A 69,329-nucleotide genomic window follows, 5' to 3' on the forward strand; every position below is an offset into this window, starting at 1 on the left:
TCCAGCTAATTTTGTTTATTTTTTGTAGAGACAAAGTCTCACTATGTTGCCCAGACTGGTCTTGAACTCCTAGCCTCAAGTGATACTCTTGTCTCAGCCTCCCAAAGCGCTGGGATTACAGGTGTGAGCCACCACACCTGGCTTGATTTATTTTTATTTTTTGTAGAGATGGGGTCTCACTACATTGACTAAGCTGGTCTCAAAATCCTGGCCTGAAGCGATCCTCACGCCTCAGACTCCCAGGGTGCTGCGATGACGGGTGTGAGGCACCCCGTACAGCGCATCTTCACCATCTTAAGGGCCACTCCATCAGCATTAAGTATATTCTAATGTTGTGCAAACATCACCACAATCCATTTCCAGAACTCTTTTCCTCTTATAAAACTGAAACTCTGAGCCCATTAAACAACTCCTCACTCCCCTCCCCCAGCCCCTGGCACCACCATTCCACTTTCTGTCTCTGAATTTGTCCACTCCCGGCACCTCATATGAGTGGAATCGGGCAGTGTTTGTCTTTTGTGTCTGGCGTATTTCACTTAGCATGATATCCTCCAGGTTCATTCATGACCTTCAGAGTTTCCTTCCTTCTTAGGGTAGGATACTGCTCCATTGCATGGCTATGCCACGTTTTCTTCACCCATTCACTTCAGCTGTGGGTGGACACGTGGGCGGACACGTGGGTGCTTGCGTGTTTTCACTGCTGTGAGTAATGCGGCCGTGAACACGGCTGTGCAAATGCCTCTTTGAGACCCTGCTGTTGGCTGTTTTGGGTGGCTGCTCAGAGGTGGAATGTCTGGAGCCTGTGGAACTTGCCTGTGTCATTTGTGAGGATCTGCCATCTCTCCCACAGCAGCGGCACCACGCTGCCTTCCCAGCAACAACGCACAAGGATCCCAGTGTGTCCACATCCTCATGATGCTTGTTCTTCTCCTGAGCAGGATCTGGCAGCCTTGGCCCAAGCAATCACGGTGGGCGCATCTTGGGAGCTGACTTTGGGGCCACCTTTCCCCATGCTGCCTGGGGACCAGAGAACACTGACCGCGGGGAAAGCGGATGCTGCCGAGGCCAGGAGGAGGGGGAGGCCGTCATCTGTGGGTTCCCAGCAGCGCTTGGGGTCCTGGCCACTCCAGCGGCCCCTTGCACCCGCCTCCAGGGATCCTTTGTCTTCAGAATAACCTCCCTCCACCTTCCGGCTCATGGTGCCTTGGGTGGATCTGTTCCCATTTCCCACAAGCCTGCAGGGTGGTGACAGGCCCTCATTCCCATGTGCCCCAAGATTTCGGATTCCAAAAATACATCCCCTGGCTCCCCGGAGAAGTGTGTTACGGTGTCCCCGTTTCACCACTGATGGGGCCAAAGGATGTGCCCTCCTCTCCCGAGCTGCCATGGCCAAGTCAAGCCAGGACTCACCTCAGGCTGGCCCAGCCCCTCACCCCACACTGGCTCTGGGGGCCACGCCTGGCGAAGCCTCTGCAGTACTCGGGGGTCGGGCAGGCCGAGGGTCTGGCCTGCGCCCGGACCGGCACAGCTGGGTCAGCGGCTGCCTCTGTATCCGCTTCCTGAGGCTGCTGTGACAAGTCACCACATACCTGGTGGCTGAAAACAACACATTTACTCCGCTCACAGTTCTGGAGCCCAGAAGTGCAGTGTCACGGGGGTGAAGGCGAGGTGTCGGGGGCCGCTCTTCCTCCAGAGGCTGGGCCTTCCCAGGAGCTTAGCCACTCCTGGCTTGTCCCTGCTTATGGGGGCTGCCAGAGCCCCTTGGCTGGTGACTGCATCACTCCAGTCTCTGCCCCCCGGTCACATGGCCGCCTCCTCTTCTGTGTGTGTGTGTGTGTGTGTGTGTGAGGGTGTGTGTGAGTGTGTGTGGGGTATGAGTGTGTGTGGGTGTGTGAGGGTGTGTGGGTGTGTCGTGTGTGTGTGAGAGAGGGTGTGTGGGGGTATGTGGGGGTGTATGGGTTGTGTGTGGGTGTGTGTGATGTGTGTGAGGGTGTGGGTGTGTGGGGGTGTGTGGGTTATGTGTGTGGGTGTGTGATGTGTGTGTGTGGGTATGTGTGGGGGTGTGTGGGGGTGATGGTGTGGGTGTGTGTGGGGGTGTGTGGGGGTGTGTGGGGGTGATGGTGTGGGTGTGTGTGGGTGTGTGTGATGGGGTGTGTGTGTGTGAAGGTGTGTGGGGGTGTGTGGGGGGGGTGTGTGGGATGTGTGTGTGTGTGAGGTGTGTGTGAGGGTGTGTGTGAGTGTGTGTGGGGTATGAGTGTGTGTGGGTGTGTGAGGGTGTGTGGGTGTGTCGTGTGTGTGTGTGAGAGGGTGTGTGGGGGTATGTGGGGGTGTATGGGTTGTGTGTGGGTGTGTGTGATGTGTGTGAGGGTGTGGGTGTGTGGGGGTGTGTGGGTTATGTGTGTGGGTGTGTGATGTGTGTGTGAGGGTGTGTGTGGGGGTGTGTGGGTGTGTGGGTGTGTGTGGGTGTGTGTGATGGTGTGGGGGTGTGTGTGTGAAGATGTGTGTGGGTGTGTGGGATGTGTGCGAGGGTGTGTGTGGGGTGTGTGTGAGGGTGTGTGTGGGGGTGTGTGTGGGGGGTGTGTGTGTGGGTGTTTGAGAGTGTGTGGGTGTGTGGGATGTGTGTGTGTGTGGGTGTGTGTGGGTGTGGGTGTGTGAGGGTGTGTGGGTGTGTGGGGGTGTGTGGGTTATGTGTGGGGGTGTGGGTTGTGTGTGTGGGGGTGTGTGTGCGGGTTATGTGTGGAGGGTGTGTGTGTGTAGGGGTGTGTGTGGTGTGTGGGTGGGTGTGTGTGGGTTGTGTGTGGGTGTGTGGGTTATGTGTGTGGGTGTGTGGGGGTGTGTGTGGTGTGTTGGGGGTGTGTGTGGTGTGTTGTGGGTGTGTGTGTGGGGGGTTTGTGGGTTATGTGTGGAGGGTGTATGTGTGTGTAGGGGTGTGTGTGTGGGGGGGGTGTGTGGGTGTGTGTGTTGTGTGGGTGGGAGTTGTGTGTATGTGGGTGTGTGTGGGGTGTGTGTGTGGGGGGGTGTGTGGGTGTGTGTGGGTGTGTGGGTGTGTGGGTGTGTGTGGTGGGGTGTGTGTGTGGGGGTGTGGGGGGGTGTGGGTGGTGGTGTGTGGGTGTGTGAGGGTGTGGGTGGCGGTGTGTGTGGGTGTGTGAGGGTGTGTGGGGGTGTGTCGGGGTGTGTCAGGGTGTGTGGGTGTGTGGGGTTGTGTGTGTGTGGGTGTGGGGTGTGTGGATGTGTGGGGGTGTGTGTGGGTGTGGGGTGTGTGTGGGTGTGGGTGTGTGGGGGCTGTGTGTGGGTGTGGGGATGTGTGTGGATGTGTGTGGGTGTGTGGGTGTGTGTGTGGGTGTGTGTGTGTGTGGGGTGTGTGTGGATGTGTGTGGGTGTGTGGGTGTGTGTGTGGGTGTGTGGGTGTGTGGGTGTGTGTGTGGGGTGTGTGTGGGGTGTGTGTGTGGGGTGTGTGTGGGGGGTGTGTGTGTGGGTGTGTGGGTGTGTGAGGGTGTGTGTGGGTGTGTGGGTGTGTGTGTGGGTGTGTGTGTGGGGGGTGTGTGTGGGGTGTGTGTGTGTGGTGTATGTGTGGGTGTGTGGGGGTGTGTGTGGAGGGGGTGAGTGAATATGCATGCAAGTGTGTGTGTGTAAGATGGACAGTGAATGAGAATGAGTGTGCATGTGAAGGGGAGTGAGTGTGGGTGTGAGCTTGTGGTTGTGTTTGAGTGTATGAATGTGTGTACAAGTGTGTGTGTGAATGAGCGGGAGTCAGTGTGGGAGAGTGAGTATGGGAGGGAGTGTGGATATGCTTGTGTGTGTTTGAATTGTGTGCAAGTTGTGAATGTGTGTGTGGGGGTGTGAGTGTGAAACCTCTGCCGCCATCTTATGAGTGTGTCTTGTTGCCTTTAGGGCTCACCTAGATAACCCAGGACAGTCCCCTCATCTCACAATGACGCCCCCAGTCAGGCTGCCGAGACTGTGCCTGCTGAGCCTGACATTCTAAGGTTCCAGGAGCTGGGGCGTGGATGGACCTGGGGCCTGCCTTACCCTCCAAGTGCTGCCCCTTGAAGGCCAGGCCAGGTGAGACTTCCAGGGTGGGTGTCAGAGTCCCCCCGGCACGGGACAGGGGCAGGTGGGCAGCACCCTCACGTCAGCCTGGGCCTTCCTGCCACTCCTGCTTGCGGCCCCTGCTGGCGCAGGTCTGCCAAGACACTAAGAAAGCGCTTGGCACTGTCTGCAGACGACACGGTCAGCCTGTTCTGGGCATCTTTTGGGCCAAAACAAACACGCACACCTTGCCACTCCCACGGAGTGCAGGAAGAGCTGGAGGGTAAACAAGCACTTTGTGGCTCTGGGGAAGGGGCCAGATACTGAATTTGGGGCCACTTGAAGGACCTCAGGGCCTTGGAGCAGGGTACTCAGCCCCTGGGTGCTCCTGCTGGGGGGCCTAGAGGCTCACGGTGCCTCCGCCCGGCCCACACTTTGGCGGTGCTTCCGCAGACACCTGTGGAGGGCTGTTCAGGCGGCAGACGCCCACTCTGATGCCCCTGCCATGTCCCCATTCTCTGTCTGATGCTCTGTCTCTCTCTGAGGCCCCCACTCTCTGTGATGCCCCCTCTCTTTGATATCTCTCTTTCTCTGGTGCCCTCTCTTCCTAATGCCTTGAGTACATAAATTATTAAGCAAACTGGGTTGAACTCGGGATACCCATGCCTCTCTGATGTGGTCACCTGGGCAGGTGAGTGCAGCTCCCCGCCAGAGCAGGCATCCTTGGTGACTGTTCATTGCCACAGTTTTATGGGGCCCCTCTCTGCCATTCTCTGCTCTCCTGGGATGGCAGCTGGCTGCCATGTGGTGTCCTGGTGGCTGGGCCCTGGTTAGGTTAGCCCTCCACGCTAGAATGATTTGGGGCTTTGGGAGGGGTCTGTGGTGCTGTTCCAATAGAAACTGCTCTTCTTTTTATGTCTAGAGCCAAAGCCCGCAGGCGCTGGACCCCGGCCCCGAGGCCCCCTTCCTCACTCCTTCTGAGCAAACTTTCCTACCCGAAGGTGGGGACCAATGGGCAGCCCTGGTGGTGTCAGCCGGCACCCTGCGTTTCCTGATGGTCCTGGGACCCTTTTTCAAGGGTCTCGTAGGGGCTCCTGGCCATAGCCTGGTCTTGACCCCCAGCCCCGGCCAGCACAAACCCCAAGTCTCCACCTGGGGAAGTCTCCCTGGCCAGGGCCACCAGAGCGGCCAGCAGCAGCGACCCTCCACACTGCCCTGAGCGGGCCCCACAAGGACAGGCACCTCGGCCAGTCCCAGCAGGGACTCTGGGCTTTCTCCTGTGCCAGTAGGAAGTGGTTTGGTGGGGTGTGGCAAGGCCCGGCAGGCAAGGCCAGACCAGGGAGTGCTGCTGTGCTCTCCCAGGAACCCTGGCTCACCTGCCTCACAGAGGTGTGCAGCCCTGCCCAGGGTTGCCCCATGAATCCCTGCCAGCTCCCCCTCCTCAGCCCCTGTCCTGCTTCCTCGTGGCTCAGCCCCATGGGCCCTGGGGCACTGGGCAGTGTCGTGAGCATATCCAAGTGCCCCTCTGTGGCACCGTCCCCGGGTCAATATTGATCTGGCTCTCAACCACTTCCTTTTGCCCCTTCCCTATCCGGGGCTCCCACCCACAGGGCCCTGCTTGGGGAGGGAGAGCAGGTGCTGTCGATGTGGTTCCTGCCTTGTGCGTTCAGGGCATTTGGTGAAAGTGACGGAAAAGTTGACCCACGTGGCTTTAAGCAAAGACTGAAATTCCAGGAACGACTCTGCCTCCAGGGAAAGGTTGATCTAGGCTCAAAGGATGTCACCAGGACCTCATACCTCATTCTTCCCTGCCATCTCTCAGCTCCTTTTTTTTTTGAGATGGAGTCTCGCTGTGTTGCCCAGGCTGGAGTGCAGTGGTGCAATCTTGGCTCACTGCAACCTCTGCCCCGCCAAGTTCAAGTGATTCTCCTGCCTCAGCCTCCTGAGTAACTGGGACTACAGGCGTGCGCCACCACCCCCGGCTAATTTTTGTATTTTCAGCAGAGCCGGGGTTTCATCGTGTTAGCCAGGATGGTCTCGATCTCCTGACCTTGTGATCTGCCTGCTTCGGCCTCCCAAAGTGCTGGGATTACAGGCGTGAGCCAGCGTGCCTGGCTTCTCAGCTCCCATTTTTTAGAGAGTTGTCCTCCTTGGAGTGACAGGCTGGCAGCCAGCAGTGCCAAACCTCCGATACCAATTCGGGCCCAGGCACACAAGCGCTGGTGCTATCCCCAGGGCCCTCCCATGAGGCTTCACCCCACTGCTCCAAGGACCGTGCTGGCCACAGCAGCAGCAGCAGAGGAAACATGGTGTCTCATTAGGTCCCACTTCCCTGCTTCAGTCTGTTCAGTGAGGAGGGAGGCTGAGGAAGGGGTGCTGGCAGGGATTCATGGGGTGACCCTGGGCAGGGCTCCACACCTCTGTGTGCCCAGCAGCACTCCCTGTCCTCTCCACCCCAATACTATTCCATTGAGGAATGCACTCCAGTCCCCAGAGCCCCACCGTATCCAGGGACTGAAGTGGTTTCCTGAGTGGAATGGCACTGGGGTGAGAAGGGCATTCTCACCCTCACGATTTAGAAGAAACACAGCTCAGAGAACGTCAGTGACCGGCCTGCAGTCCCCTGGCAGTCTGAGATGGGTCTGCACGGTGCCCAAGCCATGCCCTTCACATGCCTAGTATACCCAGGGGGTGGAAAGGCCCCTCCGTTGACCTGGAAGGCACAGCGTCCTGTGCTCCCTCCACGTGCCAGGGCTGGGAGCAGCCAGGCAGGGGTGAGAGTTGGGGGGTCAGACCCAGGGGAGGTCCCAGCCCAGACTCCAGGCCAAGATCCCACCACGGCAGAGATGCACTTGCTGCCGTCCCAAAGCAAGGCCCCTTCCGAGCACTCCCTTCCATTACTGCTGCCTCTCCATGGAGACACCCGGCTGTCCCTAGGGGAGGCCATGTCTTTCTCAGGGGAGCTGTCTCCTTCCAGGGCCGGCAGTCCTGTGTGGCCCTGCTGCCCACAAACCAGCTGTGATGGAGCTCCTGGCAGTGCCTCAGAGCAGCCAGGGACGGGAGGGACCCTGGGAGCTGCCTGGCTGACTCCACCCCTGTGTCCCACGGAGGGACAGCCCAGGCTGCCAAGGATGCTGCCCCCAGGCATGTTCCGAAGCCCTTAATCCTCTCTGTGTGTGGCCGCTCTGGGCTCCCCATCAAGCCCCAGTTCAGCCCCTACATCCTCTAGCCTCCCTGTCCACCATCAGGTTTATGGCACCCTTGGCCACCCATGGCTCGGGTGGAAAGTTTAGGAGTTTCTGCTTCCCTCTTTGGGTGCGCCCCTGAGGGGAAGGTGGTGTCCCCCACTGGGCCCAGGAAGGGGAAAGGGTCCCCTCTCCCTGCGGTGGTAGCTGCAGCCAGTTACTCCTCCAGAGCAGAACAAGGGTGGGGGGAGTGTGGGGGGCGCTCGCTTGCTGACCTCAGACACCTCCCAGTTTGCCCTCGGGAGGGATGCATTTCCCCCATGCACATTGCTTTGAGGCCGGGCTCACATTTCTTACAGTCCTGGCAGCTGGGAAGGCCAAGATCAAGGCGCAGGCAGATCCAGGGTCTGGTGAGGGCGCTTCCTGGTTTCCTGACAGCTGACTTCTCACACGGTGGAAAGAGGGCTGGGGAGCTCTCTGGCCTCCTCTTGTAAGGACACTAATCCCATTCCCAGGGGCTCCACCCTCATGACCTGCTCACCTCCCAAGGGCCCTGCCTCCTAACAGCATCACACTGGGAGTAGGGTTTCAACATGTACATTTCAGGAGGACACAAACCTTCAGTCCGTCGGGCATATGGGGGATGGGTGAGGGCACGTGTTAGCTGGTGCATGGGTGGGTGGGTGAGTCAAGAGGGGCTCATAGGCCCCTGTTCACATCACTTGGTCGGAAGGGGGCTTTTACCTGGGCGTGGTCACCCCCAGCACCACTGGGGCCTTACGACTTTTATCACCAAAGCTCTACAAGGTGGCAGTCATGAATGAGAAACTGAGGCTTCGAGGGGAGGTGCTGGGCTTAGGCTCACCAGCTGCAGGGTGCCACGTCTCATACCCCATCCTCCGCTCCCAGCCCTGAGGAGCCCTCAGAGCCCAGCCTGCCCCAGGCTGTCTGCCCAGTGGCAGAGGAGACCCAGGCCTCATTTAGTGGTTGCCAAAGGCACAAAGGCAGCCCCCGCTCAGTGATGCTGTGGTCCCCTCCCTGAATCCACATGCAGAGATCAGGGGTGGAGATGGCCCCAGTGACCTGGGGACTGGCCAGCACCGTGGACACTGTGGCTGATTATCTGGGCTAAGCACACAGCTTCAAGAGTCTACCTGGAAGCTAGGCACAGTGAGCCCCCGTAGTCCCAGCTACTCAGGAGGCCGAGGCAAGAGGATCACGTGAGCACAGGAGGTTGAGGCTGCAGTGAGCTATGATTGCACCCCTGCACTCCAGCCTGGGTGACAGAGTGAAACCTCGTCTCAAAAAAAAAAAAAAAAAAAGTCCATTTGGGCCTACTGGGGTGGAGTGGCCTGGAAGTGGTAATGGGGTGGGGATGCGGTCAGGGGAGATGAGAGGGAGGGGAGCCTGTGTTGGTGCTGAAAGCTGCTTTTTGAGTTCCCTCCTCCCAAGCATAATGAGCATCTAGGGCAGGAGCCGTGTAGGCCCCTCCCGGGGGTCCCTCTGATCTCCTAGCCTGCCAGCACCCCAGCGGCCCCTCCCGGGGGTCCCTCTGATCTCCTAGCCTGCCAGCACCCCAGCGGCCCCTCCCGGGGGTCCCTCTGATCTCCTAGCCTGCCAGCACCCCAGCATCCCCTCCCGGGGGTGCCTCTGATCTCCTACCCTGCCAGCACCCCAGCATCCCCTCCCGGGGGTCCCTCTGTTCTCCTAGCCTGCCAGCACCCCAGCATCCCCTCCCGGGGGTCCCTCTGATCTCCTAGCCTGCCAGCACCCCAGCATCCCCTCCCGGGGGTCCCTCTGATCTCCTAGCCTGCCAGCACCCCAGCATCCCCTCCCGGGGGTCCCTCTGATCTCCTAGCCTGCCAGCACCCCAGCATCCCCTGCAGACCCTGCTGCTGCTCGTGTGTTCTCCCTTCTCTTCTGGGCTCTTCCTCCCATGTGGACCTTGGTGCCTTCCCAGAAGTGAGAAAGCCACAAAGATCCTCGGCTGGAGTCAGGCTCTTCGTCCCCGTAACGTCCTCCCAGCCTGCCTGGCACTTTAGCTCAACCCTTCCTCAGCCAAGGACGCCCAGGGCCTCAGGTGAGGTGTCGAGGGTGCAGGTCCCAGGGCTGCTGTTGGAGAAGACCCCTGAGGAAAGGATTTTTTCCCAAATATCCGATGTGGATGTCTGTAGGATTCTGCACTGGATTCAGGCACTAGAGGCCCAGCTAATAATGGAGCTCCTCTTCCAGAGGGTTTTCCAGAGCCATCCTCGCACCCCTGGGGCTGCCCCCTGCAGACCCCACCAAGCTCCTTCAAGATCCCTCCTTCTCAGAGCAGACATGTCAGTCAAAGACGTCAGCCCTTCTCAGAATGCCCCTCTAGCCTTAAAATAAGAAACAGGCCCAACTCTGGACTCCCAGGCCCTAGGGCCCCTGTGGCCTCCCGTCCCATCTCCCACTTCTCTCCCTTGCCTGTCCTGGTCTTCCTCTTTGCTCCTCTTCACTCCTCAGAGCAGGGGCTGCGGTTTGTGAGTTCCAACTCCAGGGCCTAGGACCACGTGTGGCTTTGAGCAGCCACCCAGGAGCTCTGCCTGCTGGACGCAAACGCCAGGGCCTGAGCAGCGCCCCACACTGAGGGGCACTGGGGACGTCAGCATAGAATCAACAGCATCAAAGGACATTGGGGCATGTCCTGGGCCCCAAACCTCCCCCAAGCAGATGACGAAGGGCTCTTGGCAGAAATGAATAGAGTGAAGGGCTGGGGTGGAGGTGGGGAGGCATAGGTGAGCGGTGGCACCCAGAGAAGGACTGGAGCCTGAGAGGAGAAGGTGAGAAGGTTCTTGGGAGGCAGGAGGGACCAAGGGGCCCTCGCGGTGGGTGCACACTGTAGCCTGGTGTGACTCCTCCCTCCCCACTCGCTGGGTGTTTCCATCCACACAGCCTGGAGTCAGTGGTGCTCTTGGGTGTGAGAGGGCGGCTGGGTCCTGCAGGGACACTTGAGCCCAGCCCTGAAGGTCCAGCCCAGGAAGGACCAGAGGAGCCCAGAAGTGTGAGCGCAGCCCTGCTGGGAAATGGTACGGGATGGGAGCACGGAGGTGTTTCAGTTCCCAACACACAGGGGCATACTTTGGGCTTGGAGAGCCGCTCAGCCCTGGGCATGGGGGGACACCCTGTTAGTGGACACCTGGGTTGACACCTATGTCAAGGTCAGTGGCTAAATTCAGTCAATTATGATGGAAAGTTAAAATGTCCAAACCCAGTCTGGACAACACAGTGAGACCTCATTTCTACAAACCAACCAACCAAAACAAAAAAAGCGGCCGGGCGCGGTGGCTCACGCCTGTAATCCCAGCACTTTTGGGAGGCTGAGGCCAGGAGTTCGAGCCCAGCCTGGCCAACATGGTGAAACCCCATCTCTACTAAAAATACAAAAATTAGCTGGGCGTGGTGGCAGGTGCCTGTAATCCCAGCTACTCAGGAGGCTGAGGCAGAAGAATTGCTTGAAACCGGAAGATGGAGGTTGCAGTGAGCCGAGATCACGCCACTGAACTCCAACCTGAGGAAAAGAGCAAAACTGTCTCAAAAAAAAAAAAAAAAAAAAAAGTTCAAACCCAGTGTGGAGGCTGTTCTGTATTCCCATTTAGATTTATTACAGAAGCAAAAACAATAAAAGCAACACTTCCGTCCGCAACACACACAAAGACTGGCATCAGATTTATTATTATCGCTTGTTAAATATTTTCGATCTTTTCTCAGAACATGGTCTAGAAGGGCATAGTAGGTTTTTTCCCGGTGGGCAGTGAGGAGAAGGGAGCAGAGGTGCGCGCCAGGGGCCAGGCTGGTCCTCTGCAGAGAACAACCTCTGGATCCTCCCAGGGAAGCCCGACATGCCAGTCCCACATTGGACGACATGCAGAGGAAGGGGGAGGCCCACGGGGACGACGAAGATGACCGATCCATGCACTCAGCGTATCCTGGAGTAACGCGCAGTCGGGGAGATGGGGAGGGGAGGGTCAGCCGAGCAAGCCCCTGCTCGCTGCGCGGCGCCTGTCCTGCAAGCGTCTTGTGGGTGGGTTTGGGGAGTCAGGGTGGTGGTCAGTCTCCATGGTTCTAATGCGGGGACGCGGGTCTTTCTCCTGGTGAGATGGTTGGGCACCGTGAGCTGGGATAGGGGTCCTGAGCAGAATACCTCCAGCCTTCAGGGGATCTCTCGGCTGCTCCTCTGGGAGGGCGGCATTCTGACCAGCCAGGGTGCTGATGTTAGGCACAGGGCAGGAAAAGGCTGAAGGCAGGGCCCCAGAACGTCCACTGAGTGCTGGGTGGCATAGGGCAATGCTGGGTGGTCCTTTGTGCCAGCCCCGAGCCTTCCCGAGTGGATCCCACAGTGCTCATCTCTCATGAGCTGGTTCACGGCTTGGGAGGGGCCGCAGGTGGCAGATCCGGGCTCTAAAGGGAAGAACCAGGCCGACAGCTCCAGACCCAGGCTCCTTGGAGTCTGGGCCAGGTGGGATAGTGGGGGCCTTCTCCAGAGGCACTGACTGCTCTGCCGGCCTTGACCTGGGGCGGGGGTCAGAGTCAGCTAGACTCAGTGCAGCTGTCCCTGGGCGCCTTCCAGGCTGAACTCAGAAAGCAAATTCTTCTCAGCAGCTGTAACAGCCTGTGAAGTTCTGTGAAAAAGACCTGCAGACTGGCTCTCAACACCCAGGCACAGGTGTGTGGGCTGCCTTTGTGTTGCCGGCGTGTCATTCATACTGGTGGCCACCCCAGGGGCTAGTTAGCTGTTTGGTCAGGCCCAGAAGAGGACCCTGCAAATCCCTTGTTTCTTTGAGATGGAAACACAGCCCCTCCCTTCAACTGTGCAGGGGCGGGTGAGGCCAGCCAGCCCTCGTGGGAAGAGCTGCCGTGTGCCTGAGGAGGACACAGCGTTTGGGAGACCTCCGCTCTGATATGCTATCACTGTGTGACTCCCAGACCCACAGATTCCTCGTGGGAAAACAGGGACCAGGCCACCACCCAGTGTGATGAAAGGACGTCACCAAAGAGACATTCCCGTGGAAGTGCTGGCCCCGGGACCAGCACCTGCGGATGCTGAACTAAATGACATCAGGGGGAGGGGCCGGGGCAGCTGGAGCGTGGCCCTGGCCAGTCGTGGTGACAGAATTCCGGGAGCCTTGGGCCTGGAGTCCTGCTCTTCCCAGCTGGGAAGCCTGCAGAGAGGGAAGAGGACACTCCTGTGCCACCAGAGTTAAACCAGATGAGTTCCCAACCTGGGCCTCCAGCCCTCTGCCCGCCCTGCCGGGCCTGAACCCCCAAGTGCTGGGGGTCTTGTCCGATGCTGCTTAGTAGCTGTTGTCTGTGAAGAAAGTCACGCGGGCAGATGGGGAGCAGTGGTCCTCCTTGCTTGGCTCCGACAGCTCCCCATACTCGCTGTTGTAAAACACCTGGCCTCCTCGGGCCCCCCGGTCAGGCCGCCGCCGCCTCCCTTGGGAGTCAGGGTGTGCCCTGGTCACATCCACATTCTGGCCAGGTCCTTTACAGCTGCCAAGACAGGGAAGGTGGTGTTAGTAAGAGAAGAAGGCCGGGTGGTGGGTGGTGCACACTGGTAATCCCAGTACTTGAGAGGCCTAGGCAGGCGGATGGCTTCAGGCCAGGAGTTAGAGACCAGCCCAGGCAACATGGGGAAACCCCGTCTCTACAGAAAATACAAAAATTAGCCAGGCATGGTGGTGCACGCCTGTGGTCCCAGCTAAGTGAAACAATTGCTTGAGGCCGGGCGCAGTGGCTCACGCCTGTAATCCCAGCACTTTGGGAGGCTGAGGTGGGTGGATCATGAGGTCAGGAGATTGAGACCATCCTGGCTAACACGGTGAAACCCCGTCTCTACTAAAAATACAAAAAATTAGCCGGGCGCAGTGGCGGCCGCCTGTAGTCCCAGCTACTCGGGAGGCTGAGGCAGGAGAATGGCGTGAACCCGGGAGGCGGAGCTTGCAGTGAGCCGAGATGGAGCCACTGCACTCCAGCCTGGGCAAGAGTGAGACTCCATCTCAAACAAAAAAAATTGCTTGATCCCAGGAGGTGGAGGTTTCAGTGAGCCAAGATCGTGCCGCTGCACTCCAGCCTGGGTGACAAAGTGAGACCCTGACTCAAAAACAAACAAACAAAAAACAAGGAGGGACGGGAGCCCTGTCAGGGTTTGATGGGAACCACCAAGGACACAGCGGAGCACGGGATGTGTTCAGACTTCAGAAAACACACACAGACTAGACTCAAACAGCAAAGTGGGTCGATCTGATTCAGCACTCACTGGAGCTCTGTCCCTAGCCTGGACCCGAGACTGTGAAGAATGTCCAACTTCATCCCCCAACCCAGTTCTCACTCTGTCTTGCCCATCTCAGTGAACGGCACCAACATCCCCTCAGCTGCTCAAGCCAAGCACCCTGGGGTTCTCCTTGCTTCCTCCTTCCCCTCACTCTTCATACCCAATCCATCCAGAAGTCCTGTCCACTCTAACTCCAGGACACATCCGTGCATCTCCATTCCTGGCCCCTCCTGAGGAGCCAGCTGCGTCCTTGCCGGCTCTGTGACATCCTCCCACGGACTGCTGTGCTTCGTGGTCCACCCTTCAGAGAGGTCCTTCAAGTTACACTGTGTCATTCTCCTCCTGACACACCCTCCAACGGCTTCCCGCCACTCCACGAAGCAAATCCAGGCCTCTCGTCTTGGCCTAGGAGGTGGTTTCTGCCCCTGCCCTATCATGCACCATCCTCAAGCACTCGCTTTCTTTGCATTTTTTGAAGATGTTGATTTCTTGTTTGGTGCTTTGCATGTTGCTACTGAAAACTCTTGACTGTAAGTTTAAAATATTAGTTCTTTTACTGTTTGCATTTTCTTCCTCTGGGACTCCCAATTTTATATATATTGGATCTTTTCTATTCCTGTCACTTTCTTTCTGATCCTTTTGCCTGTTTCATTTTAGTTTTGTTTTCCTCTTTTCATGTCCATCCTCTGTGTCTGCCACTATCAGTCTGCTCATACATATTGTCCCTGTTGTGCCCTAGTTTTAGAAAGGATATATTGGGGTTTTTCCCCCCAAAATGGGGTCTTGCTGTGTTGCCCAGCCTGGAGTGCAGTGGCACGATCATGGCTCACTGCAGCCTCAACCTTCTGGGCTCGAGCAACTCTCCCACCTCAGCCTGCCCAGTAGCTGCTACCACAGGCATGGGCCACCACACCCATTTAATTTTTAAAATTATTATTTGTAGAGACAGCGTCTCCTTCTGTTGCCCAGGTTGGTCTCGAACTCCGGGCCTCAGGTGATCCTCCTGCCTCAGCCTCCCAAGGTGCTGTGATTACAGGTGAGAGCTGCTTGTTTCCTTATATGTTTAATTCATGTTGGAGCATTTTGTTCATTTTCCCGTTTCTTTTAAACAATTGTCTACTGGGAAGTTTTAACTCTAATGTTCTGTCTTGTTCCTATAACTTTGTATGGATGGTGCTTTTTTGGGGGTTCAGGATTATTCATGTTAGGATTTCCTACACCAGAAATAGCCACTTCTCCTGTGGATGGGACTAGGGATTTTGGAGGCATCCTACATTCCTTCACTTAAAAGTACCACCTCAAACCCATATCTTTGGCATCATCTCAAGTTCCTTTGAGTGCATTCTTCCTTCTGAAGGCTCATACATGTCCCGTATCATCCTGCCACCAGGGGCCAGCTAGTCTCTTACCCAGAAGAGCTAGGCCCTCCACTGGCTCCATGCAGCCACGCTGAGTGACTGCAAGCCCAGTTTGCTGATCTCCTTCCACCCCAGATGCAGGTGAAAAGCCACATCTATAGGCACGGGCTCTGGCATCCTAAGTGGGTACTGAGGGGGCTGGATGGTGTAACCCAGGAGTGAGGAGGTGACCCCCCATGGGGCGACTGCCGACCAGTGGTTAACAGGAGACAGCGAAGGACTAGACAGATTCCTCCTTCTTCTCCCCACACACTCCCCAAGGCAGATTCTCTCCTTGCACCTGTTTGCACAGCATTCTGTATGCCAAGCGGATGCACCCGCCAGAGACCTGCGGCACCTCTTCTTGGCTCATCGTGAACAGAGGACAAAAAACAGTGCCCTCTGCTGCCGATATAGGGTGGTGCAGTTTCTCAAATGAACAAATCCATCATGTGTCTTCTTCTGACTTCTGGATACTATCTTGCTTCCTTAGGACCCATATCTTCTGGAACTTTCTTCTTCCTCTACCACCAAGCATCCAAGGGTCTGCACTCTCTTCTGGTTCGCTGCCCTTTCAGAAGCAAGATGGCTGCCCAGTGCCTCGGGCTTGACAAGGGAGCTCTCCTCGCAGCCCCGTCTCCTCCGTCACCCCCGGGTCTGTGTTGCCACATCCCCAAGGAACTCGTCACACTCTCCTCTCATGGGACGGCCCTATCTGACTCTCCCACCGTGCAGGTCCTGGTGTTGAGTCCCCAACTCACATTTATACGGAGTCTGTCTCCTAGCTCAGCCACAGGCTCCTAGGTCACTGTCTCCTAGCTGAGCGGCCTTCTTTGATCTCAAGGAGCTGTGCTGTTTCTCGAAGGTGCGCAAAGGTTTGAATTTACGTGGCGTTCATCCTCTACTATACCTTTTACTTAATTACCTTGTTTTTTGAATGTCGAAATGCTGTTTGGTGAAGAAAAATTAGCCCAAAGCTATTTCCGTAAATGTGACCACCATTAATTTTCCAAAACCGGGTACTAACAGAAGTCACCTGATGAGCCGGGCGTGGTGGCTCATACCTGTAATCCCAGCACTCTGGGAGGCTGAGGAGGGCAGATCACTTGAGGCCAGGAGTTCAGGACCAGCCTGGCCAACGTGGTGAAACCCCATCTCTACTAAAAAAAAAAAAAAAAATTAGCTGGGCGTGGTGGCACACGCCTATAATCCCAGCTACTCAAGAGGCTGAGGCAGGATAATCACGTGAACCCAGGAGGCGGAGGTTGCGGTGAGCCGAGATCGCACCACTGCACTCTAGCCTGGGTGACAGAGTGAGACTCTGTCTCGAAAAACAAAAATAAAAATAAAAAATAAAGTGAATCTTTTAAGCAGACACTAAAGTCTTTGTTTAAATCTATATCCTTAAAAGTTTCAATGTTCAAATTGGCCAACACTGTTTTTCCCCTGGCTATCATGTTGGGCAAATGGAGTTCACTTTCTATCTGGACAGGCATATGTGGGTATTTCTCTGTTGTCAAAATACATCCCAGCCTGTGGGTGAAGGATCACCCAGGTACTGAGGCAAGAGACTGAAGGCACAAACTGTTTCAGTATAATAAAGAAAACAGTGGCCGGGTGCGGTGGCTCACGCCTGTAATCCTGGCACTTTGGGAGGCTGAGGTGGGCGGATCACGAGGTCAGGAGATCGAGACCATCCTGGCTAACATGGTGAAACCCCGTCTCTACTAAAAAAAAACACAAAAAAATTAGCCGGGCGTGGTGGCGGGCGCCTATAGTCCTAGCTACTCGGAAGGCTGAAGCAGGAGAATGGCGTGAACCCGGGAGGTGGAGCTTGCAGTGAGCAGAGATTGCGCCACTGCACTCCAGCCTGGGAGACAGAGTGAGACTGTCTCAAAAAAAAAAAAAAAATACATATATATATGTGTATAAAATAAAGAAAATAGAATAAGAATAGTCATAATACAAATTAGATATAGAGATGATCATGGACATTATCAATCATTAGTATAAACATGATTAATTAGCTTTTAATATTACTCTTTGATGTATTACTCATATTACCAAGGAATAACCGGCGGGTATAGGATCAGGTGCTGAAGGAACATTGTGAAGGCACGAGGTGAGCCCTCTGTCACGCCCGCATAAGGGCCGCTTGAGGGCTCCTTGGTCAAGCAGTAACGCCACTGTCTGGGAAGGCACCCGTTACTTAGCAGACCATGAAAGGGAGTCTCCTTTCCTTGGAGGAGTCAGGGAACACTCTGCTCCACCAGCTTCTTCTGGGAAGCTGGATATTATCCAGGCCTGGCCCGCAGTCATCCGGAGGCATAACCCCTCCCTGTGGTGCTTCAGTGTTCACGCTCCTTGTCCACTTTCATGTTCCTCCTGTACTCCTGGTTCCTCTTTGAAGTTCGTAGTAGATAGCGGTAGAAGAAATAGTGAAAGTCTTCAAGTCTTTAATCTTTCTTATAAGTGCAAGAGAAGAAAACGCTGACGTATGCTGCCTTCTCTCTCTGCTCGGCTACCTAAGAGGGAAGGGCCCCCTGTCCCATGATCATGTGACTTGCTCGACCTTATCAACCACTTGGATGACTCACCCTCCTTACCCTGCCCCCTTGTCTTGTATGCAATAAATACCAGCGCACCTAGCCATTCGGGGCCACTACCGGTCTCCATGTCTTGATGGTAGTGGTCCCCCGGGCCCAGCTGTTTTCTCTTTATCTCTGTCTTCTGTCTTTATTTCTTACGCTCTCTCGTCTCCACACATGGGGAGAACACCCGCTACGCCCCGTAGGGCCGGACCCTACACCAGCCAGTTCAGATTACAGTATCTATCCGGCTTCTGGAGCCATTGGGTGAAGTTCAGGGGTTTTGGGGCTGGGGCGGCCTCCCCAACCTGGAGGAGAGTGTGTGTGCCCTGGGCATGGTGGGTTACGTGTGGTGTCAGAAAGACACAGCATCTGAGCTCTGTCAGATGACAGGGAGGTGTTGGGACCAGCACCCACATGGTCAGCATGTGACAGGGATGGGCTCCTGGGGTGGAGTCTCAGGGCAGCTCACTTTGAACACGCAAAAAGGTCATAGGGAGCCATGAAAGGTTCCAGGACGAGGGCTGGGCACACCCAGGCCCCAACCTCCCTCCTCCAGGGGAGGGCAATGTGGATACCTGCAGTGCAGGAGGCTCATGAAGCCCTTACCTGAAGCCGCTTTCTTGTCTATGCCTGCTCTCTATCTGCTCAAACTCCTCCGAGGCCAGCACCATCCCACTGTCTGTCTGGTTGTCCTGTGTGGAGAGGACAAGCCAGGCTGTGGGTCCCGCCTGAGGCCCTCCTGCAGGGCAGCCACCCCCAGCCAGGAAAGCGGGACATGACCCTGCGGTGCGGCTGACCTAACACCTGTCCCTGGGAAGCTGAGCCGGAAACAAGGCGTCCGTTCCATCTTAGGGTGAGGGTCACATGCCCCTGCCATGGAGGGAGACACTGAGGTCGGGGGGCTGTGTGTGGCCCGTGGACACCTCATACTAGGGGACCTGCATGGTGGCTAAGCATATGCTCAGTGTGTGAAAGAGCAGGAGCTGTGGGAAAACCAGGGACAGGCCTCACAACCTGGCAGCTCATGGTTCAAAAAAATGATCAACGTGAGGCTGCCTCCCGGTTTGGGGGGCTTTGTTACCCTTCGACTGTGGATTGGTGTGGTTTTTATTTTGAATTACACGGGAGGGAAACTGCGATCTTTTCAGAGTCCCCCAACATCTCCAAGTGGCCCTGGAGGCAGGAACCCAGGTCCCTGTGGTCTGGCCAAGGGCTCCCATGGGGCCCATCTGCCCAGCGCTCACTGACCAGGCCCAGGACCCCCGAACCTGCCACCGAGGAGGAGCTGTCCTTCCACTGGGGTTTCTACGCTGCTGAGGAGGGGAGGCCTCGTGTGGGGGTGACGAAGGCACAGGACAGAAAGCAGCTGTGAGTCGTGGCATCGCGGGAGGGCCCAAATGAGCCCAAGGCTCTCCCTGGACTTGCACTTTCAAAGGACAGTTGTTGGGTTCTGCCATTTGCCTTACGAATTCCTGACGCTGCCTCCCCTGAGGCGGCCCCAGCCCTGACCCCAGAGCGCAGCCCCCACCCTTCATGTGAAGTACCACAGAGGCTTTGTAGGTTGTTGGGGTCATGGGGAATTCCTCAAATGTCTTCATCCTGGAGGAACCACGGGTCTGAGCCCCTCTGGCCAGGCACCCGGGAAAGGACACCCAGTTGTAATACCTGTGGGGAGAAATCAGAAGGTGCTGAGGAATGCGCCGCAGCAACCCTCCTCGAAGTTCTCTCCGCCGTCCCTGTGCCTCCTCTTCTCCTGGAAAGGACCTCCAGCCTGGGGCAGGAGTATGGACGGGCCTGGGTCTGAGTGCTGGCAGGGGCTCCTCCGTGGGCCTGGCCTCAGATGTCTACCCCACAGCCCCAGCAGCAGGGCCTGGGTGTGCACCCCCACCCTGGGCTGTGTTTCCTCCCAAGTCCACTGCTGAGCTCTGTGATGGGAAGTGAGGGGGCATCCAGCTCCGTGTGGCATGGAGCTCCTCCCGGGAATGGGCTACCCTGGGTCAGCCAGGCAGCCCTGGGGCTGCAAGCCGCCGACTGCCCTGCCCGTACGTGGGTGCACTAAGGCACATGTTGAGGGGTTTGTGGAAGGAGCCTGGCAGAATCCAGCTAACTGTTGTTGTCCCCCAGGCCTAGCCCTGCCATATGCTAGGGCAGAGGGACAGGATGCAGAGCCTGCATCTCAGCAACACTGCTGTGAATGTGGGCAGCACAGCCATCCTGAGTGTGAAATGCCAGGGATAAGAGGGCCTGGGCAGAGTTCTGGGAATTAGGTTACGTTCTCCTCCTGACCATACCTCACAGTCGGAGACCTTCCCTGCTCCCAAGGACTCTTGGGGACTCACACCCAGACTAATCAGTGATTTAGATAATCAGAGATTCCTGGGAGGAATCTTGGCCCAAACGCAGTCCACTCCACCTCTCCGTGAGAAAAAGTACCCTTGCCGGGCGCAGTGGCTCACGCCTGTAATCCCAGCACTTTGCTGGGAGGCCGAGGCGGGTGGATCATGAGGTCAGGAGATCGAGACCATCCTGGTTAACATGGTGAAACCCCGTCTCTACTAAAAATACAAAAAATTAGCCGGGCGTGGTGGTGGGCGCCTGTAGTCCCATCTACTCGGGAGGCTGAGGCAGGAGAATGGCGTGAACCCGGGAGGCGGAGCTTGCAGTGAGCAGAGATGGCGCCACTGCACTCCAGCCTGGGCGACAGAGTGAGACTCTGTCTCAAAAAAAAAAAAAATAAATAAAAAGTACCCTTGATGTTGGGGTGAGGGGACACTGGTGGGTGGACAGGACTCAAAAACAAGCACGCGGCCAGGTCACATGGCCTTGGAAGGACGCTGCAGTGGGTCATTTAAAGCCACTCTCTGCTCTGAGTTCGTGCACACCGGTCTCTGACATTGCGTGATTTGCTTTCCCCCGATGACGCAGAGGGATAAAATGCTCCTTGTCCACATGGCTTTCCCCACCCCATTCCTGGACCTGCAGGACAGCTGACCTGGCGGCCAGGCTGTGGCGCTGCAGGCTTGGTGGGCTGTCCTCAGCGTCAGCCTGGACGATGTGTAGGGCCATGGTGGACACCTGCGAGAAGCTGCCCTCTTCTGAGCTCTGAGAGCCGCGCGGGGCCATGCAGACCTCGTCTTCCTCCTGGCGGGAACAGGAGAGGCAGCCAGGCCAGAAACCACCAGCCACTGCCCTCAGCCCTCACCCCCGCACTCAGCCCTCGCCCTGCCCTCAGCCCTCGCTCTGCCCTCGGGACTGCTTGGGCCCCAACCCCTGAAATAGGGTCCTAACAGATCATGCGGGCATGTGAGTGCTCCAAGGAGGAAGCGAGCTCATGCCAGAAGCCGGCGCATCTCAGCCGTCAAGACAGATAAGGGGTCCAGGTAGCAGAATGCTGGCTGTGCCAGCCTCGCTAAGTTCTCCCAACAGCCCTTCCAGGTACATTTATGGATGAGGCAGGTGGGGCAGGCTGGGGTTCAGCTGGATCATCCCTCCTCCAGTCCCTGGCTGAGCCGGCAGCCTCAGGAACTCGGGCCAGCACTTCCTACCTTCTTCTTTGGATGGAACTAGACCCACAGCACCCATTCCAGTCCCTAAGGCCTGGGCAACAGGCCGCTCCCTGGTCCTTGCTCCAGGCCCCACCTTGAGCTGGGTCACGAGCCGGCTCCATCCCCCACCCTGGAGGAGCACCACGTGGGGAGGGAGAGATGTCAGCACACACAGGTCAAGGGTCCGTGTGCTCAGTGGAGTGGGGGACAGAACTGGCACCAGGTGAAGGAATGCATCATGATGATGCCAGGGAGATGGGGCTGTCTCGCAGGCCGGGGGGGACCAGCCTAGGTTTCCCCTTGGGCAGGGACAGGCTCTGACTATCCACACAGCACCTGGAGCAGGCAGCATAGGTGTGCAGTGGGTGTGTGCTCAACAGAAAGATGCAAGGGTGCAGGGACGAGGTGTGGGTAGGGGCCCAGGACTGCACCACCCTAGCCTAGCAGCTGAGAGGTGGGCAGAGCCTAGAGGGGCTTAGAGGGGCTTAGAGGGGCAGTTGGGGCCAGGGACCCAGGGCAGGGGCCAAAGGCCGTAGTAGAACAGGGTGGGGAAGGGGCTCACTTGCAGACCCCTGCCCTGGAGCAGGTCCCCCAGGATCTCCACCAGCTCCGAGAATGCAGGTCTCGCCTTGGGGTCTCCGGACCAGCAGTTCAGCATGATGCGGCGTCTGCAGGATCACGTGGGCTGCTGGACTGCACGCACCCCACCCCCGCCCCAGCACCTTCAGTTCCCCAGCCTTCCTGGGCCCTCTCACACACTCTGCCCTCCTCCTGACACGTCTCCCACTCTTGTCCAGCTACCCTCGTTCCCCCTTCAAGTGTTAGCCCAGTGTCCCCTCCTGGTGATGCTTTCCCTGAACACTCAGCTCTGTCTGTTCCGACAGCACCCGGCCTTCCCTCCTGGTGCCCATCGCAGCTATGCTACAGACCACCCGTGTGTCTTGAGGGTGGTGCCCAGGCCTGTCCTACTGGCCCTGGCTTCCCTGATGCCACCTTCTCATGGACACAACCCCCACGCCCCCGATGCTTGCTGCCCCCAACACCTGCTCACATGGCGGGAGTGGCCAGCTCCGGGGCCCTCATCCTTGTGCCGTCTCTCAGCTGCTGACAGAACTCCTCATTGATCTGCACCCCAGGGTATGGGGAGGCCCCTGACAACAGGAAGGGGAGGTGGGTGGGGAGCAAGCCTCCTGCGGCTCAGCCCAGCCCCCCAAGTCACCCCGTCTTGTCCCTTCCCCAAGTCACCTTGTCCTGTCCCTTCTCCAAGTCACCCCGTCCTGTCCTTTCCCCCCGTCACCCCATCCTGTCCCTTCCCAAGTCACCCCGTCCTGTCCCTTCCCCCCAAGTCACCCCATCTTGTCCCTTCCCCAAGTCACCCCATCCTGTCCCTTCCCCCCCAAGTCACCCCATCCTGTCCCTTCCTCAAGTCACCCTGTCCTGTCCCTTCCCCCCAAGTCAGCCCGTCATGTCCCTTCCCCAAGTCACCCCGTCCTGTCCCTTCCCCAAGTCACCCCATCCTGTTGCTTCCCCCCCAAGTCACCCTGTCCTGTCCCTTCCCCCCCAAGTCACCCCGTCCTGTCCCTTCCCCCCCAAGTCACCCCGTCCTGTCCCTTCCCCCCCAAGTCACCCCATCCTGTCCCTTCCTCAAGTCACCCTGTCCTGTCCCTTCCCCCCCAAGTCACCCCGTCCTGTCCCTTCCCCCCCAAGTCACCCCATCCTGTCCCTTCCTCAAGTCACCCTGTCCTGTCCCTTCCCCCCCAAGTCACCCTGTCCTGTCCCTTCCCCAAGTCACCCCATCCTGTTGCTTCCCCAAGTCACCCCGTCCTGTCCCTTCCCCCCCAAGTCACCCCATCCTGTTGCTTCCCCAAGTCACCCCGTCCTGTCCCTTCCCCAAGTGACCCCGTCCTGTCCCTTCCTCAAGTCACCCCGTCCTGTCCCTTCCCCAAGTCACCCCGTCCTGTCCCTTCCTCAAGTCACCCTGTCCTGTCCCTTCCCCCCCAAGTCACCCTGTCCTGTCCCTTCCCCAAGTCACCCCATCCTGTCCCTTCCCCAAGTCACCCTGTCCTGTCCCTTCCCCCCCAAGTCACCCCGTCCTGTTGCTTCCCCCATCCGTGGTGGGGTGGAGATGGCTCACCCGACTGTGCTCTACCTCGGACCTGGGCAATTTGCTGCCCTCCCCAGCTCTAGTGCATTTGGTTGAAAGAGGACTGTGCCGCCTGCTTGCTAGGGGTGCCAAGAGCATCCACGCACTGGCGACACGGTAGACGTCATGGTTACCGGATCATCAGCGGCGGGGGAGCCGCCTGCAGGCAGTTTCAACAGAGCCTCTCTTGCCTCTCGTTGCTTCTCCTGCTGCTCCCCCCAACCCCTGCTGCTCCCCCCAACCCCTGCTGCTCCCTGTCCTGGACTGCTGAACTCCCTCCTTGGGCCCCTCTAGCTTACCCCAGCTCCCACGCCTCCTACACTCTTCCTGCTCGCAGTAGCGTGGATCAGTTGCCACTTGGTGACATTTTAACTGTTTCAACTTCACTGCCCTACCCTGGCCTGGAGACTTCATCATGCTGGCAGCGGGGCCTGAGTTCCCACATGGAGCTCTTGGAGTAGGCACGTCCGCTGACTGGGCACTGGGCTCCCTCTGGGGCTGCCATATGAACAGGCTCAGTCCTGGCCCAGGCTTCAATGTGCACCCCACAGAGGGTGGCCCACGTTGGAGGCAAAGTCCTCTCGGAGGCTGGGCCTGGCTGCGGAGAGGTGGGGGACCCTTGGTGGCCCACAAACCATCTGCTTCAGAACGACCCGGCACACACCTCCAGGTGCCCAGTCCCTCACTCCAGCAGGGCCGGAAGTGTAACCTGCCGCCAGTGACCTCGCCTCCTCTCCCCACCGGCACCCCATCCTGCACTCACCCAGAGAGAAGATCTCCCAGAGAAGCACCCCAAAGGACCACACGTCACTCTGCGTGGTGTACACCTTGTCGAAGATGCTTTCAGGGGCCATCCACTTCAGGGGCAGCCGGGCCTGGGGAGACAGAGGGAAGCGTGTCCCGCTGTGAATGGGGAGACGGAGGGAAGCGTGTCCTGCGGTGGGTGGATGGGAAGTGAGGGCTGAGGCCAGGCGCTCTGGCATCCCCTAACAGGGCCCTCTGCCTGGGTTGAAGGTATCTACCTGCTGCTGTTCTCCTGGGCCTGTCTGGGCCCCAATCTCCCCGCAAGCAGGGGAGGGGTATCGGGGAAGACTGCACGCCTTCCTCCAGCCCTAGACCTCCAGCCCAGCCTCCTGATGAAACGCACCCCTGCACACTCTCACCATCTCCCCCGACAAGCGCGCTCTATCCACTCACTGTCCCCACCCTAGAAGCCGGGCCATCACTCCTGACGCCCTCCTCCTGGGCTCCTGAGGCATCTCCGCCATCGGCTGTGTCTCTCCCTCTCATGCTCTCCACCTGGGAGCCCCGAGGGCCAGTGCCCTTCTGGACTGGCCTCTACCTCCACCCCAGCACCCCCACTCCCCTCTCTTCCCAGCTTACGGCATCAGGGAGGTTTTTGTAACTGCAGACGACCTGACACTTCCCTCCAACCAGCGGCCATGCTGGGCTGGATGGCTCATCAAGCCCAGGCCCTGGGCCCATCCTGCTCCTCCCCCTCCCTCTGACACCCTTCCTCCCCCAGGGGCGGAACCCTGACCCACCCTGGAGGCTCATCCAGGCACCTGCTGCCCTGCCTGAGCTCCACTCACGAGGCACACTCCGCCTCCTGAGTTCCACATACTGCACCAAGCTGGTCCATCTCCAGGACAGACGCCATGCAATGTTTTGCACACTCAGGTCCCACAGAGCGGGCCCTGGGAGTCAGGGCCCACCGCATGGACCAAGGCACGGGGCAAAGACAATCGGAACAAGTTCCAGTCGGAGCACTGGGGCCCTGCCGGTCAACTCCCATCTCCACTTCCTTTCGGAGCACTGGGGCCCGCTGGTCAACTCCCTTCTCCGCTCCCTTTGGAGCACTGGGGCCTGGCTGGTCAACTCCCATCTCCACTTCCTTTCGGAGCACTGGGCCCCGCTGGTCAACTCCCATGTCCACTTCCTTTCGGAGCACTGGGGCCCGCTGGTCAACTCCCTTCTCCGCTTCCTTTTGGAGCACTGGGGCCTGGCTGGTCAACTCCCATCTCCACTTCCTTTCGGAGCATGGGCCCCGCTGGTCAACTCCCTTCTCCACTTCCTTTCGGAGCACTGGGGCCCCCGCTGGTCAACTCCCATCTCCACTTCCTTTCGGAGCACTGGGGACCCTGCTGGTCAACTCCCATCTCCACTTCCTTTCGGAGCACTGGGGCCCGCTGGTCAACTCCCTTCTCCACTTCCGAAATCCACTTCCTTTCGGAGCACTGGGGCCCGGCTGGTCAACTCCCTTCTCCACTTCCTTTCGGAGCACTGGGGCCCCGCTTGTCAACTCCCTTCTCCACTTCCGAAATCCACTTCCTTTCGGAGCACTGGGGCCCGGCTGGTCAACTCCCTTCTCCGCTTCCTTTCGGAGCACTGGGGCCCTGCTTGTCAACTCCCATCTCCATTTCCTTGACCCAGGATGCCTAAGTTGGGGAGTGGTCACTAGGGTCCCCTGGGGGCAGGGAGTCCACCAGCAGCTGGGCACATGGCTGGCCAACCAAGGAGCTCACCTCACCCTATGCCAGCCCTCCCTCTCCTGGACAGGCAGCCTGTGGTCCCGCTCCTTCCCCTGTTCCACCCCACCTTCCCTCTCCTCAATGGCCTGCACTCACACTGCCCTTGCGGACGTAGTCAGGGTCTTTGTAGATGTCCCGGGCAAGGCCAAAGTCACAGATCTTCACCACGTCGCTTTCTGACAGCAGAATGTTCCGAGCAGCCAGGTCTCTGTGGATGCACTGGGGTGCAGAGAGGCGGAAGGGGGGCTGTCAGTGCAGGCCCCTGGGGTAATACCCACACCCGAAACTCCAGGGTGCCCAAGCAGTGGGGACCATGGGGATGCCCTGCCTGAACTGTGCTCCTTTGGGGAAGGATTTCTATCCATCTCCAGGACTCATCATGGAGAGAGCTTGTGGAATTGTGGGGACAGCAGAGAAAGTTGTGGAGTCAAACAGACTCTGCTGCTGACCAGCCAAGAGACCTTGGGAGGTCAACTCCATGTTTTGGGCAGTTTTCTCCTCTGCAAAGTGGGAGAGACACTAATGGACCACAGAACCATTGCAGGTTGAAGCCACAACCAAGCACTTCTTGGCGACTGGTGGGGATGCACCCTTTTCCCGTCTGAAGGGCCTTCAGGGGAAGCTCACCTTTCGGGAAGCCAGGAACTCCATTCCTCTGGCCACCTGGAAGCTGTAGCAGACAAGGTCTTCCAAGGTCAGTGGGCTCAGCCACAGGTCCTCAGCTGCACAGTGGAGCCAGGTGAGCTCAGGAGGCGCCTCCTCCGCGGCCTCCATCTACCCAGCCCCAGGGAACAACTAACAAGCATGTCAGCCCCTCTCCTACCCCTCAGCCTCTGGGACACCCACGTCCTACTCCCAGAGCACCCTCTCCTGCCCCTCAGTCTCTGGGACACCCACATTCTACTCCAGAGCACCCTCTCCTGCCCCTCAGCCTCTGGGACACCCACATCCTACTCCAGAGCACCCTCTCCTGCCCCTCAGCCTCTGGGACACCCACGTCCTACTCCCAGAGCAGTAAATACTGTTGCTCTGTGGGGGCTGGGCACCTGCTGCTTGGCCCTCCGCTGCCTGCCTTGCCTGCAGGGCAATCTCCTATTCAGCCTCTGATGACCCAGTCAATCGTAAAACATCTGTGTGAAAATTGTCCCCGAGGTGTCTTCCCTTCCTAAGGCAGAGCCCACTCCACACTCTCCCATGAAAGCCCCCGCTGAGGGCCCCAGGCTGGGTTACCCTAGGGTGCCTGATCATGGGATATAACCGGGCCCGTCAGGCACTAGGAAAGTGGAAGAAGCCAGGCTCTAACCTTCTTGGTCTGGAGAAGCCCGCCTCGCTCCGCCCTGGTTCTTCGAGAACCTTGCGAAGAGGACCCTGTCGCTGCTCCCTGGCCTCCTCCGATCCAGCCTGGCGAGCTCCACCATGGCGCGGAAGCGTCCGCGCTGCTCGGGAGACTTCTCCTGCGGATGCACGAAGCTGGTTCGAGGGCGCCCAGTCGTCCACCGCAGAGGCGCCTCCATTCCCCCGCCGCCCGCGGCGCCCCGCAGGCCGCCCACTCACTGCATAGGGCCTGAAGGTCTCCCGCTTGGCGCGCAGGAAGTTGGAGAGGTTGCCGTACTTGCAATACTCCACGATCACCATGAGGGGGCCTGCGGCGGGACCGGGCAGCGGCCGTGCGTTCGGAACCCAGGACGCGCTGCGGGCGCGCTCCGCGTTTGCACCCGCGCCCCCGGGGGCCTGCCAGCCCCGGCCCTGCAGCCCCTCCCGCCCGCAGCGCCCTGCGCCCAGGGTCTCGCCGTCCCAGAGGGCCGCCCCGCTCCGTACCCTTCGGCTTGGTGCACGCCCCCAGGAGGTTGACCACGTTGAGGTGGTTGCCGATGTGAATTAGGATCTTGAGCTCCGACATCAGCGCGCGGTGCTCGCTGGCTGTGGCGCCCTCTGGGGGGACACGTCTCACATCGGCCCCAATCCCGGCACGTCCCCCTTCCCCGCCACTGGCCGCTTAGCTAAGGCACAGCCAGCGCTTTTGGGAGGGGGAGGGGTACCAAGGGTCCCCAGGACATCCTGCTGGCCCCACTGAGGCAGGGGGTTCAGGTGGTACCTTGGCTCTGACTCCCGCATCCTCCCTGTAGAATCTTGGATGAGACTGGCTTCCAGCCTCAGTTTCCCTTCCTGAGTTGCCGTCCCACCGGCCCACCCAGAGCTGCTGCTCCTCACCAGCTAGGCTGCCCCTTCCGCCCGCTGACCCCACACCTTTCAGCATTTTCACGGCCACGGTGTCACAGCTGCTGCCCTTGTTGATGCCGAAAGCGGAGGCTTCCACCACCTTCCCGAAGGCGCCGTAGCCGAGCACTCTCCCTGTCGGGGCAGGGAGCCAGTTGCAGGTGAGCTGTATGGGGTGAGGGTGGAGACAGGTGGGCAGCAGGGGAGCCCCGTGCAGAGGTCCAGGAGGACAGGCCTGGCAGCAGGAGGAGCGTGGGGAGCCTCTCTGCCAAACAGGAAGAGCCTGGGAGCCACGGCGGGAAGAGAGGGAGAGGCGGACAGGAAGCCGCGCATCCTCCCGGGTAGGTGTGACAGATACACCCCGCTCAGGGTGGCAGCAGGTGACCTCAGGGAGCCTGGGAACTGGGAACCCTGGCTAAGGTTCTAGGTACCCACGCCCAGAGGGACAGGTCAGGCCAGGCGGACCTTCCTGGTGCAAGTTTTGAAAACGGAGGGATTTGGGCACTCCAGCCTGCAGCAGGTGGGTCGGGCAGGAGGTGTGGGTTGGGCAGGCTGGTGCTGGCCTCACCCAGGTGCAGCCGCTCTCGGGGGAATTCCCACTGGCTGGCGTCGTAGGACAGGTATTCGCATTGCTCCTCCAGAGGCACCTCCCCGGGGTCCATGATGATGGACAGGTAGCCCGTCTTGATGTCTGCGTGGGCCGGCTGCGGGGACGGGACAGGGAGGAGTGGGGCAGCTCACTGATTTGGCCAGACCACTGTGGCTTGGGCAGAGCTTTGCCCAGGACAGATGGGACTTCCTGCGGGGCTCTCAGTCAAGGAGGGGACAGAAAAAAAGACAGACAACCTCTGCGGGGTTGGAGCCCAGCGTGAAGGGCTGGGAGGCTTCCCAGGAAACAAGGCTGCCAGGTGAACTAGGGCGGGCACCTTATTCTTTATCTTAAGGGCGGCCAGGGTGGGGAAGGCCTGAGAGAGACTCCATCAGGAGCGGGGACACTCACCCTCCTCATGTTACAGAAGATGAGGAGGAGGAGGACCCAGAAGAAGACAGCGATGACGCCGGTACCGACAAGGATCACGATCTCCATGCTGCCTTTATCCTCGGAGCCTGCGTGGGCAGAAAGGGGCCGGCGTGTGTGTGTGTGCGTGGAAGAGCGTGCACCTGCAGGCAGCGCCCCTTCTGGTGGGCACGACTTGCCCGAGGTGGCCACAAGAAAGCGTTAACTGGGGACGGGAAGGGAGTTGAGGGGTGCAGGCTGAGGCCAGACCTTCCACGGCCACGCTAGCGGAGGAGTTGACGCAGCCCTTGGCGTTGCACACGCTGCACAGATAGCGTCCCGCATCCTCCTCGCGCACGCGCTGGATGCTCAGCTTCTGGTTGGAGTCCGCCAAGTCGACTCCTGCAGGGGATGGGGTGGAGGTGCAGGTCCACCTGGGTTTGGGATCGTTGGCCTCGCGGGCCTCCGGACCTGCCCTTCGCCCGGGCCACCCTCCCTACCAGACTTTTCCTCCAGCAGCCTCTCGTCTTTGTACCACACGATGCTGGGCGCGTGCGCTCCGGCCACCAAGCACTGCATCTCCAGTGAGTCGCTCACGTTCACCAGGAGATCGGTCAAGTTCTGCGTGAGCCGAGGGGCTTCCAGGGCTGGAAGCAGAGGTCGAGAGGGAGCTAAGTGGAGCTGCACTTAGCAGGAGGACCCTCTTTGGGCTGGGAACAGAGGTAGAAAAGGATCCCTGGAAGCTGGACTTAGGGGTTGTGCGGCGGGCAGGAGCGCGGCGCGCCTCCGCAGCGGGAGGCGGATAGTCAGGAGGGCGCGCTCCTGCAGGCCAGGGCTGCGAACAGACCTCCCAGGGGCGAGCCACGCCGGGGCAAAGGCAGAGGCAGCTACTGCTGGAAGAGAGCGCGTCCCCGCCCTCCCCGCGGCCAGCCTCACCCTGCACCGACAGGTACTTCTTGTGGCAGTGCTTGTCATGGCTGCGCCGGTCTTGCACTTCGCACACATAGTGGCCCTCGTGCTCGGGCGCGACGCGGGGGATACTCAGGCTGAGCGTGGCGTGGCGCGCCCCAGGCGCCACCTCCTCCAGGCTGGCGGCCAGAGGGGTGGCGAACAGATGCACGTTCTTGCAGTCTAGCAGCAGCGGGTTCCCGTGCGCATCGTGCAGCGTGGACAGGTTGAGGCGGTACCAGCGCAGATGCTCGTACTTGTAGCTGTCGGCTTGGCAGCTCAGGAGCACGGGCTGGCCCTCTAGTAGTTCCTCGGATGGCTTGGATTCGATGCTGAAGCCGTCGGGGATGGCTGTGGAGGGAGGAAGAAGCCCTGTGGCACTGCCCTGGGAGTTTGCTCCCCCATCCACCTGCCGCCCCAGGGTCTCCTCCTGTCTCCCTCCCTCTCTCCCTCTCTCCTGGAGGAGCCCCAGCTGGACTGCTTGCCACCCCCTCCCCCCACCAAAAGCCCAGGTCATCGGCAGTTCCTTGTCACCACTCAGTGGGACTTGAGTCCTCATTCTCTCTTGAAGCTTGCCACGCCCCACCCCATGCTCAGCCTGAAACAATGTGTTCCCTGGCTTTTCCCAGTGCCGTGCACCCACTTCCTCTTCTCTCTGGTCACTTCTGGTCAGGCTCCTGTGGCCCCCCAGCCCCCAGGTGTTCTTTTGGGCTCCATCTCTCTGCTGGTGCCCTGATCTACATGTCTCTGCTGGTGCCCTGATCCACATTCTGGGACCCAGTGACGTCTGCTCCTGGGCTCAGCTCTCCTGAGGTCACTAGCACATTTGAAAATCTGAGTAAACCACAGACCTTCTCCCCAGAGCAAAATTCACACGAGTCACAGGGTCTCAGGGCTTGGGAAGGGGAGGGTGGGAGTGGGTATAGCTAGGAGGAGCTGCAGTGAGCCAAGGACATCCTTGAGGGAGGAGCCCCAGGGTTGGGGACAGAGGATGCCATTCCATCCCAGTGCGCCAGCACCCAGGCCCTATGCTGGTGACCCTCAAATCTATTTTTCCTGTCTACAACTGGTAGGCCTTGGATCTCTCTCCTGGGTGTCCCACGGACCCCAGAAACTCAATGAGCCCAAACCTGCCCCCTCCTGACCCTGTACCCAGGCCTGCCCACCCTGGTCTGGTTACTCACTGGTCACATAGAAGTAGATGAGCCGCTCATCCTGGCCCACCTTGTTGGAGACCACACACTTGTACATGGCGGACACGTTGGCATTCTGGATCACCAGCTTGCTCACAGTCTGGGAGAGCACAGGCACAAGGATCCATTTCCTGCCCAAGTTCTCCCAACCTGGGCCCTCTCTTTCTGCAAGGAGGTCGCTGTGTCTACCCGTCATGGGGGAAACTGAGGCTTTGGGCTGGAGAAGACCAAAACTCACAGGACCAGGGATGGTGAGGCAGAGGAGAGAAGGCCCCTGGGCAGCAGAGAGAGGCAGCTGCCCAGAAAAGTCAAGGGACAGTGTATGGACTGCTGGCCTAGGCTGCAGTGACGTCAGAGGGCAGCCTTTGGCAGGACCAGAGAGACCTCTGGCCGTGGCTGTGTTGAGGGGGCCCAGGGTCAGTGCAAGCCAGAGTGAGAATTCAGGCTGGGTCACAGCAAAGGCCAGTCACTTCTGGATGGGGTCAGGCCCAATCCAGTTGCTGCTTGCTGAGATCCTCGTGAGATGGCCTCCTCAGCCCAGGACTGTCCTCAGCAGCAATCCCTAGGTCCAGGGTTGTTGAGAGGGGTGGGGATGGCTCCCAGAAGGACTGAGGCCTCAGGGATTAGGAAGCCTGAGACACGGGAGGAGAGAGGGCCACAGGCCCTGCCTACCCTCCAAAGACCCCCGCCCCCACCCCATCCCCAGCTGGGCACTTCCTGTCCAGGACTGGAACAGGAAGAGACTCTGGAGGTGTGTAGGAAAACAGGAAGTGACTGGAGGAAGTAGGTGCCTTTGTTCAGTACCCCCTTCTCGGCGTTGCCCCCAGGCTGCGCCAGTGGCTCAGCAGCCCTCTGTGCAGACCTGGTCAGTCTCCAGCCCTGTCCCCTCCTGGTCCTGGGGCCTGTGGGCCTCAGGGGCTCATGGCCTGGCCAGGTGGCCTTGCATCTCAGCTTTCTTGTCTGGGAAGCCGCCAGAGGTCCGCCCTCCATCACAAAGCCGGAGGTTGGCCCTCTGCCCTTTCTGCAGGCAGGGTGGCCGAGGCCTACAGACTGCAGGAAGGTCACCCGCTCTCGGCTCCTCTGCCCAGCACTCTGGAAGCCAGGTGGAAACCACATGGCAGTAGTGGCCTCTCTCTCCTCCCTTCTCCTTCTCCCTGGGCACTCAGCAGCGCGGCTGGCCTGTACCTTATTCTTTCCCTCCACAAACTCGGTCCAGGTGTCCAGGCTCTCGATGGGGTTCACGGCATCCTGCGTGGTCACCACCCTCCAGTCGCGGCACTGTGGCATGAGGTCTCGCTGCTGCCGCCGCCGGCTGCCAGGACCAGGAGAGGCAAGGGCAGGTCAGGGATACAGGTAGGAACGGCCCACTTGGGGGGCGGGCTCAAGCCCTTATCATACCCAGTCACCTTCTCATATGGGGTGGTGGGCGAGGCTGGCCCTGGGGCCTGGGTGAGGGAGATGGGAAAGGGACTTTGTTTCTTTTTTTTTTTTTTAGATGGAGTTTCACTCTCGTTGCCCAGGCTGAACTGCAATAGCACGATCTCGGCTCACCGAAACCTCCGCCTCCTGGGTTCAAGCGATTCTCCTGCCTCAGCCTCCCAAGTAGCTGGGATTATAGGCATGTGCCACCACGCCCGGCTATTTTTTTTGTATTTTCACTAGAGTCGGGGTTTCTCCATGTTGGTCAGCTGGTCTCGAACTCCTGACCTCAGGTGATTCGTCTGCCTTGGCCTCCCAAAGCGCTGGGATTACAGGCGTGAGCCACCAAGCCCGGCCTGTTTCTGGAGCTCTGTCTCCCACCCTTCAGGCTCAGGACCCGGCAACCCGCCCTACACAGGCTGCCAACACCACCTTCCTGTGCCCACTGTCCCTCAGGCACATGGGCACTCTGTCCCGCTTCTCTGTGCCCCTTCCTGCAGAGGCCACCTGGGATCTGCCCGCATGGCTGCAGGCGCAGCACAGTCCCATGCTGCCCCAGGAGGCATCTCTGTCCAGCCTCTCCCTCTCTCCTGCTTTAGGAGCTGCGGCCACCCTCTGGGCTGGGTGTGCATCCCCAGCAACCTTGGCCTCCTGCCAGGACTTGGGGGGTGGTCTCAGGGCCCAAAAGGAGGCTCATATCTGCCCCTGTGGAGGAGCCGAGTAGGGACCCCCCCCGAAGGGCTCCATCACTTGGCACAGAGCATAAAGGTGGCACACCCAGAAGGAAGGACATTTGGAGGTGCTGGCAGTGAGCTGCAGGCCACATGATCTAGAGGAATACCTATGAACCTTGGACATTTGGGGCCGGCTCAGGCCACCCCTACTGAGCCTCCCCCACTGACCACACCAGAGCCACAGCCAGTGGGGCTACCCTCATCTCCCATGTAGGTTCCCAGCTCCCAGCCTGCCCCAGTTTGACACTAGGAATCTCTTGCTAAAAGGCAAACCTGAGCCATGTCTCCACTTCTCAATACCCTTCGCTGGCTCCCTAGTGCCTTCAAGCCCTGCCCACCGGGGTGTCCTCCTCTCACCCCCTGCTTGTCTAAATATCCTGCGAAGCCCATCTGTCCTGCTGGCATCCCGCTCAGTGGAGGGGAGCATGGCTCAGCAGGTGGGTGGGTCCTGTTGCTTACAGCTGTGCCCCTGGGAAAGCCGCCTCCCTTCTCTGACCGTTTCCCTGTCTATGAGGGCGTGTGAGTGCTGCACAGATGAGCTGAGGCCCATGAGCACACATGGTGTGCCGTGGGGCTCACTGCAACCATCCCAGGGGCTGAGTTAACACCCTCCCACGTCCCCGCCCCGCTGGAGGTGTCCTGCTGGGTGCTCAGAGACACATGCTTCCTTCTCCCTCCAGATGATGCAATTATGTGTCCAGAGGTCTTCGCTCTTGAGGGAGGTGGGCGGGGGCCAGACCCATCCTGTGTCCAGCTTGGCCAGCTGGTGGAGGATGGGTGCAAGGGAAGCTCTGAGCCTCACTCAGGCGAGGTGAGGCCAGGGATTGGCTATAGCTGAAGGTAAGGTTCAAGTTCAGAGCAGGGCCCTGGGAAGGGTTACAGGGAAGGCCTGGGCAGTGAGGGGTGCTGTAAAGGAGGTTCCTCATGGCTGAGGCTCGGGGCTGTGGCTGTGCAGGGGACCTGAGGCTGCAGCTGTACTCACAGACTGCGCTGGGCAAACATCTTGCAGGGTGTCCAGGGCCGCCAGTGCCACTGGATGCTGAGAGGCAGGGGCACCCCGTAGGCCGTGCAGGTGAGGGCCTGGCGGCTGTGACGCGAGTAGATGCTGGGGGAGGAGGCCTCCTTCTCGTGTATCTGGGGGGGCACTGTGGGCACAGCAGATGGCCGGTCAGCTGGCCTCCAATGCCAGGCTGCCCACCCGTGCGCTCTCCAGTCCCTGGCCTACCATTCACCACCAGCTCCAGGCTGATGTTGCGCCTCAGGCCAGCAGCAGAGTTCCACAAGGCGAGGGTGTAGGTGCCCGTGCTGGCCTCTGTCACCTCCTTGAGCACCAGGGCATGTGGACTGTGGCGCCCGGACAGCGCCTTTCCATCCTTGTACCTAGCCAGGGAAGGGAGGTCAGGGCCCATACAGATCCCACCTCAGCCCCAACCTCATGCTGGCACCCCCACCCTGAATACTGTTGGGAGGAGGGAGGAGCTGGCAGGAGTGCAGGGTAGGGCGGGGAACACTGGTCTGCAAGGGGATGGTCTAAGTCCCTGGAGATGGTCTCCAGGCCCTATCTGCCAGGTGTGACAACCGTGTCAGGCGGCCGGCTCAGGCATTGGTCACTGAGGTCTGCCGTAGCACCTCCTGCCTTGCCCCAAAGCCTCTGTAATCTCTCCACAAGTAGTGAGATGACCACGTCACTGCTGGGGCAGCCGCCTTCTCTCTCCCCTCCTTTGGCTGAGACAGCCTTCTTCAGCCAGGCTTGCCCAGCCCAGCCCAGGAGGGTCCCACACACCTGGCTCCTCCACCCAGCTGGGCATGGCCTGGAGACCCCGTCCTCTTTCTTACAGACATCTGAAGGAGTGGAGGTGCAGTCCCCGCAAGCACAATCTAGCTCCTTGACATGTGTGTGTCCCCTCCAGACACGTGGGCTTCTTGCTGCCCACACCCCGCCCCAAGGCCTGGCTCTCACTGCCTGCCTCGCTGGGACACTTATTTCTGTAGCCAGGAATCTGCAGGGCTCCCTGCCTCCTTCATTTGGGTGGGGGTGTGCAGCCTTCCTGACTGTCCTATGCTGTTGACAGCGCATCGTCCCCCTGGGCTGGGAGCCCCACGAGGGCAGTGCTGCCTCCTGCAGAGTTGTGCCCAGCTCCCTACATGTGTGCTGCACACGTGAGGAAGCAGACGCCTCAGCCCCCGAGGGTGTGCTGGGGCCCCTGCAGCCACCTGTCTCTGGCCTGGACTCTGTATGGAGATGCTCCTCCTTTGGACAGGTGCCGGCCCCTGGTGCTGGGTGTGGCAGGCCAGAGACACACCATGGTGTGGCCCGGGAAAGGCACAGCCCTCGGGCAGAGACCAACAGAGAAGGGGAGGCAGGGGCCCATTCTCAACTTGGACATCACAGCAGGGACCCGGGGGGAGTGCCTGGCCTGGGGTCGCAGAGTGAGGCAGGACAGGGCAGGGGCGGAACCAAGGTGGCGCTGTCTGCATGGCTCTGGTCCTGAGTCGGCCACTTGCCGGATCTGAGACCCCTTCATTGCCTCAGTGGAGGAGATGACATGCACCTTGCAGCTGTCGTGAGGCTTAACCTGGACAGTGACAGCAGCGTGCTGGACACACTGCGGGTGCTTCGGAAGCCAAGGACCAGCCCGTCTGTGTGTTTGCTAGACCGTCCACCCAGTCAGTGCTCGCCCATCCTGTAATGGTGCCATATGAAGGGTGGGTACCGCAGGAAGGGTGGGTGGCTGCCATAGGAAGAGGGCCAGATGTGGCAGGAGTGATCCAGTGGAAAGCTGTTCTGAGAGGCAGCTGCCTGAGGATTGGGTAGGCCCTGGACGCAACAGAGCTGCCACCTGCCCAGAGCAGGCTCAGTAATGGTGGCCTTGGAGGGCAGGGGACAGGGCCCGGGGTGTCCACGAGCTGTACCTGTGAGTGAGGCTCCAGGATCTGGCAGCGCCCTCAGGACTCTGCCCCAAGGGCCTTGGCACTGACCAGGTGCCTTGGATGGACACCGAAGTCTGCGTCCTCAGTGGGAGGGTCACACTGGGCTCAGGGCCAGGACACCCTGGGCCTTCCATCCCAGGAGAGATGAGCCCCCATCCAGTGCAAGGGGCCCTGGCTGAGGAAACCCTGGAACTCTGCTTGCCCAGCTCCAGGAAAAGTTACCCTGCCAGGAGGGAGGTGCCCAGGCTGAAGAGGAGGAGGCTCCTGGGCCAGCTCAGTGCAGACACCCCTCCTGGGGACTTGGCGATCAGGGAATACGCTTTCCTGACTTCTGCTTCCTCGTCTATGCAACGGGGCCTCAAAGTGTGACTGACTGTGGGTGAGCCATGTGCATGACTCAGACGGCCTGAGGATGTGTTTGTGAGGGGTGCCATGACCCCCCAGAGCCTGCAGGGATTAGCCAGTGGAGGCAGAGCCACCCCTGAGGCTTCCCTTCCCTGGGCCTCAGCACACTGCAGGGTATCCTCACTCAGCTTGCAGATCAGGGATCCAGCAGCCTGTCGGCCTCCTGGAAACTCTCTCGCTCGCTGCCGTGCAGCACGGGCCCAGCCCAGGCAATCTGTCAATTCCCTGTGGCATCTCCAAATTTCTGGACAGAAGGGTCCTGGGAGAGGCAGCCTCGCAAAAGGAGGCATAGGGAACGCTAAGCCATTGCTGCAGGGCAGGCCCTGGAGACTCTGCAGGGCAGAGAGGGGTCCAGCGGTCAGGAGGCAGTTAGGACAAGCCCCTCGCTGTACCCACCACACCCACATGTGACAGAAGGCTGGTATTGAAACCTTTCACAGTGTGGCAGGAACAGACAGACCTTCCATCTGAAATATCGCATTATGGGCGGGTTCCCTTGGGGGGATCTCCTGAGAGAGGCCCCCCCATGCCTGGTCTCCGTGGGCGGGTCCTGACGGGGAGGACGCTGCCCGTCTTCCCCCATGGTCTGTTTTGCCCCTGGGCTTGGAGGGGTAGCGGCGGGGTCGGGGGGAGCCAGGGCTGTTACCACTGGAACTCGGGCGGGGGGTACGCTGCCAGCTTCACGGGCAGCTTCACCAGCTCGTCTCCTGCCGTGGCCTCCAGGATGGGTCCTTTGAGCCACTCGACGTTGATGAAGGGCTTTTCTGCCAGACAGGAGAAGTCACTGTAAATCCAGAACTGACCCATGGTGGACTGACCAGGGACTCCCCCCACGGCCCCTGCAGCCCCGGCAGCCGGACACCCGCAGACTGGGGCTGGCCATGCCACCCGGTGCAGGAGCTGGGCAGCTCCTCTGCTCATGGCCCTCCCTTCCTTCTGACTGGACTCCTGAGTGCTCAAGTGCACCGTGAGCTCTGGGCCCAGGCCCACAGGGCACAAGGACCCTTGTTTCCCAGGCTTGATGGCACCTGACCCACCCCAGGCCATACCATGCACAATGACCTCGGTGCTCTCCCGAAATCGCTGGATGCCGTTGTTGGCCTCGCACACATACGAGCCCAGGTCGTGCTGGCTGACGTTGTGGATGGTCAGGATGCTGGAGAGTTCTGTGTGGGTCTGCTGGGAGCGTCGCTCGGGCACCCACTTACCCCGCTCTGCCTGCCCACACCCAGGGAAGCCCCGCGTCAGCAGGCGGGCTCCTGCACAGCTACCCCACCAAAGGCACACCTCCCAGCCCAGCCAGTGGTGGCTGCAGAAGCCTTGGACCCAGGCCCTGAGTTTTCTTTGGGTGGAACACTTGCCAATCAGACTGGGGCCCCTGGGGCAGGCCTGGGTCCGCACATCCTCCACACGGAGGCCCAGTGTGTGCTGGACAGTCACAGGGACTCCTGGGGACAGGACAGCCTGGCAGGGCTGCTGACCTCACCTGCTTCCCCGGGTAGTCCCAGTCAAAGGTGACACCCGAGTTGAACTCAGCCCACACGGTGCAGTTCAGGACCAGCTTCTCCCCTACCAGCAGCTCCAGCGACTTCCTGGGCAACAGCTGGATGTCATAGAGCTCGTTGCCTGTTGACACGCACACAGTGACTCCCACGCCCTCACAGGACGACACCCACTGAGGCCAGCGAGGCAGTGACAGCCCCGTTACTGTGAACGGGGCACAGCCCTGTTACCTGTGATGTGTACCAGGAAGGGGTTGGAAAGGAAGTCCCGGTCCCCCCAGGTGGTCTCGCACTGCAGGTACAGGGCGTCGCGCAGCAGCGGCGTGGACACCAGCATGCCCCGCCGGTCGTCCCACACCACCTCCTGCCCGTCTGGCCACAGCACCGAGCTTTGCTGGAGGGACAAGGCCACCATCATTGCCCAGCTGCCCCCTTGCTCCTGGCCAGACGGGCGGCCGCACTTCCCAGGGGTGGGATGGGAGGGTCGGATGCTGGGGTTGGGGTGGGGCCGTACCGAGCGCAGCGTGACATTGAGGCCGGGGATGGACACCAGACAGGGCACCCACATGGCGTCCTTCCTGTTGACCAAGAGCGTGTCAGGCTTGTTGATGAATGGCTGCTCAAAGTCTATAGAGAGGGAGCGAGGTGTTGGGGAAGGGACGTGGCGGCCAGGCTGGGGGAGGGCTCCACGGGGCTGGGCGGTGCTGGTCCTGAACCAGCCACCCGCTGGAGCAGGTAGGGCCCCGTTCTCTGCTCCTGCCAGCCCAGGGTCCACAGGCTGGGGGCGGTGTGGGCCCCAGCTGCCCGGGACCCTGCCCCAGCCTGGCCTGCCTCCAAGTCTCACCTCTCACGAACACGTAAGAGCTGGCAGCCGTGGTGCCCTCGATGCGGGCCTTGATGTACTTGTAGTAGCAGACGTAGCTGCCTGTGTCGTTGGCGTGCACCTCGCGCAGCAGCAACACCTTGCAGTAGGGCCTGGCGTCTGTGCCCTCGCAGTCTCGCACCATCCCCGTGTCCTCGCTGTCCTTGTCCCCAGTGGCTGGTGCCTCCTGAGCTCCTGGCCAGGCCCACTCGAGGGGGTGCTGTCCCCTAGCAGAGGACAGGAGTGGTCAGGTGGGCCCCAGCGGAGGACAGGAGTGGCTAGGTGGGCCCCAGGGCAGCCCATGGGGACTGTACCTGAGGAGCCTCCCTCAGGCCGAGCCTCACCAGGTTTGTCTTACCCGGAGCATGGAACTGCCCAGGGTTTGGGTGCACACTACAGACCCTGCCCAGGGCAGGGCACTCCTTGACCCCCGGGCCTCTACCGGGCTCCCAGGGCTGGCCTGCGGACAAGCACAGGCCTTGGATCACAGCTGGGAAGGTGGGGAGGTGCCATCTCTGGGGCCCCAGTGGGTGGCTCCCAGGGTGGCTGGGAGTGGGTGCAGATGACCTGGGAGGTGGCCTGGGGTCAGTGTTAGGTGTCAGGAGTGGGATGCAGGGTGATGAGGCCCTCATACGAAATGCTGATGGCGGGGGCCGGGCGCCGTGGCTCACGCCTGTAATCCCAGCACTTTGGGAGGCCAAGGCAGGCGGATCACGAAGTCAGGAGATCGAGACCATCCTGGCTAACACGATGAAACCCCATCTCTACTAAAAATACCAAAAAAATTAGCCAGGCGTGGTGGCGGGCACCTGTAGTCCCAGCTACTCGGGAGGCTGAGGCAGGAGAATGGCGTGAACCCGGGAGGCGGAGGTTGCAGTGAGCGGAGATCACGCCACTGCACTCCAGCCTGGGCAACAGAGCAAGACTCCATCTCAAAAAAAAAAAAAAAAAAAGAAGGCCGGGCGCGGTGGCTCACGCCTGTAATTCCAGCACTTTGAGAGGCCAAGGTGGGTGGGTCACGAGGTCAAGAGATCAAGACCATCCTGGCTAACATGGTGAAACCCTGTCTCTACTAAAAATACCAAAAAAATTAGCCTGGCGTGGTGGCGGGCGCCGGTAGTCCCAGCTACTCGGGAGGCTGAGGCAGGAGAATGGCGTGAACCCGGGAGGCGGAGCTTGCAGTGAGCCGAGATCACGCCACCGCACTCCAGCCTGGGTGACAGAGCGAGACTCCATCTCAAAAAAAAAAAAAAAGAAATGCTGATGGGGGTGTGTGGTTGAGGCTGGGGAGGACCGAAGTCACCCACAGCCTGGGACGTCACACGGCCCCGAGGCCACTCTGCCCTGACTCTGCCCTGGGAGGGGGCTGCCATCTGGGCCCTCAGCCACCACTTCCTGCCTTGGGCTTGTGCAGCCTCCTTGCCAGTGGGAGAGGGACCCAGTACCTGCAGGAGATGGACAGGCTGTCACCGGTGTCGATGACGTGTGACTCCTCCGTGATGTTCAAGGTTGGGGGGGTCATGGAGTAGCCACTCACCAGGCCTGAGGTGGGAGACAGGGTCAGCATGGTGCTGGGCTGTGAGCTGGCACGACGTCGATGGGGCATGGCTGGGCATTCTGCATCGCAAGAGCAGACCCCCTGCAGGGCCGGAGCAGCTCAGGTTCTCAGCCAGCACCGCGTGGCCTGGCCTCACCATGTGCGCCGTGAGCAGCATCAGCCCCCAGGCCCCAAGACAGCCACGAACCTCTCCCACAGGCTCACCCTGCCTTGCCCCACAGCCGCCATCCTCAGCTACACACCACCCCTGGACCGAACCCCAACCTCTGACCCTGGTGAGCTGAGCGGCTGGCATGAAGGAGCGGGGGAGGGGCGCTGGAGTGTGTCACCTCCACATCACGGCCCCTGCAGTGCTGCTGCCCGAGGCCCCCCCTCCTGAACTGCAGACCTACACCCGCTGCTTCCCAGGGGCCCTGCACATCCCAGGTCCTCTCCGCACCACGCAGGCCTCAGCCCTCCTGCCTGCTCTCTGCCAGGGGCCTCGCCCCCTCCCAGGCCACGTGGTGTCACCTTTGTCTCCTTTGACTCCTCAGCTTCTCGCACCCTCACAGACCCTGCCGGCTGCCCCAGCCTCCTCTGGGCTGTCCCTGCCCAGGCCTCCCTATACACCCCCAGGCCTTCTCACAGGGCTCTTCCTCAGACACACAAATAAACCCGCCTCATCTGGCTGAAACCCACCCTCAGCCAGAGACTGTAGGCTGGCCGGGCTGGGCCTTCTGTCCTGCAGGACTCAGCCCTGCTGCCCCCACACCCTCCTCCCTGTGTGGTGCTGTGTGTGTGTGTGTGTGTGTGTGTGTGCGTGTGTGCACGCGTGTGCCTGCATGTGCATCTGTAACTGTAGGCCTGGGTGTGTGAGTCTGTGTGTGCCTATGTCTCAGTGGTGTGCGGCTTCCTGTGTATGTGCAAGCATGCATGCATGTTTGTGTATCTCTGACATGCTGGCGTGTGTACACACATGAGTGTGTATGTGGTGGGATCCCGGTGTGGGTGGGAGCAGGCCCCAGGGGAGGTCTGGGTCTGGAACTCTGGCAGATGCATCCTGCCGGGGCCATCCTGAGACAACAGGAAGGGAGGGCTGCATGGCCAGAGGCCCAGGGCTGCGTCCTGTCCCTCCCCCAGGTCCCTGTCCTCCTGGGGGCACAGCCCACTCTTCTGCCCCCAGGCCCCTCCAGTCCGACAGGTCCCTTGGGGTTGGAGTCAGCAGTAGTCTAGCTCCCTGTGGCCCCAGGGTCCCGCCCTGAAGCTAATGGGGGTGGGGTGGAGCCCAGGGAATCCTCGACCCCAAGCCACCGTGGGACGCGGCACCAGGACGGCACCTGCTGCACACACCAAGATCTCATTTCGGCCTCACACAGGCAACACAGTCACCGGTCAATGACCTCTGGCCTCTCCCTTCTTCTATCCCTCTCTCCCGGCCAAACCCTTCCAGGCACCACTTCACTACGGGTCCAGAGCAGGAAGGGCCTTAAACCACACATCCAGACCCACTGTACAGACTGGGACACTGAGGCCCTCCAGCCACCCTCAGAAGGCAGCGCCTCGCCTGTCCGCTGCTGTGGCTACCACCGAATCTTTGCTTTGCCAGCCCTCCCCTGGGGCCCCGAGGTGGAAGGGGGTTGTGGGCTCTGCAGCCCCTTCCCCTTGGGGGGTGCCAAGCCTTCACAGGCACAGCAGCAGGGCCTGGCACTGGCAGCCCGTAGCTTGCACCCCTGGGGCTGCCATGAGAGGAGTCTGGGCCAGGGGCTGGGGGATCCCTGCAGAGAGGAGGCTCCCCTTGGGTGGTGAGGGGCTAAGAAGGAATCCCTCTGAGCTGGGCTTTGAAGGAGGGGGATTTTTTTCCAGGTAGTGGAAAGTAAGTCCACGCCAGGAAGATAGCTGGGCATATGTGGGCACCAGAGTGGGTGGTGTCTGTCCTCAGAGCTACAGAGGAGGGATGATGAGCGTGGGGATAGACCTGTCCAGATGAATAGACTCTACCTTCCCAGTGGACCTAGAGGGAGGTCAGGAGACCAGGCTCGAGGCCAGTGTCCACCTGCCCAGCCCCATGACTGCAGGAGAGAGAACACCCCCACCCCCACTGAGGTCTGGAGTGTTGAGCTGGTGGCCCCCCTTCTCAGGAGTGCACATCCAGCAGACACCTTCCAGCTTCACCGTGCGGCAGCTATCAGCCCAGCTTCCTCGGATGGCTCCCCTCTGTTCCCAAGATAAAGCAAGGCGGGCTGGGCCTCTGCCCTCCAGCCGCTGCCTCTCTCCAGCTTCTTCTCCTAGGAGGCCTGGACCTCCTCCTCCCATCCTCCCAAAGTGCCTGTTGTTTTCCTGTCCTGAACACTTGTCCTTTTTCCTGGGACATCCCTCCTTCCTCCTTTCCCTCCCGAGGGCCTCCCTCTTTAGGATCTAGTTCAGATGTCCTCATCACTCAGGCAGCATCAGCCTCCTCCTCCTCGAGCTCCTGCTGGAACACAATCAGACTGAATTGTGGTTTTATGATCACATCTGAACAGGGGCTCAATTTTATTCATCTTCCTAAGCCCAAGACAGAGATGTGCAAAGGAGAGTCAAGGGGTGGATATAAGAAAGGTTGGATGGGCCGGGCGCGGTGGCTCATGCCTGTAATCCCAGCACTTTGGGAGGCTGAGGCGGGAGGATCACGAGGTCAGGAGATCGAGACCATCCCGGCTAACACGGTGAAACCCCATCTCTACTAAAAAAAAAAACCCAAAACATTAGCCGGGCATCGTGGCAGGCGCCTGTAGTCCCAGCTACTCGGGAGGCTGAGGCAGGAGAATGGCGTGAACCCGGGAGGTGGAGCTTGCAGTGAGCGGAGATCGCGCCACTGCACTCCAGCCTGGGTGAAGGAGCGAAACTGTCTAAAAAAAAAAAAAAAAAGAATGGTCGGATGGATGATGGATGGAAATGACGGGATGGATGAATGATGAATCACTAGATGAATAAATGGACGGATGGGTGGACAGACAGATGGGTAGGTGGGTGGATGGATGAATGGATGGATGGATGGGTGGATGGGTGGATGGGTGGATGGGTGGATGGGTGGATGGATGAATGGATGGATGGATGGGAGGATGGGTGGATGGGTGGATGGGTGGATGGGTGGATGGGTGGATGCATGGATGGATGGAAGTACGGGTGGATGGGTGGGTAAACTGGTGGACAGATGGATGAGTAGGTGGAAGGATGAATGGATGGATGGGTGGAAGAGTGGGTGGACGGGTGAAAGGTAAGTGGATGGGTGAAGGGTGGATGGAGAGAAGAGTCTGTAAGAGCTTCCTCCTGGAGGCGCCATGCCACCAAAGGAAGCACCTGCATCACTGCTGAGCAGGACCATCCATCGCACTTGCCAACCCTTTTGCCCATCCACGCAAGCTTTTTCATGATATGTCTCCTTTTTCATGACATACTATAACTTATTCCAGTGACCCCTCTGCCTTTATCAACCTTCCACTGTGCCCTGTGTGATCAGCAAACTTTGCTGTAGACCTCACTGTTCACTCCGAATGTCCCTTCCTGCCTTATGTGAAGCCTGGCTTTCTGGCCACGCCACTGCCCCTGGGTGGTTATTGCCCTCCACCCCATGTGCCTGAACTCCTCGCAGCCACCTGCCCTCCCTACAGCAGTCCCTCTGAGGGTCCCGCTCTTTGGCGGCACCGCCCTCTTCCCCATTAAAGCTGTCATCAGCTACACCCCCCCGTCACTTCCCCTCATTCTCTGCTGACCGTAGCTCCTGGCTCACCATCCCCCCCCACCCCAGCTCCTGCCCTTCTCCATGACTTCAGCATCCACAGGGCTGACTCACCAGCACCCTGGCCTCTGAGATCCCCCCTGTACGGTCCTCCCCTCTTCTCCTCTTGAATCACTCAGTTCTGTGGGCACATCCTGGACCTGGTCATCACCAGAGACCGCGCCATCCCGGAACACCTGTCTTCTACGTCTCTCTCCCTGCTTCCCCTGTTCTTGCTCCACATCCTTCAGCCTCATCAAAGCCCTCACTACTTCCTCCCCACCCCTCGGTGCCCTCCCGGTGCTGCCCTGTCCTGGTGCATGGGGTCCTGGTGCATGGGGTCCGCAGCCACCTCTCTGCATGCTCCCTCACCTCTTGTCCTGCATCCCAACCCTGAGACAGCATGCATCACGAACAGCACAACACTGGCAGCACAAGGCCCCACACATGAGCTCCTCCCCCTCATTTTCCTGGGTGCACATGGTTCAGGGTGCTCCTCCTCTCTCACTCTCAGCATCAACAGGCAAAATCATGAGACAGAAACACCCCACTGGCTGGGCACAGTGGCTCATGCCTGTAATCCCAGCACTTTGGGAAGCTGAGGCGGGCGGACCATCCTGGCCAACGTGGTGAACCCCATCTCTACTAAAAATACAAAAGTTAGCCGGGCATGGTGGGGGGCGCCTGTAGTCCCAGCTACTCGGGAGGCTGAGGCAGGAGAATCGCTTGAACCCAGGAGGCAGAGGTTGCAGTGAGCTGAGATCGCGCCACTGCACTCCAGCCTGGGACACAGCAAGACTCCATCTCAGAAAAAAAAAAAAAAAAAAAAGAAAAAGAAAGAAGAAACACCCCATCTTCCCACATCCCAAAACCCACACTGACAGCCAGGGCCCCAGAAATCCTGACATGCCTGCCTCAAACCCACACTGCCAGCCAGGGCCTCAGAAATCCACTGACATGCCTCCTGCCCCCAAACCAGGCCCTCCATCGTGCCCAGGGTCCCCCCACCACAGATTTCTCTTCTGATCACCAGTCTTTCTCTATGCAATCATCTCCCATCGTTTTTTTTTTTTTTTTTTTTTTGAGATGGAGTTTTGCTCTTATTGCCCAGGCTGGAGTGCAATGGCATGATCTCGGCTCACTGCAACCTCCGCCTGCCGGGTTCAAGCGATTCTCCTGCCTCAACCTCCTGAGTAGCTGGGATTACAGGCATGCGCCATCACGCCCAGCTAATTTTGTATTTTTAGTAGACGGGGCTTCTCCATGTTGGTCAGGCTAGTCTCGAACTCCTGACCTCAGGTGATCCACCTGCCTTGGCCTCCCAAAGTGCTGGGATGACAGGTGTAGGCCACCATGCCTGGCCCATCTCCCATCTTAAAAACAAAACAAAGTCATTCCTTGGTTCCACACTGTCTTCCAGCCACTGCCACTTTTCCTATCCCCCTTCACGGCCACAGCTGTTCACTGTCCCCTCTGCAGGTCTCCCCTCATCCACCAATGGAGTGCAGCTCCTTCACTTCACGGAGCCACTGGGCGGGGCCTCTCATGACCTGCAGGCTGCAGATCTAGTGGGCACACAGGACAGGGAGCCGCGCATGCTCTCCCCTGGGCAGCATCTGTGACCTACCTCTCTCCACCTCCCCTCTGCCCAGCACACAGTGCTGGCCACCGTCGTCTCTCTGGAGTCCAGACACCTCCCAGGTCTCTAGCTCCAGCCACGACTACTGTTTGCAACTTCAGTTTTAAGCATCCAGCTGCCCACTGGACTTGGGAAACCCCACAGACAACCCGCAGTCTACGTTTCCGATGCTAAACTGCAGACATGTACCCCCTCCAGCCCCACCAAAGGCTCCTCCCTCGATAGCTCCCTCTCCCCAGATCCTCTCCCAGCCCATCCGTTGACCAGACCACTGAAGCGTCAGGCTGGACGCACCTTAGGGCCCGCCCCTGCTCTCTCACTGGGGCCAGCACAGCTGCACACACCCCAAAGTGGCTTCCTGGGCCCGCTCTTGTCATCCTCCAGGCCTGCCTCTGGGCCTCGCTCCCTGCAGTGAGTGATACTTTAAAAAGCACAGGCCTGATCACACTTGTGCTTCAGTCTCGCCAGTGCACTGGATTCCCCTGCACTCCCAAGAAAATCCAAACTCCTGGTCCCTGTCCCTCTCTCCACACCCTCGTGGTTCATCCCCTTCACGTTCACGTCCTCCAGCCACCATTGCCTCCAGATTGTTCTGTGCCCCCAGGCTGACTTCTCATGCTCAGGACTCAGCTTAGACACGGCCTCGTCACCCCTACAAAACGGCTCCATCCTAGCCTCCTGGCTGCTTACGGCATCTTTCCTGTCCCAACTTGGAATTATTTATTTGTTTGTTTAAGTTACATCTGTCCACGTCCTCCAATAGGCAGTAAGTTTCAATGGGGTAAGGACCAAGACAGCTCTTTTTTACCCCACGCCATGCTTCCCACAGCACCTGGCACAGAGCAAAGTCTCAGTGAACACTCGTTGAATGAAAAAAATGGAGGAATGGAAGAAGTATGGATGGATGGGTAGGTGGGTAGATGGGTGGAAGGGTAGATGGATGGATGGGTAGGTAAGTGGATAGGTGGAAGGGTGGATAGGTGGAAGGGTGGATGGGTGGAAGGGTGGATAGGTGGAAGGGTGGATGGATGGGTGGGTGGAGGAGTGGATGGGTGGGTGGATGGATGGCTGAGTAGAAGGATGGATGGGTGGATGGATGGACAGAGAGATGAATGGATGGATGGACAGGTAGATGAGTGGATGGGTGGATGGATGGATGGATGGATGGATGAGTGGATAGAAAGATGGATTAACAGATGGAAGGACGCATGGATGGGTAGATGACTAGAAGGATGGGTGGATGGACAGACGGAAGGATGAATGAATGGCTGGATGGAAGGATGAATGGACGGGCACATGGGTGAAGCGTGGATGGGTGGATGGGTGGATGGTTGGATGGATGGAAAGTAGATGGATGATGGCTCAACAGACCTCTGAAACCTCAGAGACTCTTGTCAGATCCCGTTGTTCCATTGGAAAAGATGCTTCCCGTTTTATAGGATGGGCTCGCCTGGGCAGATTCAGGCCTGCAGACTGCCATGTCCAGAGGCTTTGTGACTGCCCAGCCCCCACCTGCAGCCCTGAAGAAGGCGCATCCTTCCTGCCTGGCTGTTGTCTGTCTCTGCTGTCCTTCCCTTCCCGCAGCAGGAAGCACTGTCATCCTGGCTTCTGCTGCACTCCCCCTGCTTTCCTGTTCCTGACCCGGGAACTGGCTTCTTCCTTCCCTGAGGCCCCGCAAAGCCCTGGCTCCCAAGCCTGCAGCAGCGTGGTTGGGGCAGGCACCGGGTGGAGGTCAGCAAGGCCAGAGTGCATACCTCCTCTTCTCTGTACTGTCAGCAGCCCCAGGACACCCTCCGGCCTTGGGCCACGGGGCCTTGGCGTCAGCCACAGGCGTGGCGGGCGTGGGAGCAGCACGGGAGGGTCCTGCACCTCCCCTGGGCGGTGCTGGCACCTCTCCGTGAGGGCCAGGCAGGGTGGGGGAACGTCCCATGGGTTAGGCACTGGCAGTGAGTGAGGCGGGGGCCGCCGGCCGGCTGCGACTGCCTCATTTGATCCTCACAGCAGCCTGGGAGGGAGGGCTCAATAGCCAGGTCAGCGAGTGAGGAAACTGAGGCGCCAGGCCTCACAGCAGCAGGTGGCCATGTGGGAGCCCAGTCCGGCTGAGTCCAGGACGGTCCCTGCCCCAGGACCAGGCTCCCCTCCAAAGGCTGGGGGCAGAGGCTCAGGCCAGACCCCAGCCCGGCCTTCCTCCTAGTCCCTGGCCTGAAGCCTCAGAGACCCCTGCAGGCAGGAGGGCCCACGTAGGAGGCACATGGCTGCCTGGGCCCTGCACCCCGGTGGCCTCCACCACACCCCTCCTCAGGGCCTGGCCTCCATCTGGCTTCATGCCCTAGTTGGCTGAGGGCAAAGCCCTTTAAGCTAATGATGCCGTTTTTTTCAAAAGCTTCTTTCCTGAAAACGGAGGGAAAACCCAGCCCAGCCCAGTGAGAGCTTCTGGGAGAGCCAGCCTTGCTTTCCTCCCATGATGTGGGAGTCGGCCCCTCCCTCGGCTCCACACCTGCATGTCCTGCATCCCTTGCTCTGTACAGAATCCATGTTTTCTCATCAGATCCTCTCCGGGACCACCAGGATGGGACTGAGATGGGCCGGCTGTGCCACACCCTGGTGGGACAGGGCCCCGGCCCTCTCTATAGGGCAGTGTGGGTGAGGGCTGGCCTTAGCTGGTTTCTGGGAGCTGCCCTCCGAATGATGGCTGAGTCCACAGGGCATGGCTGGGCCCAGGTCCTGGTGCAGAGGTGAGGGGGCCGGCATGCGAGAGTGAGGGCAGAACTAGCCGCATCCTTGCAGCCCCGCCCTCGCCTTGCCATCTCTCTCAACCACCACCCTGAGCACCAGCCTCCCAGGCCCCTGCTCTCCAGCAGGCTCCTCCCTGCCCGGCTGGGCTGTGTCCTCTGTCCTCCCTCACCCTCTGTGCCCGGCAAACTGCTGCCCCAGCTGCAGGGCCCGTGAGGTTTGCCCTGCTGCCCCCAGCTGAGCATGTCATCCCCACTCTGGCCCTGACCCACAGCACATGGAGGGTCTGTGTCATCAAGCGGCTCCTGGGCTGGGGTGTCATCAGCCCATGGCTCTGTCCCCAGGCCCAGCACAGCCAGCACAGGGATGGCACTGGGATTATCCATCAGCTTGGGGCCCCTCCACTTTGGCAGAGGGCATGGCCCTGCTGTGGCCACCCTGGGCCTGGCCCCACTTCTCCCTCTCCCTGGGGTGCTTGGGAAGACAGGGACTGTGTAGCAGGCCTGCCAGCTGGACACACACTCTCTGGGCAGCTGAGCCCAGGAGGACGAAGGCAGCCAGGAGCCAGGCTGCATACTGGAGGGAGCTGGTGGGGAGCAATGGAGCTGCTGGCTGAGCTGGGGTTGGGCAGAGGGGGTCACCTGCACCCTCTCTCTTCACTCCTGGGGCCAGGCCTCTGCAGGGACCTGGGGGGAGGCAGCAGGAGCATCCTGTCTGGTGGCCCCTGCTAACCTGGCCAGCAGCCCCTGTGCCTCTAGAGCTTAAGGGGCTGTCGGTCCTCACTGCACATCCTGCAGGTCTGAGAGAGCTGAGCCCACACGCCCGGCTGGGCACCACGCACTGCTGCTCTGTGCTGTATGGTCTTGGGCAAATCACTTCCTCTCTCCAAGCCCCAGTCTTCCCACTTGTGAGATGTGGATTTGCCCTAGGATGACTGGGAACTACAGACCACAAACAACATGGTTAAGAATAAACTGTCAGCTGGGCACAGTGGCTCACGCCTGTAATCCCAGCACTTTGGGAGGCCAAGGTGGGTGGATCACGAGATCAAGAGATTGAGACCATCCTGGCCAACATGGTGAAACCCCATCTCTACTAAAAATACAAAAATTAGCCCACCGTGGTGGCGTGTGCCTGCAGTCCCAGCTACTCGAGAGGCTGAGGCAGGAGAATCACCTGAACCCGGGAAGCGGAGGTTGCAGTGAGCCGAGATCGCACCACTGTACTCCAGCTTGGGCGACAGAGTGAGACTCTGTGTGAGAAAAAAAAAAAAAGAATAAGCTGTCTCTGGCTCATGCACATGGATCCCTCTGCTCTCCCTTGCCTCCTGAATGCTTGGTTTGCTACAGCTGCTGTATCACTGTGACCCTGTGTTGTCGCCAGAGCATGGGGGGCAAGCCTTGCTGGTGGGAGAGGATTCACGTGAGCTGAGAGGGGCATTGCAGACTGATTAGGAGCTTGCTGGCCCAGGAGGAGGGCACACAGGCCAGAGTGCCGGTGACTTTGGGCCCTCAAGTAGATGGAGCAGATGGAGCATGGTGAAGGTGATTAGGCCGTGGAAGCAGGCCCAGGTCTCCAGCCGGCCTCAGGCCCTGTCCTGCTCGCTGGATGTACTCTCTTGATGGTAGCACACCGGGGGGCTTCAACCCCACTCTGTGCTCCCACCCTCCCTGACAGCTCTCCTAGGCTCCAGTCCTGGAGGATCCCAGCCCTCAAGTCCAGCCCACATCCAGCACTGGGGAGGATGACTGGAGGCACGGAGCTCACAACTGTGCACCTGCCAGAGGAGCAAGTACCACAAAGAATGAGAATTCCCAGCGCTGGCGAGAATGTGGAGAAGGAGGCACCCACACAGTAATGATAAACAGCATCCATACACCGACGGCAAATTCTCCAAATTCTCCTTTCCTAAGACCTCCTGCTACAACAGCAGCAAGGCTGCACTGAGCACTGTCCATGTGCAGCACAGCCCTACGCACGAGTGCATTCCACATGCCTTCACAACCCTGCGGTTGCCTCCATATTGCCACTGTACAGATAGCAAGCTGGCACACAGAGGTTAACGCACTCCAAAACACATGACCGTTAAGAGATTGTCTGGGGAAGACAGGATTATGGGAAGCTACTATTCATTCTACAGATGTCTGTATAATTTGCATTTCTGCATTTTACGAAATGTAATCATCTCTTCCATCAGCGCTGGAAACACTGCTCTCCCTCTCACTAGGTTGGCTGTCCAGGTGATGTTCACCCACCAGACATTCCTGACCCCGTTCATCCCCCACAGCCAATCAGTCACCAAATGCCTCCATTCTGAGCTGAAATGGGCTTTGCAGACTGAGTAGGAGCTTGCGGGCCCAGGAGGAGGGCACCGTGGCCGGGGTGGCTGAGAGTGCCAGGCCCCTGCCCCCACCTCTCCTCACCATCCTGACCACAGTTTGGCATGGATGCTTTCTGGCCGCAGAGGCCCTCCCGGGCATTCCAGGGCTGCTGTCCCTCAACTTTCCCTCCTCCCCACCCCACTGCTGGCCAGCCTCAATGGCTCTCTCCCGGGTCGCAATACCAGTGTCCCCCACTGGCCCAGTCCTTGCTCAGGGGTCAGATGATCTTTCTAGAACACAAGTCCCTCTCCTGCCTAAAACCATCCCCTGCCTCTTTGCTGCTTATGGGCAGAATCTGGTGCCTCCTTGGACTCCTTGTCACCCACCCAGTGTGGCTCCAGACCTCCATGTGCCCTAGATCTGGAACAGTCCCTCCCCACCTCTGACGCCTGAGCTCCTGTGCCGCTTCCCCAGCATCTCACACCGAGGCTCCCCACCCAGGACTCCTGCACTTTTCCATAGCTCTGTGGAGCGGCTGGCTCATTATCACTTTTAACAGTTCTTTTTTTTGAGGCGGAGTCTCGCCCTGTTGCCCAGGCTGGAGTGCAGTGGCACGATCTCGGCTCACTGCAACCTCCGCCTCCTGGTTTCAGACAGTTCTCCTGCCTCAGCCTCCTGAGTAGTTGGGATTACAGGCGCCTGCCACTGCACCCAGCTAATTTTTGTATTTTTAGTAGAGACGGGGTTTCACCATGTTGGCCAGGCTCTCAAACTCTTAACCTTGTGATCCGCCCACCTCAGCCTCCCAAAGTGCTGGGATTACAGGTGTGTAACCGGCCCTTAACGGTTCTTTAGTTCAAGACAAGGGCTTCTGTGTGTCTTTTCGTCGTGGCATATTCCCAGCACTGGACTTGGCCAGCAATTTACCCGTGACTGGTTTTGAGGATCCAAGGGACCAAAAGGCACCATAGAATGTGTGAGCGGGTGTAGGTGTGAGGGGGAAGAGGGCACAGGGTACCGGGAGGGTGGAGAGGCTGTGCACGGAGGGGCACGCTGGGCGCGTGGTGGACCTGGGGGAAGTGTCTGCGACATGCTGCTTTGTAAAGGTCTCCGGGACAGCAAAGTAAAAATGGCCATGAGGTGGTCAGAAATTGAAGAGTCCACCCGGCCAGCCCTCTAGGGCATTCCCTGGGGAATGTGGACAGTGGCCTGTCTGCCTGCCCCTTCTTTCCCGCTTGGCCCCCATGCTATTTGGAACCAGATATCAGACACCTATTACCTCCCTGAAATGAGCCATCTATTATCTAGAGAGCCGTTTCACCCCTGTGGCCTTAATTTCCTAATCTCCAAAATAAGCATAATAAGGTCTGTGTGACGAGGTTAAAACCTGTACATGCCCTGCTGTGAAGCAATCTGAGAAACCGTTTCACACGGAGGTGTGGCTCACTGCTGGACACACCACATCTGTGTGCGTGTGCACGCATGTGCCGGTGCACACTTGCTGCTTAAAACAAATCAATCTCCATTTGGTAGAATTTAGAGTAGCTTTGAGGACAGTGTGTTGAGTTGGGTGATGATAAGGGCTTCCCCTAAACCCACCTGAAAGTCTGAATTTTGTGCTCCCAGAGGCACACGGTGAGCGGGAAGGAAGCCGTCACCTTCCCCGGAAGGCCCCTTCCGCTTGGAGCAGCACCCTCTGCCTGGAGTTCCCAGCAGTCTCCCAAAGGGCATGTCAAGGGCGGGCGAAAGGCCATGGTGCTGGGGCTGCTGTGTGCAGTGGGTGTAGGATCGGTGGACGTGGGGCTAGGGACGGCCTGGGACTCCAGCAGGAAGGGCCGGTACCACGAGCCCAAGAAGCTGGTGCTTATCTTGTGGGTGAGTGGTGGAGGGGGGGGCCCTGAAGGCTCAGATTTGTATTTTACAGCAGTCCCTTTGGGGCAGAATGGAGACAAATTTCTGGAAGATGCTGGAAGCAGGGAGTGGTGATGAGGTTGAGAAGGGCTGGACCTGCGGGGAGTGTGGGCTGCCTGAGTACCCCATGGGGGTGGAGACCAGGAGGAGGGGGCCTGAGCAGATGCTAAGCTCCCAGCACAGGGCCGCCGTGGGGCAGCCAGCTATGCCAGGCAGTTTCCCTGGCTTCCGTGGGGTCAAGGCTCTGCCTGCTGGCCGGCAGGACGAGCGGCGTTATCAGACAACCCAGCTGGCGCAGAGGTGGCCCCCCAGTGCTGCTAAATCGGGGCCACCCGCTCCTGCCGCAGGAAGAGGGAAATGCAGGCAGGATGTCCTCTCCTGTGGCCGACAAGTCCTTTCCCATGAACCCCTGCTGACCTCGCTGGCCACGTGGCGGGCCTCCCCTACTCACCACGCGCATCTGCCCAGGCTGCGGGCTAGGGTGGTGCGGGCCTCAGACGGGGCCGGGGGTGTGCCTGCTGTTAGCCCCGTCCAGCCTGGCCAGGGCTGGCGCCCTGCTCCTCCTCCGGGAATGAATGCCCGTATCTTCCCGCTCCCAGACCTGTCTCCTCAGTGTGACCGGAAAACCCAGATTCCAGAGGAAGCCAGTGTCTGAAAAGGATCGAAACTCAGGAATCCCTGGCTCCAGCTGGACACATTGACTGAATCTTGCTCAGAGTCTAGGGGGTGTGAGAGGCTCTCCAGACCCCTCTCCCTGCCCACCCCCGACTCTGAGGGGCATCTCAGAGGGACGTGCGGCACAGGCTAGGCCTTGGTGGAGAGAAAACCGCCTTGTGGAGGAAGATACGGCAGCAGGAGGGGAGTAAGCCAGACACAGAGAAGAACCTCCCCTTGCAGCTGACTTCACTTAACTTCCCCGGGTCCCCCATTCCCCTCTGCCCCATCATACTCAAGTGCTCCCAACTTTCCTCCCTCCTTATCTGGCCGGTTGCATCAGCTGAGGTCTCCCAGGAAATCCCATTGCCTACCTCCACCCAGGGTCCTGCTCCTCTCCCAGGGTCTCCCTTTGATAAACTATCCTTGAAGCCAGAGATCTGGGACTTCCTCCGTCCCCACCATCCCCAGCTGCTACCTGCCTCCACCCCAGTTTATCCCCTGGGTTATCCACTTGCCGTTCCTGTCTCCCCTGGACACCAGCCTCCTTGCTGCTGGCGCTGCCCCGTCTCCAGCCTCGTTTCCCCTACCTCCCATCCACTCCTCCCAGACTCTAGCCTCACCGGACCCCCCACTTGGCCACATTCACCATCTGGACTTGCCTGTCTCTGCAGCTTCATGGGGTTCTTTGCCCTGCTTGGAATTCCCTGTCCTGGAGTTCTGCAGACCCCACCAGGAAGCCCTTAGCTGGAAGTGACACTGCCTTCCTGTGCAGCTTACAGCCGCCAGCTGGGCCTCACCAGGGCCCTTGAACACTTTCATCCCCGGGCGATAGACGTCTGATGGCATGTCTGTGTCCCTGCAAGGCACCGGAAACCCCTGTGGGACGGGGCCAGGTCCAAGTCCTCCCTGGGCCACCCCGAACAGGCACTATGCTGGGGTCTTGCATAGAACTGCAGGCTCCTTCCCTGGGTCGCAGTGCCACTGCTGGGGGTCACGGTGGAGAATTCGCCAGACAGACCACACATCACACCTCACACCCTGTCTGGGCCCAGCCATGTGAGCCCTATGCTCCGGGAGGGCTCAGGACTCCTTCAGCCACACTGGCTCTGTGCCATAGGCCTGGTGGACGAGGGAACAGCACCTGCATTTGAGTCCTCAGAGCCCTGAGCTGGAGCAGGTCCCCAGGCCCAAGTAAAGTGGGCCTGATCCCCACTTGCATCCCTGACCACACATCTGTCCACACCTGGGCCTTTGTGACTCAGCTCACAGCAAGGGCAAACGTCCTGAGACCAGGCCACTCCAGATGCCCAGCAGACCTGCTCCTGCACGACCCTGAGCTGGTAGCCGCAGTGCAGAGGTGCCAATGGCCTCTCTCTAGACTAAGCCTCAAGAGACATCTGTGACCTACCCTCTCCACTGGGGCAAGACTGTGGAACTGCAGCAGGAAACTGGGTCTTGGAGTCCAGCCCAAGCACACACAACCCACACAACCTCGGGGCTTGCCGGCTTGCGCCATGGCTATGCTTGTGGCATGGCTATGCTTGGGGAAACTGAGGTGCAGGGAGGGGAAAGGAGGGGGCCCAGGTCACACAGAAAGGACTTTACAGCAGAGGCAGGACACGAGTCTGGTTCTATGACCAATAGCACACTTTTAAGGGGTCAGCTTCAGGATGCTCAGGCTTCTGGCCTGCTCCCACCGGACCAGCTGCCCTGACACCCGACTGCAGCTGAGGGCTTGTGCTCCCGCCATGGCATCCCCCATCAAGCTGGGGGCTCCCGGGGTCTTCAGCCTAGCAGGGGGTACAGCAAGGTGCAGGGCTCAGGGAGGGATGACCTCTGTCTCCATTGCCATCTCCCCACCAGCCAAACCCAGGTCCAGCCCAGGACACCCCTCTCCATGGGGCTCCCAGCTAACACCCTCTCTCCTCTTCATAACTAGGTCACTAAGAGTCACTACTTACTGCAAGGAATGACTTCCTCACCCTTCACCCCACGTCCCGCTGTCCTCCACCCGGCAGCACTAGGACAATGGCCTCTCCTGGTTCTCCTTATACCTGCAGAATGTTCCCTGGATCCCTGGAAGCCCCCTTGCCCTCTGGGCCCCTCCTCCAGGGTTCCCCTCCTGGGTCTCTCTGCTTCCTCTCCAGCTACTCAGCCCAGCCTCAGACACTGCGCCCAGGTGCCTGTCCCATGTCTCCTCTAGGTTAAGCGTCTCCCATCCTACAGCCCTGCAGTCCAACCAAGGTCTACCAGCCACTCAACAAATACATCCTGAGCACCTGTGAGAGCCTGGTCCTGGGCTGGGTCCAGGAGAGCCAAGGGCAGCACCCTGATCTGACCTGCCCGACTCAGAGGCCCAGATAGATGTTATCCTCCCTCTTCCCCTGGTTGAACCAGACCTGCCTCCTCTCCTGTCCTCTGCTCTTCAGCCAGTGGACATACAGGTGGTGAGCAGAAGGCAGGCTTTGTCAGGCTTACTTTGGGCCTCCTGGGGACCTTGGGGAAGTGACACATGTCCTTGGTCTAAGCTTCTGCATGTGTAAAATGGGCCTGATACTCCCTGTGAGAATTACAAGCATGTAAAGCCAGTATTTAATTCCCATGGTGTGCAGAAATGTTGAGGTCCCCATCGCTGACTTCAGGGCTCCCGGCACTCCCCTTCAGACACTGGAACCCCTGACCCCACCCTTCCACCCTTCCACCCTTTGATTTCCAGGGACACCAGCTCCGTGGGGACTCGCAGCTCATCTTCTCAGCTTCCTCCCTGACATCTCCACCCACTCCCTCTGCCCCCACAGTCCCTCTTTCCAACCCCTCCGCCTCCGCTTCAGGTCTGCGACTCTCCCCGCCAGAGCCACATTCCCAACACAAACCGAACCCTGCCTGTCCTGTGCAGGGGACCCTCCCGCGGGGGCCTCTGCTCCTCCGCCGGCCTTCAAGGCCCCCGTCCCCTCAAATCCGGGGACCCCCGGCCCTCCGCCCCTCCTGCGGCGCTGACGGCCCGCGATTCGCCTCCTCGAGATTCGTCTTAAGCGCCGGCGTGCACCTGCACCCGTCCGCCTCGGGCGCGGTAGTCCCCAGCCCCTGCCCCCGCAGTCTCCGGCCACGGGAAGGCGGAGGCCCGTCTCGAGCGCCCTCTGGGGACCGACCGCGAGCGGAGGCGCCGGGCGTCGGGAAGTGCGCACCCAGGTCTGGGGCCCGGCCGGGATGGCCGGGATGGCCGGGATGGCCGGGATGGCCGGGATGGCCGGGATGGCCGGGATGGCCGGGATGGCCGGGATCTCCGGTGCGCGTGGGTCGGGACCCAGCGGCGCGGCGCGGGGACCCCCGCGGGGAAGCGAGGAAGGCCACGAAGGATCCGGGCTCAGCGCGCAGCCCGACGGGGCCCGGCTCCCAGGACGCCGAGCCGCCGACGGGGAAGCCGATTCAGGGGCCGGGAGGGCTATCCCCGCGCCGAGACGCGGCCCGGCCGCCCTGGCCCTGACCCGGCTGCGGTCCCCGCCCGCCCCTTCCTCATCCCGAGGCCCCGGGCCCCAAGCGCCGTGCTCCCTCAGGCGTCCGCGCACCAGGGCCACCGTGTCCCCCGCCCGTACCCGTCGGAGCGGTCTCAGCGCCCGCCCCTGGTGCGCGGTACCCCCTCCCCGCCGGCCGCGCTCACCGTCCAGGAGTCCCAGGCACAGCCACAGTTGCAGGCACAGCGCGGCGCCCCGCTGCATCTCCGGCCGCTGCGCGTGGGTCCGACCTGAGCGGCCGCGGCTTGGGGCTGAAAGTGTCCGCACGGGCGCGGGCGCCGGCTGGCCTGGGGCGGGGCGGGGCGGGGCGGGGGCCGGAGGCGGGTCAGGGATTCAGGCAGCTCCCCGCGCCCCCCCTCCCCCGGTCCCTCCCAGCGCGCCGCGGGGCGTCCGGTCCGCCCGAGCGGTGCGCGCTCTGCACCACAGGGTCTGGGCCCCCTCCTGGGCGGCTCCGGGCGCGGGGACGCGGGTAACGCAGACGGCCTCGGTGTGCGCTCCGGAGGTAATGGAGCCTGGTGGACAAAGGGGAACAAAATGCGGCACGCGCTCTTTCCTGTCCTTTCTTTCCATCAATAAAATCTAGAGTAAGCAAAAAAGCAATACTTGTAAAAATAGCAGTATGTTACATCTTTGAAAATAGTGGCACCAGCCGGGGCAACATAGGGAGACCCAGTCTCAAAAATAAACAAATAAATAAATAAAATAATAAGCCGATCTTCGTTGTGCGCGCCTGTAATCCCAGCTTCTCGGGGGGGCTGAGGCAGGAGAATCGCTTGAACCCGGGAGAAGGAGGTCGCAGTGAGCCGAGATCGCGCCACTGCACTCCAGTCTGGGAGCCAAAAAAAAAAAAAAGCAAAAACAAAACCCGTTCAGCAGTGTTTAACTACCTGCACAGTGTCGATGGACAGTGTCGATGGAAGCTGCACCCGTGAGCGGGACGCCCGGGATAACCGACCCCCTCCCTGCAGGCCTGGCCTCCTAGCTTTAGAACTCCCCCAAAATGTTTTGTTCTCAGCTCAGTCAGGACCCGCCCCCACCTTTTTAATAAAGCGACACTTTGCTTTTGCTTTCTGACTTGGCAACCCTCTTACAGACTTCCGTTCTCTTTTCAGTTTGTCTCTAGAATTTTCCTGTTTAATAATAAAGCCCATGACCATGACTGTCTCAGCCTCCCTCCCTGCTTTTCGTTTCATTCACATTTTCCATCCCCCCACCCCCGCCCCCCAAAGCCCGTTCATCCTCGCCAAAAAGCAAGAGTAGATTTTCAATAACCACTACGAGCTCTCTCAAATCCAGGTAAGAATTGGCTATATTATTAAGCTGGAATCACAAATCAGTGCGGATAGTGTAGATAGTTTAACAAATAAGGTTGGGGAAACTAGGTAACCAAGTGATACAAGAAGTTAGGTATTTATCAATCATATATTGATTTTTTTTTAGCTTTGAAAGATTTCTTATGAGATGTAACACACTTATGGAAAGTACATAATATATCAGCATATTATAAACCTGAATTTTAAGGCAACAAACACCTGCATTTCCATTCCCCAGGCCAAGGGATGTAGAATGACATCCCCACATCCCCTCACTTCCCATCACAAACCCCTCACTAACCCCCGAAGATGTCCACGACCCTGGCATTATCATTTCCCTGCTTTTCTTTATCATTTTATCATGAAAATATATGTTTTGCTTTTTTTTTTCAGAATATACTTTTTTTTTTTTTTTTCCTCAGACAAAGTCTCTCTCTTGTTGCCCAGCTGGAGTGCAGTGGGGTGATCTCACTGCACTGCAACCTCTGCCTCCCGGGGTCAAGCGATTCTCCCGCCTCAGCCTCCTGAGTAGCTGGGATTCCAGGCGCCTGGCACCACGCCCGGCTAATTTTTGTATTTTTAGTAGAGATGGGGGTTTAACCGTGTTGGCCAGGTTGGTCTCAAACTCCTGACCTCGTGATCTGCCCACCTCAGCCTCCCAAAGTGCTGGGATTATAGGCATGAGCCACTGTGCCTGGCCCAGAATATACTTGTTTTTTTTGTTTTTGTTTTTTTAGACAGGGTCTCACTTTGTCACCCAGGCTGGAGTGCAGTGACATGATCTCTGCTCACTGCAGCCTCGACACCCCCCTGGGCTCAAATGATCCTCCCACCTCAGCCTCCCAAGTAGCTGGGACCACAGGTGTGCACCACCACACCCAGTGAATTTTTTGCATAGATGGGTTTTTGCCACATTGCCCAAGCTGGTCTTGAACTCCTGGGCTCAAGTGATCCACCTGCCTCAACCTCCCAGAATGCTGGGATGACAGGGATGAGCCGCCACATCCAGCCAGAATATGCTTTTAAAATTTTAAAGTATACTTAGAGGACATAAGTGCAGATTTCTTAATTCATATATTGTGTACAGGTGAAGTCTGGGTTTTTAGTGTACCCATCACCTGTATAGTGGACACTCTACCCAAAAGGTGATTTTTTAGCCCTTGCCCCTTTCCCTCCCTCCCTGCTTTTGGAGTCTCCAGTGTCTATTACTCCTCTCTGTGTGTTTATGTGTCCCTACTGTTTAGCTCACATTTTGTTTTGTTTTTTTTTTGACTTTATCTCAGTGCATTCATACCATTTATATTCTTTTGCTCAACATCATTAGTGAGATTCATCTCTATTGCTATGATAATCTATACTTTGCTCATTTTCGTAACTTCATAGTTTTCCACAGTATGATACACCACAATTTGTCCATCTACTATTAATGGAAGTTTGAGTGGTTACCAGTTTCCAACTTTTGCCACAACACTCTTGTATATGTTTCCTGGTGTACACATGCTGTCTTCAACTTTGGTAGCCAGTGCCAAGTATTTTTTCAAGTTATTTGTACCATTTTGCATGTTCATAGCAGTGTAAGCAGTTACCATTGCTCCACACCTTTACCCACAGTATTGTCAGTTTTGGCTTTTAAAATGTGGCCATTCTAGTTGGTTTGCATTGGCATCTCATTGTGGTTTCATTAGCCTTTTTTTTTTTTTTTTTTTTGAGACAGAGCCTTGCTCTGTTCCCAGGTTGGAGTACAATGGCGCGATCCTGGCTCGCTGCAACTTCCGCCTCCCAGGTTCAAGCAATTCTCCTGCCTCAGCCCCTGGAGAAGCTGGGATTACAGGCATACGCCACCACGCCCAGCTAATTTTTGTATTTTTAGTAGAGACGGGATTTCACCATGTTAGCCAGGCTGGTCTCAAACTCCTGACCTCAGTAATCCACCCTCCTCAGTCACCTGAAGTGCTGGGATTAACGGAGGTGAGCCACCATGCCTGATCTATTAGCTTATCTTTAATTACCATTGTGGTTGAGCACATTTTTATAATTGGCCATTTAGATTTCAAGTCTTTTGTTCTTTACTACTCCCCATCAGTCTTTTTCTTATTGATTTGTAGGAGTTCTTTATATATTCTGGATATGAGTCTTTTGTCAGTTCCTTTATTATTGCTGTATAATGAAGTACTCCAAGATGTTGTGGGGCAAAGCAGCAGCTGTTTCCTTTTGCTCATGCTTTTGAGAGTCAGGAATTTGACAAGGGCTTACTTAGCTGGGTTGGATGCCTGGTGGTTGGTGCTGGCTGTTGTCCGGAAGCTCAGCTGGGGCTGCCAACCAGTGCGCCCATTCAGTGTCTTTCCAGCATGACAATCCCACACTAGTTGAAGTTCTTGTGTAGCGGGTGGCTTCCCCAGAGTGACTATCCAAGAGAACTAGGTGGAAACTAGATAGTCTGGAAGAAGTCACAGCCTGCCTAGGGGACATGTTCCCCACAATTATTAGAGAGAGGTAAGGTCACATGCAGAAGAGCATGTGGGATGGCAGATACTGCCAAGGCCATCTGTGGAAAAGGTACTTGAGTACATTCTGCTACAAATCTCCTCTCATTCAGTGTCTGACTTTTCACTTCCTTAATGATCTCTTTTTGGGAGGCAGGATTAAGATAGAAGATTTTAATTTTGACACAGCACCCTTATGAATTAGTTTCCTTATGGCTGGTGTTATTTGTGTTATTTTATTATTATTATTTTTTGTTTGCGATGGAGCCTTGCTCTGTTGCCCAGGCTGGAGTGCAGTGGCAAGATCTCGGTTCACTGCAACCTCCGCCTCCTGGGTTCAAGCAATTCTCCTGCCTCAGCCTCCTGAGTAGCTGGGACTACATGCATGTGCCACCATGCCTGGCTAAATTTTGTATTTTTAGTAGAGATGGGGTTTTGTCATGTTGGCCAGGCTGGTCATGAACTCCTGACCTCAGGTGATCTGTCCACCTCGGCTTCCCAAAGTGCTGGGATTACAGGCGTGAGCCAGGGCTCCCGGCCTTGTGTTCTTTTAAAGAAACCTTTATCTTGATGTCATGAAGATATTTACTATTTTTTATCACTTATAAATTTTAATGTTTTATTTTCTCCTTCATATTTAGACCTACGGGCCCTGGAATTGCCTTTTCTGTGTAGCGTAAAGTAGGCGTGTGTGTCGAGTTTCTGTCTTTCACCCTATAAAGATATCTTGCTACTGGCCGGGCGCGGTGGCTCACGCCTGTAATCCCAGCACTCTGGGAGGCCGAGGCGGGCAGATCACGAGGTCAGGAGATTGAGACCATTCCAGCTAACATGGTGAAACCCCGTCTCTACCAAAAGATACAAAAAAAGTAGCCAGGCGTGGTGGCGGGCACCTGTACTCCCAGCTACTCGGGAGGCTGAGGCAGGAGAATGGTGTGAACCCGGGAGGTGGAGCTTGCAGTGAGCAGAGATCGTGCCACTGCACTCCAGCCTGAGCGACAGAGTGAGACTCCATCTCAAAAAAAAAAAAAAAAAAAAAAAAGTTATCTTGCTGTCTCATGACCATGATGAGAAGGTCATTCTTTCTACACTTTTCTCTAGTTCACCCTCAGTCATACATTAATGATCTACATGGAATGGTTCATTTTCTCGGCTTTGTCTATTTTTGTACCGATACTGTCACCAGAACATCACAGGTTCAGTCTAGGTCCAGCTGCCCACCACACAGAAAGCCAATAACAGAGGAGACAGGTATTGTCAAGGAGGCACATTTTAATCAGGTGCTGTGGCTGACAAATCCATCTTCCTGACCAACTAAAACCAGGGCTTTATATAGCAAGGAAGAAATGAAACAATGTGGAACAAAACAGAAACTGAGGGTCAAGGAAGCAATCACGATGAACGAAGGGTCCAGCATCTCATTGTCTGGATGTGGACATCTGGCGATTTTCAGTTCTTTGATACTTTTATTTTTATTTTTTTATTTTTTTAGAGGACTGAAGGTTGTTTCCTGAGGAAGGAACTCAGCTAAAACAACTTAAGGTTCAAGCTTTAAGACCAGAAGCATCCATTTCTACGTTTATCCAAAAAAATTATCTATGGGACTATTGAGCAGGTTTCAATAGTACCATATCTTCATTACCTTAGTTATATAAAAATCTACATATCTGGAAGCATAAGTCCTTCCAACCTGTTCCTCAAAAGTGACTTTGGAATTTTTCACAAGTTGAATTTTCATTTAAATTTTAGACTTATTTTTAATCAGCTTCCACACATACATGATATGCTGGGATTTTGATTAGAGTTACAATTAGCCTATGACCAATTTGGGGCAAACCAACTTTCTTTTAATCCATAAACATGGAATATCTCTTCATTTTTATTTTTAATATATGTGATGGTTAATATTGAGTGTCAACTTGATTGGATTGAAGGATGCAAAGTATTGTTCCTGGGTGTGTCTGTGAGGGTGTCGCCAAAGGAGATGAACATTTAAGTCAGTGGGCTGGGAGAGGCAGACCCACCCTCGGTCTGGGTGAGCACCATCCAATCAACTGCCAGCGCGGCTAGAACAAAGCAGGCAGAAGAACGTGGAAGGACTGAAAGAATGAACTTTTTTTTTTTGAGACGGAGTTTCGCTCTTGTTGCCCAGGCTGGAGTGCAGTGGCGCGATCTTGGCTCACCGCAACCTCTGCCTCCCGGGTTCAAGTGATTTTCCTGCCTCAGCCTCATGAGTAGCTGGGATTACAGGCATGCACCACCACACCCGGCTAATTTTGTATTTTTCATAAAGATGGGTTTTCTCCATGTTGGTCAGGCTGGTCGCGAACTCCCGACCTCAGGTGATTCGCCCACCTTGGCCTCCCAAATTGCTGGGATTACAGGCGTGAGCCACTGCGCCCAGCCTCGCCTGTATTTCTTAAATTAGTCTAGCTAATGGTTTGTCAGTTTCATTTATCTTGTCAAAAGGAAACTTTGTTTCGTCGATCTTTTAAAAAATTGTCTCTATTTTGTTTATTTTTGCTCTGATCTTTATTATGTCTTCCTTTTTACTAACTTTGGGTCTGGTTTGCTCTTGTTTTTTTGAGGTGTACTATTAGGTTGTTTATTTGAAATTTTTCTATTTTTTTGATGTAGGAGCTTATTGTTACAAACTTCCCTCTTAGTACTGCTTTTGCTGCAACCCTTAGGTTTTGGTGTGTTTCAGTAAAATTTTAAATTACTCTCTTAATTTCTCCTTTGACCATTCAGGAACACGTTTAATTTCCACATATTTGTACAGTTTCCAAAATTCTCTTCTTATTGATTTTCTAGTTTTATTCCAGTGTGGTCAGCAAAGATACTTGATCTGATTTCAATTTGCTAGAATTTGTTGACACTTGTTTTGTGGCCTAAGATATGGTGTATCCTGGAGAATATTCTATGGGCTGATAAGAAGAATGTGTATTTGGTGAAACCCCGTCTCTACTAAAAATACAAAAAAAAAAAAAAAAATAGGGCGTGGTGGCGGGTGCCTGTAGTCCCAGCTACTCGGGAGGCTGAGGCAGGAGAATCGCTTGAACCTGGGAGGCAGAGCTTGCAGTGAGCCGAGATCGCGCCACTGCACTCCAGTCTGGGTGACAGCGAAACTCTGTCTCAAAAAAAAAAAAAAAAAAAAAAAAAAAGAATATGTATTCTGGCCAGAGGCGGTGGCTCATGTCTGTAATCCCAGCACTTTGGGAGGCTGAGGCGGGCAGATCATGAGGTCAGGAGTTTGAGACCAGCCTGGCCAACATGATGAAACCCCGTTTCTACTAAAGATACAAAAAATTAGCTGGGCGTGATGGCATGTGCCTGTAATCCCAGCTACTCAGGAGGTTGAGGCAAGAGAATTGCTTGAACTTGGGAGGCCATTGCACTCCAGTCTGGGCAACAGAGCGAGACTCCGTCTCAAAAAAAAAAAAAGTGTATTCTGCAGCTGTTGGATGAAACGTTCTGTAATATCAGTTATGTCCATTTGGTCTAGAGTATAGATTTAACTCCAGTGTTCTTTACTGATTTTCTCTTGGGATCGTCTGCCCACTGCTGGAAGTGGGGTGTTGAAGTCCCCTATTATCATCGGATTGCAGTCTGTTTCTCCCTTTAGATCTATTAATATTTGCTTTCTACATTTGAGTGCTCTGGTATTGGGTACACTTATATTTGTAATTGTGATATCCTTTTTCTGAATGGACTCCTTTGTCATAAAATGATGACCTTGTTTGTATATTTTTACACTTTCTGACTTCAAGTCTATTTTATCTGATATAGAAGAGTATAGCTGATAATATACTCTTATAATATCAGTATAGCTGATATATTATATATTATATATCAGTATATTATATATCAGTATATTATATCAGTATATATATCAGTATACATATCAGTATATGTATCAGTATATATCAGTATATATATATCAGTATATATCAGTATATATCAGTGTATATCAGTATATATCAATCAGTATATTATATATATTATATATCAGTATAGCTGATATATACTCTTCTTCTGATAAGAAGAGTATAGCTACTCCTCTTCTGATAAGAAGAGCATGGCTACTCCTCTTCTGATAAGAAGAGCATGGCTACTCCTCTTCTGATAAGAAGAGCATGGCTACTCCTCTTCTGATAAGAAGAGCATGGCTACTCCTCTTCTGATAAGAAGAGCATGGCTACTCCTCTTCTGATAAGAAGAGCATGGCTACTCCTCTTCTGATAAGAAGAGCATGGCTACTCCTCTTCTGATAAGAAGAGCATGGCTACTCCTCTTCTGATAAGAAGAGTATGGCTACTCCTCTTCTGATAAGAAGAGCATGGCTACTCCTCTTCTGATAAGAAGAGTATGGCTACTCCTCTTCTTGTCTCTTAGTTTCCATTTGCATAGAATATCTTTTTCTACCCCTTCACTTTCAGTCTACCTGTGTCCTTACAGCTGAGCTGAGGCAGCACAGAACTGAGTCTTGCCTTTTTATTTATTCAGCCCCTCTACATCTTTGAGATAATTTAATCCATTTATATTTTAGGTTGTTATTGGTAGGCTGTACTTACTCCTGCCATTTTGTTAAATTGTTTTCTAGTTGTTTTGTAGAGCTTCTGTTTTTCTCCTCTGTGGTTTGATGGCTTTCTACTCTGGTATGGTTTGGTTCTTTTCTTTTTATCTTTTGTGCATCTATTACAGGCTTTTGCTTTGTGATTACCCTGAGGCTTACATAAAACATCTTATACTTATAACAAGTTAATTTAAGATGGTAATAGCTTAATCTTGATCTCATACAGAAACTCTCCATTTTTATTCTTCCTCCTCTCAGGTTTTATGGTTTTGATGCTGCACTTAATGTCTTTTAATGAAATGTATCCTTTAGCAATTATTGTAGCTTTATTTATTTATTTATTTATATTTATTTTATTTTATTTTATTTTTGAGATGGAGTCTCACTCTGTCGCCTAGGCTGGAATGCAGCGGCGCAATCTCGGCTCACTGCAACCTCTGCCTCCCGGGTTCAAGCGATTCTCCTGCCTCAGCTTCCTGAGTAGCTGGGATTACAGGCACACACCACCACACCCAGCTAATTTTTGTGTTTTTAATAGAGACCGGGTTTTGCCCTGTTGGTCAGGCTGGTCTCAAACTCCTGACCTCGTGATCCGCCCGCCTCGGCCTTCCAGAATGCTGGGATTACATGCGTGAGCCACCGCGCCAGGCCTATTTATTTATTTATTTTTAGATAGAGTGGCAGATCTTGGCTCACCACAACCTCTGCCTCCTGGGTTCAAGTGATTCTCCTGCCTCAGCCTCCCGAGTAGCTGGGACTACAGGCGCGCATGCCACCAAGCCTGGCCAATTTTTGTATTTTTAGTAGAGATGGGGTTTCACTATGTTGGCCAGGCTGGTCTTGAACTCCTGACCTGGTGATCTGCCCGCCTCAGCCTCCCAAAGTGCTGGGATTACAGGCGTGAGCCACTGCGCCCGGCCTTAGTTATTTTTTAATAGATTTGACATTTGACCTTTCTTTTCTTTTTTACTGACAGGATCTTGCTCTGTCCCACAGGTTGGAGTGATTAGTGATGTCCAGGATCTTTTTCATATGCTTGTTGGCTGTATGTCTTCTTTTGAAAAGTGTCTTTTCATGTCCTTTGACCACTTTTAAATGGGGTTGTTTGTTTTTTGCTTCTTAATTTGTTTAAGTTTCTATTTCTTATTTTAAAAATTGTGGTAAAATACTCATAAAATTTACCATCTTAACCGTTTTTAGGTACACAACTCAATGGCGTTAAGTATGATCACATTGTTGTGCTAACGTCACCCCCATCCGTGTCTTCAGAGCTCTTTCCATCTTGCAAAATTGAAACTCTATACCCAGCCATCCCATTACTGGGTATATACCCAAAGGACTATAAATCATGCTGCTATAAAGACACAAGCACACATATGTTTATTGTGGCACTATTCACAATAGCAAAGACTTGGAACCACCCCAAATATCCAACAATGACAGACTGGATTAAGAAAATGTGGCACATATACACCATGGAATACTATGCAGCCATAAAAAATGATGAGTTCATGTCCTTTGTAGGGACATGGATGAAATTGGAAATCATCATTCTCAGTAAACTATCACAAGGACAAAAAAACAAACACCGCATGTTCTCACTCATAGGTGGGAATTGAACAATGAGAACACATGGACACAGGAAGGGGAACATCACACTCTGGGGACTGTTGTGGGGTGGGGGGAGGGGGGAGGGATAGCTTTAGGAGATACACCTAATGCTAGATGACGAGTTAATGGGTGCAGCACACCAGCATGGCACATGTATACATATGTAACTAACCTGCATATTGTGCACATGTACCCTACAACTTACAGTATAATAATAATAAAAAAATACTAACTCTGGGCCATGTGGAGAGGCGTGTACTTCGCCCGCGGGACAGCGGGACAGCGGCCCAGCCCGGGAAGCCGCGGAGCACGGCCGCTAGGGCTAAGGCCTGAGCTGGAGGCGCCGCGAGGCTCAGCGGCCGGCCCGGGCACACGCGCGGCTCCTTCCCTGCGCCTGCCTGCCGCGGCCGCTCCGCAGGAGGGTGGCCTCATCCGTGCGCGGGAGCCGGGCGCACAGCTCACCTCCTTGTGGTTTTTTCTATGACTGCCCGCCGCCTCCTTCCTGCACTTGATTTCTCTCGCCTTATTGCTGGACGGTGGTGGAAGGGCAAGAAGGAACCGAGGACACCTCCGGGGGTTCTGCTTCTGTTTCCTTCTTGCAGCTTGGGAAGTGGAGGGCGTGGGATGGAAAAGAACCGGGACCTCCCTCCTCCTCCTCCCCACCTTCTTCTACTAAGGAGCCTGCTCTGCCTGCAGTGAGCCCCTAATTTCCCTTCCTCTTTTCCCTCTATCAGAGTCCTCGCCCACCCTGCGTCCCCACCGCCACCCCCCAGTCCCCAGTCCCCACCTCTCCGCCTCGCCCGCCCGCTGCCTTCCCGCCAAGCCAGGGAAGACAACGATCTCCAGCTTGTAAAGAAAAGTAAAATGGGCTGGGCCCGGTGGCTCACAACGTGAGGCCCAGGCGAGAGGATCGCTTGAGCTCAGAAGTTCGAGACCAGCCCGGGGAACATGGCGAACCTCAGTCTCTACCAAAAAATTAGTCAAGCGTGGTGGCGCACACCTGTAATCCCAGCTATTAGGGAGGCTGAGGTGGGAGGATCACCTGAACCCAGGAGGCAGAGGTTGCAGTGAGCCGAGAGATCGTGCCACTGCACTCCAGCCTGGGCGACAGAGTGAGACTCTCAAAAACAAACAAACAAAAAAATTAGCAGCTCTGCTACACACCAACATTAACCAACCTGACAATCAAATCAAGAATTCAACCCCTTTTACAATAGCTGCAAAAATAAAATGAAATAAAATGCTTAGGAATATACCTAAGCAAGGAGGTGAAAGATCTCTACACAAGGAAAACTGCAAAACACTGCTGAAAGAAATCATTAGATGATACAAATGGAAGCACATCCCATGCTCATGGATGGGTAGAATCAATATTGTGAAAATAACCATACTGCTAAAAGCAATCTACAAATTCAGTACAGCTCCCATCAAAACTCCACCATCATTCCTTACATAACTAGAAAAAAACCCTAAAATTAATATGGAACCAAAAAGAGCCTGCATAGCCAAAGCGTGTTCTGTTTTTAAAGGTTTATTTTGTAGAGACAGGGTCTTGCTATGTTGCCCAGGATGGTCTTGAACTCCTGGGCTCAAGTGATCCTCCTGCGTTGTCCTCCCAAAGTGCTGGGATTACAGGCATGAACCGCTGTGCCTGGTCATGTTGAACTATCCTTACAATCCAGCAATAAATCTTATGTGGTCATGATGTATAGTCTCTTTAATATGCTGCTGAATTCGATTTGCCAGTATTTTCTTGAGAATTTTTTTTTTTTTTTTGGGACAGAGTATTGCTCTGTCCCCCAGGCTGGAGTGCAGTAGTGTGATCCCAGCTCACTGCAACCTCCCCATCCCGGGTTCAAGCAATTCTCTTGCCTCAGCCTCCAAAGTAGTTGGGACTACAGATGTGTGCCACCATGCCCAGCTAATTTTTGTATTTTTAGTAGAGAGGGGTTTCACCATGCTGGCCAGGCGGGTCTTGAACTCCTGACCTCAAGTGATCCACCCCCCTGGGCCTCCCAAAGTGCTGGGATTATAGGTGTGAGCCGTGGTGCCTGGCCTGTTGAGGATTTTTGCATCAATGTTTGTAAGGGATGTTGATTTGTAGTTTTCTTGAAGTGTCTTTTGCTTTGGTATGGGTCATGCTGGCCTCGTAGAATGTGTTAGGAAGTGTTTCTTCTACAATTTCCTGGGAAAGTTGGAATAGGATTGGTATTAATTCTTCTTGAAATGTTTGGTAGTATTCACTGGCAAAGCCATCAGGTCTAGAACTTTTCTTTGTTGGGAGATTTTCGATTGCTGTTTCAATTTTCTTACTATAGGTCTGCTCAGATTTTCTATTTCTTCATGGTT

General features: G+C 57.0%; 1 protein-coding gene across 3 annotated transcripts; it reads right to left on the minus strand.

Moving 5' to 3' along the window:
• Positions 1–10,831: 10,831 nt before the first annotated feature.
• Positions 10,832–57,256, minus strand: FLT4 (fms related receptor tyrosine kinase 4). Of its 3 annotated transcripts, none has more exons than XM_054486948.1 (30): positions 57,144–57,256; positions 40,376–40,472; positions 38,913–39,157; positions 38,583–38,695; positions 38,300–38,462; positions 38,053–38,192; positions 37,616–37,784; positions 37,213–37,330; positions 34,456–34,610; positions 34,213–34,375; positions 32,263–32,389; positions 31,069–31,177; positions 29,873–30,235; positions 29,437–29,583; positions 29,207–29,338; positions 28,940–29,046; positions 28,508–28,643; positions 27,970–28,074; positions 27,541–27,654; positions 27,277–27,365; positions 27,026–27,176; positions 26,350–26,444; positions 25,819–25,941; positions 23,955–24,066; positions 22,100–22,199; positions 21,611–21,716; positions 20,496–20,644; positions 19,048–19,168; positions 18,110–18,195; positions 10,832–12,734 (listed from the first exon to the last, which is right to left on the minus strand). In XM_054486948.1, exons 1-30 carry the CDS (start codon positions 57,199–57,201, stop codon positions 12,536–12,538), a joined length of 4,092 nt encoding a protein of 1,363 aa, XP_054342923.1. In that variant the 5' UTR covers positions 57,202–57,256; the 3' UTR covers positions 10,832–12,535. The 3 variants fall into 3 exon arrangements, with proteins under 3 accessions (XP_054342923.1, XP_054342925.1, XP_054342924.1); XM_054486950.1 differs by lacking the exon at positions 10,832–12,734 and adding an exon at positions 16,919–17,373 and having other exon boundaries at positions 57,144–57,248; XM_054486949.1 differs by lacking the exon at positions 10,832–12,734 and adding an exon at positions 16,919–17,377 and having other exon boundaries at positions 57,144–57,248.
• Positions 57,257–69,329: the final 12,073 nt, after the last annotated feature.

Source organism: Pongo pygmaeus, chromosome 4, assembly GCF_028885625.2.
Source record: "Pongo pygmaeus isolate AG05252 chromosome 4, NHGRI_mPonPyg2-v2.0_pri, whole genome shotgun sequence".
Taxonomy (NCBI): Eukaryota; Metazoa; Chordata; class Mammalia; order Primates; family Hominidae; genus Pongo; species Pongo pygmaeus.

Coding starts and splice junctions, on each gene's coding strand:
- FLT4 (XM_054486948.1), bottom strand. CDS start 57,201: ATGCAGCGGGGCGCCGCGCTGTGCCTGCAACTGTGGCTGTGCCTGGGA. Junction 40,473..57,143: donor GTGCCTGGGACTCCTGGACG/GTGAGCGCGGCC, acceptor CTCCCACCTCAG/GCCTGGTGAGTGGCTACTCC. Junction 29,339..29,436: donor GCTGCTGGAGGAAAAGTCTG/GTAGGGAGGGTG, acceptor CATCCCCTGCAG/GAGTCGACTTGGCGGACTCC.